Below are 72,089 nucleotides of genomic sequence, written 5' to 3' on the forward strand. Positions count from 1 at the left end.
TTGCGCAAGTGGAGTGACAGGCCTTGAAAATGTCACGATCGGTCGGAGCCAGTCAGTGGCAGAGTAGGGGCGGGTCTACGGGTGTGAAAAAAATACAAACTTTTAAAGAAACGGTAAATTCAGGCACCCAACGTTACCTAGGCCTGCCATTATGATTATGTAGAAACATAAATTCCTGCCGTCAGTGCACATTAACCACCTTTTACCAACATGATTTCACAGGTGTATTTTGTCCTAATGTTAACACATTGACAAGATTAGAAAACATGCTTACAGCCAGTCAGGAATAACGTTAATGTAATGTTAGGCTTGGCCAGTCTAACGTAATGTACAAGCCTAGACAGCAAGGAAGGTGCTGCTACAATTAACGTTAACATTCGTAAAACTTTTTTGCGCTTAATCGGCTTCCACAAACTAATAAATAACTCAAGACAAACACTGAATTCACCAAGCATTTAACACTTAAGCTAAGTTAACTTACTAACCTTACACAACTCACGTGATTAAGCTAGTCGCTGAAACCTTAGCTAATGTAATTTAAATAAAAACACACAAACTTAGCATTAGCTAAACACATTTTTTTTCTATAAAATGTTTAAACGTGTAAACAGAACCCTGTTTAAGTAACAAATATAACACACCAATGATTATATATTGCTTACTTACCGAAAATGCAGAGCTGGATGCAGCATTCAAACGAGTGCATCACGTTCAATTCCCCCGCCTTGGCGCCTTCAGAAAAAAAATGTGTCTGCACATGCGCAGACCTTACAGTATATGGAAATTAAATGAAACGTATTTTTTTCTAATTACTTTTAATTGAATGAAATTAACTTGTTTTAAACAAGGGCAGTGAATTTGAAAATTAATAATAAAAAATAAGTAGGATTAAATAACACATTAAAATCACTGAAATTAACCAGATAAAAACATGTAACATTTACAAGGGGTCAGAATCATTTTTTTCAGTGTACAGTCTATAGTTACAAGCATATATATATATATGAAAATTACCTGGTGATTACAGCATTTGTCAGTGTCTGGTTTGGTTAACCATGGTTTTCAGTTTTTTACATCTATATTTTGAGTTTAGTATTCTTCAGTGTCTCTGTCGGTTTGATTACTAGACTGTGGGTTTGGAAATGATCCATTAAAATGAATTAAAATGATCTCACATTCAAATTCTCCACTACTGGAATTTTTTAACAAAGGATGTGTTACATGAATGTTCTTTAGAAGATCTTATCAAAGTGTTTAGCTTGGTAGTTTAAATGTACTTTGGCTTTTCTACACAGACTGCTACCTGATTGGGGTAATTCTTATGCAATATGTCAGGAATTTGACTGAGATGCCACACTCTCCAGGGTCAGTACAGGTCTAGGGAGGCATATGGCTGATGGGGCCTCATCTTTTCCACTCCCTTAGTGCAGAGTGGACATCAGCCCCAGGAGGGAAGTCAGGGTTGGGATCCACCTCAGGGAAAACAGTGACGTCCTCACTGCCTCGGTAACTAGGCAACAAGAGTAAAACACCACCATCATTATCACCAAAACCATTCCCATAGGCCCACAGTCCAGAAAAGACAGGACCACTATCATGACCTGACATTAACCCCTACCGAACGTGTGAACACCAGAAACTGGACAGAAAACCTAGAACTCCAACAGGAAGGGAACAAAGACAGATAGGGCAAACACCAGGAGCTAGGACAAGAACAATAGACGAGGGAACAGAACTTGGGGATCAGGAATAAACTGATTCAAGACTGGACACGGAACAGGAATGTGAGACAGGGACTCTAATGAAGCAGTAGAACTGAAAGGGAAGGGCAAAAATGGGACTTGTTGGGGCAGCAGTCTAGGAAACAGAGGGACAGTACCAGGGATATGAGGCAGGGACCAGGAAGGAGAAGGGGACTTGGAAGGGAAGGGTACAGAGGGACTAGGATGGGGCAACAGACTGGGAAACAGAAAATGGAAGGGTTGGGTAGGAACAGACTGGGAAGAGAAGGGAGAGGAGGATGGGGTGCATGGACCATCATGGGTCTGGGGAACTGGAGGCTGGGCTAAGCGACAGCAAAATTAGGGTAGGAAGAGAACCCGGTGGGTGACCGGGGACTGGAGAGCGACGAGGAAGCTTCTGGACAGGAGCTAGAAGCCAATGAGGAGACTGAAGAATGGGGACTGCGGGACACCAAGGGGACTGCCAGTCGATGAGGGACCTCGGTCTGGACGGCTGGCATGTTCCCGTCTCTCCCTCAGGAGGCAGAGAACTTGACTGGCCCTCTGCTGGGGCTCCACCTGTGCCATAGAAGGCCCCCTTGGGTGGAGGCAGAAGCCCAGAATGTGGGACTCAGGGCCAGGACGGCATCTGGCAGAGCTGCAGGGGCCAAGTCAGGATGAGCAGCCCCCTGTGGGCCAGGCTCAAGATGTTTCGGCAGAATCAGAGCAGCCCCTTTTAGGCCAGACTTGGGAAACTCAGGAGGGAGACACGGCTATTTCCCCCTGGGAACGACAACGGAGCCATGGCGACTTCCCCTGGGCATGACACCGGAGTCTTGGGAGATGAAAGACCTTTGGCCCAATCCATCAGCTGCCACTGGATGCTCTCCAGTGTATCCTCCTCCTCAACAGGTGACGTAGCTGTGACACCCAGAGGCAGACGGGGCTGAGCTGGAACACCCGAAGGCAAAGGTCCCATTGCTTGGCCAACAGCAGGTGCTGTCCTCCCTTACACAGAGAACTTGGGGACCTGAAGAATGGCATCCACAAGAGGCCTGGAACACTTAAAAGCCAAGCATGTCCCATAGTAGGCACTCAGGGAACCGACATCACTATGTCTGTGCTGGTCAGGAACAGAAACTGATCCAGAGGGTGGGTGCTCCAACTTGAGCACCACAGGGGCAGCAGCTGGTGCCAGGGAAACATATCCCAGTGTGAGAGATGTCACAGAGCCTGGGGATTGACTTTCTGAGTGATTCGTTCTGTCACGGGAACAGGGCATAGTACAAGAAGGAAAAAGGAGGTGATGATCCACTACACTGTAAAATTTTGTCATGTAAAATTACAGTAAATTACTGGCAGCAGTTTTGCCAGTAAAATGCTGTTTTATTACAGTATTTGTACTGTAGAAATAGACTACAGTACATTGCTGTATTTTGATATACAGTTTATTACTGTGATTTTGTACTGTTTACTGTATTTTTTTTTTTTAACCAAACGCAATAAAGTGCGACAGAACGGTTTTAAAATGCGTGAGTAATTGTTTTCAAAAGTGTGTTGATTATCTAATTTACATCTGAAAAAGGCGAATGCTGCATAAATAGAATGTTTACAATACCTGATGATTGTGGATTCCACAAAAAATAGATGATGAACAAAACAGCATAGCATTCCATATCCTAAGTACACTGAAAAAAATGAAACATTGGATCAACTTAAAATATTACTTCATTTTTTCACACTTAATTTTTTCAAGTCAGTTCAACTTAAAGTAATCAATCTAATACACAGGTGTCAAACTCCAGTCCTGGAGGGCCGGAGCCCTGCACATTTTTGGGTTCACCCTCATTTAACACACCTGATTCAACTCCTTGTACTAATTACCACACAGCTCTTGAACTGAATCATTTATGGTGGAACAGGGAAGGGACTAAGCTACACAGGGCTCTGACCCTCCAGGACTGCAGTTTGACACCCTTGCCATAGAGTGTTAAGACAATGTGTCTCAACCTCTTCCCAAATTGCAAGCCCAAAATGGGTGGCCCATATCTGCCCCATTTTAATGTGCACTCATTTGAACTTATTTGGGCATTCAGCTGCTGTGTTTTACTAATCCACCATAATAAGAAAGACTCAGACCAACATAGCCTTTTCTCATTTAAGCATAATAGAAAATGTGTTTTCAATCAGGTTAAGAACCAGTCATGTTCACCTGAGAACTGCATGTGGTGTAAAAGTGAGTTAAATGTATGGTACCAAGCACGGATAATAAAGCTAGACTGTTTTAGACTGCATATCATAATTATTTAGCAGTGCTGCGAAAAGGTGACAGCTTAATGGTGGAAGGAGTGTGTTTCTGCTAAAGCAGATATAATGGTTGGTGGCCTTATTGCTTTTAGACCACAACTTGGGATAGAAGAACAAATCAAATCACTTTGCTCATTTAATATTCAGAGTTTCATTTAGAAACCCACCACGATTGAGGATGGTATGGCACTGATATTAATATTTACCACCTGTTGCTCTCACTTTTTCCGGGTTGCCTGTGTTGTTGTATGTTAATTGGTCTGAGTAGTGCATTTTAGTCCTATATATGTGTATCCACAAAGAAATCTTCTCAATTGTACAGGCCTGGATGCTTTTCCTAGAGAGCCCAAGCTTGGAGAAGGAACAAAAAAACTGATTTTCCTCTCAACCAAATTCTATCCTAATTAAACCATAGAAGATAACACACAAGAACCATTTCTGTGGTGTTTGTTTTCTTGCCCTATTCATCACAATCGCGGTAGATAAAAAAAAAATAAAAATCTGTTAAGTCAAAAACAGTACTGTCTCATGCTATGCAAATATACATCCAGCACCATTGGTCTACAGGGGAGTGGGTGGTACCAGGAGCTGCACAGAAAAGGGTATCACAACTGTCCTAACAGCTTTCCGCATATATTAATCATCCAAGGACAGGACTGGCAATCAAACACCACCCCCAAACAATTAAAATATATAACAATCAGGAGAGTCATCCAATATGTTTCCAAGAGTTCCTCTGCCAATTTTTTGATACCAACATGCTATAAAATCACATGTCAGCAGAAAAACCACCAAGACTACAGCTCTCTAACTACCAAGATCAGTCAGAACAGCAAAACTTCAAAATAAAATAATAAAAAGTTGTAAGGTCCTTTTTGGTCAGAGTCTTTCTCATGATGGTGAGTAAATCTGGGATGGCTCTTCTGATCCTCATAACTTCTTGTGTGCATATTACAATGGGGCAGATATGTGGAAGTGGAGACTCATTGTCTTAACACTCTATGGCAAGGGTGTCAAACTGCAGCCCTGGAGGGTCAGAGCCCTGTGTAGCTTAGTCCCTTCCCTGTTCCACCATAAATGATTCAGCTCAAGAACTGTGTGGTAATTAGCACAAGGAGTTGAATCAGGTGTGTTAAATGAGGGGAAACCCAAAAATGTGCAGGGCTCCGGTCCTCCAGGACTGGAGTTTGACACCTGTGTATTAGATTGACTACTTTAAGTTGAACTGACTTGAAAAAATTAAGTGTGAAAAAATGAAGTAATATTTTAAGTTGATCCAATGTTTCATTTTTTTCAGTGTAGAGAAAATACCAAAAGCCTTTGCGATTTACAGTTAAATACTGTATACTGTGGTGTATTAAACTGTAAATACAATATTTACAGTTACATATTGTAAATCACAGTGATGCTGTTTCTTTTACAGTAATGTGCAGTATTTCAAAAAAACAGTAGGAAACTGTAAAAAAAATCCTGTAAATTTACATCAATTTGTTACAGTGTAGCAGTTGAGACACAAAGGGGGTTTATTACAGAACTGAAAATACTGGGAACACTACAAACGAAAGACCACAAGTGGTCAAAACTAAACATGGGAAATTATATAACAGAACAAAAAATGATCTATGAAGGGAAAGTAGCTGTACAGAGAACAGGGAGGGAAGCAAACATTGCACACACCACAAATCAAAATAACCAACATCAACAAATATAGTCAATGAATCACTGGAGAACAAAGCAGGGCAGACACTTAAATACACAGTAAACTAGGGGCATACAAGGAACAGGTGTAAGACATAATCAACCATATATATAACCAGTCACAGGGCACAGCACAATGAGCAACATAACAGAATAACCAAGAGGCTCAGGGAAACCAGACACAGGTGAATTTAATAAACTAAATCATTGAACTCAGATACAGACAGAGAAAAATGGGGAACAGAATCTAACACTATAGAAATAACAAAGACAGGTAAAACACAAACAAGGGCACAACACAAAAAACCAAAACAGAATGCAAACCACAAAACTCAGGAACTAGAAAAACTAATACAAATGTATCACTAGGGAACAAATCTACTAAATACAAAAACAGAGGAGGCTGGACTTGAACACACAACCGACAGGTTAGTAGCCACACTTGCAGCCCTTAGCACCAGGCAGCAATCTGGGGAGCTGGGGAAACACACAAAGTACACAGAGAGAAGAGGATGGCCAGCGACACCTGCTGGCCAAAAGGGGAAGAGACACGAAAGGTTGGGGCAGATGGGTGCTTACCTTGACACTGACCATCATCTGCTTCATCATCAGCACCACGAGCATTATCTACATCACCTCCATCATCAACCGCCATCATCTTTACCATCATCACCACCTCTGCCATCATCAGTGGCATTGAATGTGATAGTTATGCTCTCACTATTAGGACAGGAATTACCATCAGACAAAAGGGAAGGGAATTAACGTGTCAGGATTGGATGAATGGAATTGTATGACATCTGATTGGATGGACAAACCCACATGATCCCCTTCTGTGGTCCTGTGGCATCAATGTGCCTTCTACAGATATGTTTTTCAGGTATGCTTTTCTGTTTATTACTGTAAGGAAAGACATATGGAATCATATTGTTTGAGGGAGATGATGTTTGTTGTGAGTTGGCCATTGAGGAGCAGTGTTGGGCAGTAACGCGTTACTCAGTAATGCGTTACTGTAATATTACTACTTGCCCCGGTAACGAGTAGTGTAAGGGATTACAATTTCCAAAACAGTAATAATATTACAATTACTAAATCAACTAATACTGCGAAACCAGAATGTATGTAGGCTTTGTTATTATGATGAGCACCCACGACAGTGTTACCTTTATCCCGGCAGCAAAACAATTTAAACGGCAAAAAATAGAATGTCAAATTTATTAAAACATCTGACACGGCAACATAGCAGCAATATGACACTTGCCGCTGACTGGGGATTATGATTAATGTTAGACTGGCCAGCAGTCTGGACAGGATATCCTTAATGTGAAGCAACGTTTAATGTTTTGTAAATGTTTGGTAAAACCGTTACACTCCTTTCTAATGTGAGAATTCTCCAGTTAAAAATTCTGGATAGACTAGTACTTCATATATTTATCATTTTTCATACAGTCTCCAGTGTTTGTGGTTATGCTGTTTGATTTTTGACTCCTTCTATACAGAAGCAGTCATGTGGCTGCTTACTAGTCCTTACTAGTCCTTCATATTTTTCCTTCAGTACTTGTAGTATTTTTAAGGTGTCTTGAACACTCTACTGTCCAGTTAGGTCTCATTCCTCTCACCTGTCTGTCTGCTGTTAGCATACGTGTGGTCAGCTACATGACAGTGCAGCTGCCAGCTTCCCGGATTCTCAGCTACCATGGCTACAGTCTGGAATATTCCAGGGAGGAGTTCATAGACATCGCTCCGGTGAGCCCCATCCATCTGCAGAACCAAGAAGCTGCTGGTTAAATCCCAGGGAGGCAGAACCAAGGAGTCTTTCTACTTATTCCTTGCTCTGTAGTATCTGTTTAATATATACTAAGATACAGTGCACAAATGTTGTATTTTATATTGTCAGATTAATATGTTTTGTGTGAGGTGACAAAATATTTCCTCAAAGATGACAGAGTAATAATGTACTTAGATTTCATATAATGCATATTCAATTAAAATGTTTAATTGGCTTCCAATTGGTTTAATAGGCAAGGGCAATATTGAGTATTGTTTCTGGACAGCTTGCTGGAATGTTAATATTACTGTCACATATTTAAGTAAATAGTGAAAGGCCAGTGTAATGTCACAAGTTTTTTAAATGTCCCTTCTTATTATAGATTGTCAAAGAATTTACCAGGCTGATGTCTATGTACCTCACCTTTGGACATTCATCTACTCAGACTTCGTCAGTTGTTCAGGCCAAAGCGCTTTGAGGGGAATAAAGAAATTACATTGTTACTGGAGAGTCTTCACAAGGATGTGAGTACATTTCTGCTGGGTCTTTGTGGTCATACAGTTGCTTCTTGGATATCTCAGGTATGCTGTGCTTGTTCCATCTTGTGAAAAGCTCTTTGCATGAGTGGAATATAGTCTCAGTCAAACATTTCAAATAAATGGTACTGGTAAATGAACATTGCACTTTTCTAGTCTTATCAACCAAAGGTGCTATACACTGTGTCACTTTCACCACATGTACACACACAATTTTTTTACTACTCAAAGCTCAAATTTCAGGGGTTTGAACAAAATTAAAATGCTTTTATTTTACATGGTAGCTGGTAGCATAATGGTTGGGGAGCTGGTCATGTCATCAGAAGGTCGCTGGTTTGAGTCCCCGACTGGTAAAGGTGTCACTGATAAACAAAGTACCATCCCCAAGCCCTGGTCTCTGGGCACTGCCCATGTTAGCTGCCCGCTGCTCCTTCAAATACAGAGGTCACATTTCATTGTGTTGTGCTATGTTCACAATGGCAATGACTTAGTTTTTCACTTTTCTTTCATTATGTAAGTAAGGTAAACACTCTGCAACCAGCAGGTCTTCATCACTCATTGTTGGCAGTAGTTTACACACCTATATTATGTTGCAATAAGTTGGGTGGGAGAATGGATCTCTTATGAATAGGGAGAAGGAGTGGAAAGAAGTGAAGGAGAGAGAAAATGATTAAGGGGGTAAACTTAGGGGTAAACTCTTACTTCTCCCTACTGTTGATTTATCACTTTCTTTTTACTTTTAGGTAGGGATGCACGACATTTATCGGGCAGATAAATTATCGGCCGATATGGGGTAAAATGACGTGATTTTTATTGCCCCGATAAATACATTAAATATGATGAAGTTGGCTAGTATAATTGGTGAAACTGCTTGCTGGCAGGTAGCGCCTTTTAAAACAGGGCATTGCACTCATGACGTCTGACTGGAAACAAGCACCAGCACACCACCAGCACTCCTTCACCGGTCTACAAAAACAAGTACCTGCATAAAACCACAAGAGTAACATCCTTCACCATGTAAATGCTCACTCTCATGTGGAGCTTCAGCACGCACTTCAGTTCAGTCATATCTTCCCATTTAAAACTCATATTTTAGCTGATAAATAACAACATCCAGCATTCTACTCGCAACATGGCCACTTACTTGATATGTTCAGTGTTAATTCCGGACACGTGTCCATCGCCTGATGGACATGTGATGCGGCTGTGAGTCGTGCGCAAAATTTTTCTTATTTCTCATTTTAGGTTTTAAACATATTACTCATATGTTTTGGCAGGTATCAAACCAAAGGAACAGGGCAACAGCATTGTAAGGCCTACCGTGGTACATGAAGGAAAATCCTTCTGTATTCATGAGGATCGTGAGGTAAGAAGTGTGATATCATCCAAAAAAGCTAGTTCACACAGAGCAGAGATACACTTATGCATTATTTGGCAAAACTTCTCTACAGAACAGGCACTTGTGTAAGCCCACAGATCCTGAGGAGGATGTCATCAGAGGAATGCTGATTGGAATACTTTTAGTTGCTGAGGATGTGAAGGAGCCCCTTCCAGCTTCCTACAATGATATTGCCATTGTGGTTGAATGAATTATTGTCATACGCCACTTGCGAGATGTACCCAGTGCTTTTGTCAATCTGATGGGACTGCTCTACATTCTGAACATTGACTATCCAAAAGACTTGAAGTACACTTTTGAGGTAATTCAATAACTGTTCATGGGAATAGGGCTGGACGCATGCACTGCCAGAGTCCACTCTCTGAAGAATGGCAATTGCTCATTTAATTAGATAATGCAAACATTTCTGTGTCTTGATGTTCTGGCTGATCTTTGAAGCAAATGTGTCTTTATATATTTACTTATACACTTTATGTATTTCAGCAGCTGTTAACAGAGGCATTTTTGCAATATTTGATGTATGTTCTGGCTGGACTCTTTAAAGTATCTCTTTAATGCATCAGCAAGACACTATTTTATTTTTATTATTATTTTTTGGCAGCTGTACACTTGACATTTGATATTTTTGAAGTGTTTTTGTTGTGCCTTCTCTATTCATTCTCTATTTTATTTTGTTTTAAAGCAGCCTTGAACAGAGTGGACATTTGAGCAATACCTAATGCTAATATTTGTTGGACTGCTTCTCTTGTAGATTAGTAGTAGCTTTGTAGGTATTATTTGCATAACCTGGTAGGTTTTGGAATGCTCTACTGTATCAACCTCTGTAAACTTAACCAAACTAAATCTGAGGACTAAGTTAAAAAAAAAAAGTATTTTATGTTGAACAAGTATGATTCACATTTGTAAAAAAAAAAAAAAAAAAAAACAACTTGATAAAATAAGTTCACCCAGCATTAGTTTGTTATTTTAGCTAATCTTTTTTAATCCAAATTGACACAAAATGTTCAGGCAACAGGCTTCATGTTGTATCAACTAATTTATTTAAGTGTAGTTAATTTTACACTTTACATAGATATAACTTAACTCTGTCAAAGCAACAAGATGACTTGACTAAGTCAAGTTGAGTCAATGAATAATTTTTTACAGTGTAAACACTTTGATCAGATCTTATGGAAAATGTTCATGTGACACATCCTTTAAGTAAACAATACTTTAAATCTGAGACTGTTTTAGTTAATCGTTTCCAAACCCAAAGTCTAGTAACCAGTCTGACTGAGACACACAAACAAACTCAAAATATAGATGTAGTACAGTGAACAAAACAAAAAAAATATTGACAGAGTTCAGTTGAGAATCACCAGGTCATTTTTATTAGCTTAGAATTTAAATCATTGTAGGGTTACACTGTGCACTTGATTATATCTTTGGTTTTATGCACACATCATTCATCATCAAGTAAAAAGACAATTTTAAATCTAACTTACAAAAAAAGCTTGTGTGTAATAAAGGTAAAGAAATGATTTCTGCATAAGTATAACGAGTAGGAATCTAACATGTTATTGGGCAAAACAGCTTGGACAGTGGCCCTCAACACCATCAGAGAAATATGATGGCACTGATCACAACATCTTTACTCTGTGCCATTATTAAAATTGTCAAAGTAATTGTCAGCAAAGTATATCATCTGCTGCATTGCAGTGAGAAGCAGGATGTCACAGTTGTCATCCAGCTCAATCTCATGGGAGTAATTCTTCACTGGAAGCACCTGCGACACTGGAATGCCCAGACGGTCACTCACGTTGAAGATCTGCAGAAAGACATGCAGTTCACACACATATTCCTATTGAAATATATTTTCTTCAGCTGCTGTATCAGGAAATTATTGTCAAACAGGATTGTAATAAGCCAGCATTAAAACAGCAGAAATCTGAATGCACATGAAAGTTGGAGAGTTCTTGAGGGCAATGAAATGTCTGACAGAAGTCTATCACCCACCACCACCCATCCTGCACAGGGTGATAGACTCACTATCCCATGTAACAGAGGAAGGAGACACCCAGGGAGGAATGCCAGCTCATTGCTGGTCACACACTGTGGGCAGTTTAGAGATACTGTACCACTTCACCCAAATGCAGGTTTTCATCTATGGGGAGAAACACACAATACAGTATCACATGCCAACTGCACAGATATGGTGTGGAGGTGGGATTCAAAGCCACAACCGTTGAGGTGTCAGGCCACAGTCCTACACACAGAGTCATTTTGCTGGGTGAGAGTTGACTGGGGAGACACCAAATCTTCTTTAATGGGTCTTTCATAGATTTCTGGTAAAACTGCCAGCTCACAGGTGACACAGTGCTGCTGCTGTGTTTGAAACTTCATGCACATATTTGAAGTCATCAATGCACATATTGTCCATCCATTTTCAGGGTTGTGGGGGGTACAGAGCTTATGGGTGCAAGGCAGAGAACAACCCAGGATGGGGCGCCAACCCATCGCAGGGCAATTTGGTAATTCCAATTAGCCTCAGCATGTTTTTGGACTGTAGGGGGAAATGGGAGCACCCAGAGGAAACCCCACAACGACACACGGAGAACATATAAACTCCACACACATGGAACTCTGACAGAGACCCAAACCCAGGGGTCAGAGGTGTGAGGTGACAGTGCTAACCACTGCACCACTGCAGAATTTAGGACTAATTCCAGTGTTAGACCAAGAAACTCACCAGATCCTTTATGTAGCAGCTGCGGTACATGTTCTTCAAGTCCTTTTCCACATGTGGGCACGCTTTGTCAACTTGGGTCAGTAGCACCAGTAGGGGGACCTCTAAAAACATCAACAGAAAAGTCTCACTGTCACATTTATGTTGTACAGAATAAGCCACAATCAGGAGACAGAATTTCTTAAGCAATCCCATAACATTCAGCACACTGATGTCTGTCTTGCACAAATGCAACTGCCAGCCTCACTCTGCCCTTCCTGAATCCACATGTGTTCAGCTGAGCTCATGATCATGTTCCAACATTCAGTCCCAGCCCTTTAAAAGTGTGCCCCATGTGAAAGAAAGCCCTTGAGATTCTCACAGATGGACCGGCTCTGTGTGGAGGAGCAGCCAGGGCGCTCGTCTACTGTGGACGGACGGAACCCCGCAGGACGTGTATGCCCTAGCTTACGTTCATCCTGCTATATGTTTTATTATTCCTTAAAACGTAATTTAAAATAACACATTAATAAAATACATGTAATGTATTTTTATTCTATTAAAGTTTAACACCCCCAAACCATATGTCCCCCTATCGGCAACACGTGGCATAAGCATGTATGGTACCATTTGGTCAAAACCCCTCCCTCCCCGACCAATCAGATCAAAGGATACGCCCACATCTGCTTATGACATCATAGATGGGGGAGAGCTTTAAGCTCCGCCCAATGTACCAGGTAACCTCTCTCCTGTATCACTGTCTGGTATGGAATCTGCAAAGCCTCAGAAAGCAGAACCCTGAAGAGAGTAGTGAAGACAGCTGAGAACATTATTAGGATCCTCTACCATCTATCTAAGACGTTTTCCATAAGCACTGCATTTGGAAGGCCACAGGCATACTCAATGACCCTTCTCACCCATCCCGTGACCCTCCCATCTGAAAGGAGACTTCAGAGCATTCAGACCAATTCCACAAGATTATGCAACACCTTCTTTCCTCATGCCATTAAACTCCTCAACACACTCCCACCTCTGCACTCATGTCTGGAATTCCATTGAATCATCAACACCAGACACTTCCTGCATCAGATGCACATGACAAGAACTACCTTGCACTGCACTTTGTTGTATAAACCCACCCAGTGTTCTTTCACTGTAAACTGTTTAGTGCATATTTCTACACTGAAATAATGTTCAGTCAAACCCACAGCACAGCCCTAGTCAAAAGGTACGTTATGTACAGCATATTTACTTACTTCTTTATTCATTATTGTCTAACCTATGATGTGTAAAGTAATTGTTAAAGAATTGGACAAATGATATTTCATTTTGTTGTACCACTGCATAATTTGAAATAACAATAAAGTTTGACTTGACAATGAATCCCACCCCCCATAACACACCACACCTCCCTCCCAGTTCTCCCCACTCATTCACCGTATGAGTCAGCTTTGCGCTGGATGTTACGAAGTTTCACCCACGTTCCTTCTGGCACAATTTTTAATTTGTTGGTGTCCATTACAATAACCATGCAGTGGATCCTGTCTGCAAGTGGCAATTGGCACTTTGCCTGACTGTCAGCAGATTTCCATGGTGATATAGGGTTGAACTAAACAGAAAAAAAGGTCTGAGTGACACAAACTCAAGCAAAATGTTACAGTACATGAACTATTTCATATGACATTGTGTTAACACAGTACCTCATTCATACTAAAAACAAATCAGTAAATGAGATTGTGGGGAGAAAAAGACCAGAAAATTATAAACTTGACTTTTGTAAGCCATTACCAGGGTCAGACCTGCATGTGTTCATACTGCACATGTGTTCATTAAATACACAGGTTAGATACACAGTTCTTACAGTGTACTTGTCGTGTATGTGGCCCTTCAGGATGCTGTCAATATCTTCAATATTCACCCCTCCATATTCAATATGTTCCACTCCCATGGTGTCACACAGGAGGAATGCGTGAGGTGGTCCATCTCGACCCGCTTTCACCTCGTAAGCACGATACTAGAAGAAGAACACATGATGTCATTCATCTTCTAACTACTTACCCAGTACAGGTTACTGGGCAGCCTGGGGATTCAGTCCCTTCCAAAGGCACATGAGGACAACATATAACAACTGAGTAAAACTAGATTAAAACTAGAACGGATGCCTTCAGAAGGTTTTCGACTGCATACACACAGTCCAGTTAGCTGGCAAAAAACTCTTTTACAAGCACAGTAAATTAAATCTTTATGATATATTCATTCCCAAACTTGTAAAAACAAAACACTAGCAAACAAAAAGAGTTTATCCAGTTTGTCAGCTTATCCAGGTCCGAGTCAGAGGGGGAGCAGTCTGTGCAGAGATCCCTAGGCCTCCATCTCCCCAGCCAGCTCCTCCGGAGGGATACTCAGGCACTCCCAGACCAACTGGGAGATATAATCACTCCAGCAGGTCTTGGGTCTAGCCCAGGGACTCCTCCTGGTGGGACATGCCCTAAACACCTTCCCAGGGAGGCATCCTAAATAGATGCCTGAACTACTTCAACTGGCTCCTTTTGATGAGGAGGTGCAGTGGCTCTACTTTGAGCCCCTCCCGAATGCCAGAGCTCCTCACCATCTTTAAAGCTGAGCCCAGGCACTCTGAGAAGGAAATTCATTTCTGCTACTTGTATCTGTGATTGCATTCTTTCATTGACTACCACAGGTGAGGGTAGGAATGTATATCAACTGGTAAATCAATAGCATTGCTTTCTATCTCAGTTCTCTCTCTTCCATGACAGAACAGTACAGCATCCACATTACTGCCAATGTTGCACTGATCCGCTTGTCAATCTGACCTCAGCCGTGAACAAGACCCTGAAATACTTTAACTCCTCCACTCGAGGCAGTAGCTTATCCCCTGACCAGGAGAGGGTAATCCACCCTTTTCCAGTCAAGAACTATGACCTCAGACCTGAAGGTGCTGATCCTCGTCCCAGCAGCTACACAGTCAGCTCCAAACTGCCCCAGTCCATGCTGCAGGTCACAGCCTAACGAAGCTAAAAGGACTCCATCATCTACAAAAAGCAAAGACGCAATCCTCAGGTCACCGAGCCGGACCCCATCTAGCACTTGGCTACACCTAGAAATTCTGTCCATAAAAGTTATGAACAGAATCAGTGACAAAGGGCAGCCCTGGTGGATTCAAACACCCACTGGGAACAAGTCTGTTTACTGCAGGCAATGCAAAACAAACTCGCTCCAGTTATGCTGGGACCTAATGGCTCATATCAATGGACCCCGTACCTCATACTCCTGAAGCACCCCTCACACAACCCTCAGAGGACATGATCATATGCCTTTTCCAAGTCACATGAAGCCTGGTCTAGCATTCTGTTCAGGATGGAAGCTGCATTTTTCCTCCTGGATCTGAAGTTTGACGGACTCATCCTCCTCTCCAATACTCCGGCATAGACCTTCACAGAGGCTGAGGAGTGTGATCTCCCTGAAGTTGAAACATATCCTCTGGCCCCCTTTCTTAAAGATTGGGACCACCTCCTCAGTCTGCTTATCCAAAGGCACTGTTTCCAACCTCCATTCAATGCTGAAGGGATGTGTCAGCCAAGACAACCTAATAACATCAACACTTCTCAGGAACTCAGGCCAAATATCATCCATCCTGGACCCTTACCAACGAATATTATTCACTACTTCAGTGACCTCAACCCTAGTGATGGGCAAGTCCTCTGACTCTACTTCCTCTAAGGAAGGTGTGTCAGTGGGAATCAGGAGGTCCTCAAAGTACTCATTCCACCACCTAACTGCATCCCCAGGTGAGGTCAACATCACTCCATCTCTGCTGTAAACAGCATGGGCTTTTTCTATGAAATCACAACCATGTCAAAGCTAGAGGGCAATACAGCACAGAGTAAAAAATATAAATCTTCAAGTTTTAACATACATCTCCGTAAATAGCCCTGCTTATCCTTCCTGAGCGACTTGACAGATTCCCAGAATCCAAAAGTCGTTATCCATGGCCTCATCAAACTCCTCCAATACCAGAGTTTGGACTTTCTGCTTGGCATGCTGGTACTTTTCAGCTGCTTCCGGAGTCCCACAAGATAGCCAAGCTCAGACGACCTCTTTCTTCAGCTTGACAGCTTCCTTCACTGCTGATGTCCACCACCGGATTCAGGCATTACCACCACGACACACACCAACAACCTTACGGCCACAGTTCCTCACAGCTATCTCAGCGATGAACCGGAACATAGCACATTCAGGCTCAATTTTCCCTGACTCACTGATACAAGTGAAGTTCTGCCAGAAATGTGAGTCACAGATCTTCCCGACAGTGGCCTCTACCAGATGCTCTCAGTACATCCTTACTATCTATTCGGGCTAACCAGGTCTATACAGCATCTTCTCCCATCATTGGATACAACTCACCACCAGGTAGTGATCAGTTGATAGCTCAGCTTCCACTTCACCTGAGTGTCCAAAATATGCAGACGCGGATCCCATAATACGATTTTACAATCAATCATTGAATTGTGGCCTAGGCTGCTTTAGTGCCAAGTGCACTTATGATCACCCTTATGTTTGAACATGGTGTTCATTATGGACAGACTGTGGTTAGCACAGAAGTCCAATAACTGGCCACTGCTCGGACTCCAACTGGGCAGGCCATTCCTCCCAATTACAGCCTTCCAGGTTTTATTGTCATTACCCACATGAGTGTTAAAGTCCCCCTACAGCCCACACCCACCTACACCACACTGCATCACACAGAGGGAAGGGGGGGGTGACTAGCCACTCACCCCCCTCTGTATTATTTTAATTGCACTTTAGACATACATCCATGTCACGCCACTCTTTCACATAGGGCATTGGAGGGTGGGGGGAGCTGTGCAGGTCCTGGGTCGGCTGCTATGACAGCCCACAGCTGGACAGCGCGACTCCCTTCCCCTCTATTTTAACTCCACTTTAGACATTGAGGGCCTGTGGGGGCTGGGGGGGGAGGACCGCAGCTCTGGCTGGGGTATCCATCCCCCAATTGAGTCCCCCCACATTTTAACTGCACCCTAGCTCTACACACACACCCATTCCTACTGACCAAGGGGGGTGGTGGGCGGACCGGGGGAGTTGGGGGATGGGGGGGGCGGCGGGTGCTGGCTGGCGGGCCCGGGTGCGGGGCGGCGGCGTCCGCGGGGGGCTGCCGGCCTTCGGCGGGGTGCCGCTAGCCTGCGACCTGGGGGGTAGGGGAACATCTTCTGGAGCCGACCACTGGACAATTCCAGGGCATCTGCTGTTGGGCCTCGAGATGAGTGTGTGCGTGTGGGCGTGCGTGTCTGTGTGTGTATCCGGTGAGGGTGTGCATGTGGGCATGCGTGTCTATGTGTGTATCTGGTGAGGATGTGCATGTGGGCGTGCGTGTCTGTGTGTGTATCTGGTGAGTATGCATGCTCTGCTTGTCTGTGACTGGGAGTGTGTTTAACAAGCTTCTGATTTTTATTCCTGGTGATTTTACCACGTACACATTGATAATCCCAATCACTTCCATACCCACAGGTATATAAAATCAAGCACCTAGGCATTGCCACCCGTGCAATAAATCCCTTCATTAAATTTCCTTGATACTAAACAATCCATGGTCAATTGTTAGAGGTATTATAACAAAGGGAATGCATCACCCCCATTCTTAAATCCTACAGCAACAAAATAGACTTTAAGGTACTATCAATGGTCTATAAACCACTTAATGGCCCTGAGCATCTGTCTAATACACTGCAGTGATATGAGCCGAACAGAACTCTCAGGTCATTAAGAATGAGTCAGTTATTCCTGCCTAAGGTAAATATTAAAAATGGAGAAGCAGCGTTTAGCTATTACATCGCTCTTAAATGGAACCAGTTGACTAGGAGCATTAGGAGAGTCCCAATTCTAGATACTTTCAAATCCAGTCTGAAAACATTCCTATTTGACCAAGCTGTTGCCATGAAATTTGACCCTTTAAGCTTAGCTTAACACTCTGTTAGCTGTACTGCATTTCTTTCCAGTAATAGCACATTTTTATCCTAATTAATCTTTAATTTCTTTTTCATTTTCATGTGTATTTTTTTCTCTTTTAAATCTATTGTTTTAATCATGTTTTTAAATTCTGTTCTCATATCCTTTTTGAATTTAACTTTTCTTTGTATTGTGTATTTTAATTACGTGTAAAACACTTTGAATGACCACAGTGTACAAAAGGTGCTATATAAATAAAATTGTCTTGAAAATATCTGTAAAATACTTTGTAAGTTATAATACTACCAGGACCAAGTCACTAAAACGATGTGGTACTACTTAGGTTTTTTGGTGATCTGTCTCTGAAGACTTCCATTTGGTCACCCATAAAATGTGTCTGCAAAGTTTGAAAAAGATCAGGCAAATGAATTTTGACTTATCACATTCATGAGAAAGTGCTTGCTGCTGAAGGCTGGTCTCCGGACCATATATGTATTGTACAGACCAATCCAGGCAATATAACTAAACAAAGCAGATGTAGAGCAATCACCAAAGTTTCACACTATGACATGATGACTCAGGCGATCATATTACCATTGTTGTCTGGCTGACGGCATTCATTCCTGCTCTAGCTTGGGCTGTTATATTGCCACGGAAGACAGAGTTGATGGAGTTGAAGAAGCTCGATTTTCCAGCACCAATCGCACCAACTAGAAGAATCCGAGCCTGAGGCACTGATTTATTAGTGGGTGCGTAATTTTGCACAGACTGCTTGAGGTTGTTTTTTGTCCTAATGGAACAGATATTTAAATTGGAAATCAGAATTAGTCAAAATGAATCAGGAATACAAATAATCCTATATCTTATGACGAATTACAAGGCTGTGCACATTTGAGAAACCAGGGTCAGGCAGTGCCTGGAGCAATTAGACTTAAAGGTCTTACACAAAGGGCCAACAGTGAACACTGTGCCAAACATGGGAACTAGTGACCCTCCGATTACAGGCAGTGGGAAGAGTATTCAAACATATTTTTTATATATATGCATAAAATTATAAAACTGCTACTGATAAAAAATAAAAGCTGTATATAAAATTTGATAAAAACTGGTTTTATACCTAGGTTCCCATATAACATTCCTCCATGGTTTATCAAGGAGCTCTGGTTTTTTCTCCACTGTCTTTGGGGTACTTTCTCCCTTTTCCTTTTTCCACCACCAACTTCCAAACATTTTCCAACAGCAACTTCCAGACCTGTTCCATGACAGTACAGTGTTTTCCTTTTCAGTTCAAAACAGGTTCGTCACAAACTGCCGCTTTACCCATATGCATCAACCAGTTTCACAATATACCTTATACATTTTCAATACTTCCTAAGGGTTGCTTTGGAGTATAACATTCATTAAATAAAAGTAAAGTGCTTGATGTGAGAAAAAAATAGGTGCTCCTGGCACCAAGAAATGTTCCTAGTACTCTGAAGAAAAAGAGAAAGCCGCGTTGGTCCACTTCAAGTATTGGATTTGTACTTATATCTGTCAGGGTCGGTGCCCATCGACACTGTCCTATGTGTCTTGTCCCCCTTTGGCCAGGCTACCATAGTTACTTTAGTACTGCTGGAGGTTAGGTGTAGGGCTATCAAGCTCTTCTCCATCTTCACTTTTCCGAGCTGATCACGAGCCGACACTTCACCGCTTGAACCCTCACCTGGACGCCTTGGAGATCATTATCTGGAACCAACTGGGACTTTTAAACTATATGAACTGAATTCCAATTTAATACAGAACCAACTTTAGTTTAATGAGTAGATTTAGCTTAACTAAGTATATCTTAGCATTCGGAGCAACGACACCGGCAGACTATTTTATATCTTAACTTCTCTAAAATGATAAATTAATCTTCTACTAATGTTAATTAGTATTAGTATTAGCTGCTTCTTGCTGTATATTTATTATGGGTTACACTGCGCAATATTCTTACCAGTGTTAGAACCTTATTATTATTATGTGCAATATCATACGTTGTTCTCTAAATGGGAGCTAAATCAAATCTCTTAACTGTTCACAATATATTATGTGCAATAGTCTTCATGTGCAATATTACTACTTGGTCAATATTACTTTTCATTACTTAATATTGCTTAATAGTACTTAATTACTACTACTGATTTCTAGAGTGCAATAACTTATTCCAAACTACCACTATGTCAATAGTTTTCACTCAGCTGCGTGACTTATTTATAGATATTATACCAAGCATTTCTGTATGTAGCAAAGTCTATCCATATTGTGGTTTTCTTTCTACAGATTTCTATTCAGATTTATCTAGATTATTATTTATATTGTTCTTGTGTCTTTGTGTGTTGTGGCAGTCATCACATAAGCAATTCCTTCTGGGAAATCTCAAATATGCTAAATCTGCACGGTAAAAGTGCTGGAAATGGATGTTTACCAAGGTCGTTAACTATTGACTTCCTCTCGTACATTTCCGAGCGGAACGAAACGGGAAACAAAAATGAACAAGACTAGTTTCCAAAATTTTTCCTCTCTATCCAAGAATTCCAAAACTTATCCAGGGCCTGGAAAAATAATTTCAAAATTCCAGAACCTTTCCAGGTTTTCCTTGACCGTGGGTAGCCTGGGTAACTGCAAATTCCAGCCAAAGGCATACATAATTTAACTGGACTTTTCACAAAAATGAATGAGCTGTGGGGTTTCTAACATTTTGTATGCTATTGAAATATAGACTTACTTGTTGGACAAACTCACCTTATTCCAAACGCCCTTCGACTGCCTCAGTTGTAACTATTGTGAAAGTAAAAGCATTTTTATATAGACAGACAGGTAACAGTTGCCACAGAAGGGTTCATGAACATTTAATATTGCAGCAATTTCTACTTCAGGGTTGTTGTAGCCTCCAGCCAGGGGCGTGGCTAGAAATTCTGCCTCCCCCCACCCCCCGATAGAATGCTATATTGCCCAAGGACCCCCCAACACATACACAGATAATAAATGTAATTTTTTTTACAAATTAAAGGACCAGTTTGAAGTACTGGGCCCCCTGATTTTGCCAGGGTATCCATGCCCCTACTGAATCCCTGCATACAGCTTTTGACATTGAATGCTTTAGTATATGATAGACATATAATATAAATATGATATGAATACAATGTAAAGATATAAATATAAAGGCAGTTTTGCCTTATAGGTCTCTGGAGTAAAATGCTTGCAGAAATGTATTCATGAATATTTATATCTGTTGTATTAAATAAACTTGTTCATGTCAATCAAAATTGGGCTCCAGGCTAATGGAGGCCAAATTCCACAGAGAAACGCCTCAGAAAATGTCGCGCTCAGCTGGACTTTTCATAGAACCATAAAATGAACAGTTATGGACTTTACTACATTTTGTGTGCTGTTAACATATAAGATATACATATATCTGTGGGAGAAACGCAGTTTTTCAAAATAATCTTTGACCGCTGAGTTTTTACAGGCTATTGCGAAAGTGAAAGCAAGAGTTGAAACATTTTATATAGTCACAGATGTTTTTTCATGCTCATAAGTAGCATTCAAAAGTAGGAGTTAAAGCCTTTCGTTTCGTCACAAACATGAAATTTTCCCCCCATAATTACTGTTCTTCTCGGTTACATTGGACAATTTCTCTAAACCACAGGTGTCAAACTCCAGTCCTGGAGGGCCAGAGCCCTGCACATTTTTGGGTTTCTACCCATTTAACACACCTGATTCAATTCCTTGTGCTAATTAACACACAGCTCTTGAGCTGAATCATTTGTGGTGGAACAGGGAAAGAACTAAGCTACACAGGGCTCTGACCCTCCAGGACTGCAGTTTGACACCCCTGACAGTGTTAAGTCAATGTGTCTCAACCTCTTCCCAAATTGCAAGCCTAAATGGGTGGCACACAGATACAAAATGGGTGGCTCATATCTGCCCCATTTTAATGTACTCTCATTTGAACTCATTTGGGCATTCAACCCCTGTGTTTTACTAACCCACCATAATAAGAAAAACTTAGACCAACATAGTCTTTTTTCATTTAAGCATAAAGAAAAAGGTTTCTTCAATCAGGTTAAGAACTAGTCAAGCTTACCTAAGAACCGACTGTGGTATAAATATGACTGAAATGTATGGCACCAAACACAGATTATGAAGCTAGACTGTGTTTGACTGCATAACATAATTATTCAGAAAAGTTGAGAGTTATCTTAATGGGGGAAGGAGTGCATTTCTGCTAAAGCTGATATAATGGGTGGTGGTCTTATTGCTTTTAGACTAGGGCTGGGCGATATCAAATCGCGATTAAATCGCACATGCGCAATAATCACTAGGGCTTCAGATGACTGGCGCAACATTTGGTGGTGCGCCAGCTTTTCTGTGCTATACGGACATTTATTTACGCCCACAATATAAGCAGCTTAGTATGGCTAAATTATTAATGAGGCTTTGTATCAGAGCATGTGAGCGGAGTGGAGCTCACGAGGCTGTTGGCTCCGCCCGCTTCTCCGTTCTAATTCCCACTAAGCCGCTCCGCTCAACACCGCTCCTCACTCCACTAAAATTTCCTCCCGCTCCAGTCATATCGCTTCACGCTCGCTCCAATTTAAAAGAGGGACAAATATTCTGCATGCCTAACAAATGTCACCTTAAACCGAAGCCTTATATCATAAAGAAATATGAGCAATGGTAACATTGCCACTCAGAAAATATTTATTTTTAAGCAACATATAGGCAACAACGGACAGGTTTGGCAATGGCATTCCACACAAAAATAGGCTTAACAATAAAGGAATCAGTGGGCTTAATAGCCTAAAGAATATACAGGCTAAGCATCCACGTTTTAAATTCCTCGATTTTTTTCTGTTGATGCTGCTGCTGCGTCTCTACAAAATAAAATTTCACTGACAGCGTTACGTGAAATTTAAAAGATCCTATTAGACCTACTTTGAATGACAAAACGAATTTATTTGACCAATAGTCCTGATGTGTATTTGCATAGCATGGCAGGGTACTGCATTTGTTTAAACTTTTAACCATGATGGTGTTGAATAGGGCAACAGTATAAATTCCCCAGCCACTGTGGAAAATGGCTTTTGCCGCAGCAGTAGATTCTCATAGGATCTACTATGAGATGGATTTTTAAAGATTTTAGTTAGGGGAAAAATCTTTAATGCTTGTTTTGATGCAGGCTGTAAGGTTTGTTGTTCTCTGCAGCTTCTGGACTTGCCCATTCTCTTGAAGACCAATAGTGCTGATGTACATTTGGTGAAAATGTTTTTCACCATTAACAGGTTTTGTCTAGCACCAGTTGCCAGACTTTTAACTGTTATTTTACAGTAGATTTTTGCGGTGTGGGGCAGCCTCATTGCTTTTAGATCACAAGTTGGGACTGATTCCTTTATTTTTAAGCCTATTTTTGTGTGGAATGCCATTGCCAAACCTGTCCGTTGTTGCCTATATGTTGCTTAAAAATAAATATTTTCTGAGTGGCAATGTTGCCGTTGCTCATATTTCTTTATGATATAAGGCTTCGGTTTAAGGTGACATTTGTTAGGCATGCAGATTATTTGTCCCTCTTTTAAACTGGAGCGAGCGTGAAGCGATATGACTGAAGCGGGAGGAAATTTTAGTGGAGTGAGGAGCGGTGTTGAGCGGAGCGGCTTAGTGCGAATTAGAGCGGAGAAGCGGGCCAACAGCCTCATGAGCTCCACTCCGCTCACATGCTCTGATACAAAGCCTCATTAATAATTTAGCTATACTAAGCTGCTTAAATTGTGGGCGTAAATAAATGTCCGTATAGCACAGAAAAGCTGGCGCACGGCCAAATGTTGCGCCTGTCATCTGAAGCCCTAGTGATTACTGCGCATGCGTGATATAATACCGGTATGATATCGCCCAGCCCTACAAGCATTTGTCACTTGCCCATCCTGATTTGTTCAAGAAGTTAAGAGAACAACAGGTGAGTTTCAACTGATTTAATTTAGACTTTTATTTTAAAGAAATCAGTATTATTATTTTTAGTAACCAGTTTTTTTGTTGTTGTTGTTGCATTCTGGTTGCATTCACATTTTCTTTGTGATAAAGACTGAAAATATATTAAGAGATTACTTTATTTTAATTAGATCTCTTCAGTTTTGTTTCTTCTAAAATCAAAATTGTACTTTTTATTATTTTTTTGTAACAATTTCTTTGCACAGTTGTTCATAGAGTTTCAAGCACTGTGTTTAATAAAACTGTTTTCAATTCACCTATATTTGCCTATTTCCTTTTTTTTTTACCTATGGTATCGATTTAGTATCGATACCAAGGTATTAGATCCTAGTATCGTACCGAAGTCAAAATTGTGGTATCGAGCCATGCCTACTCTTAAGCCCCTACGTCATTTCCATTAAAACGACAGAATCCGTCTCAAACCGGAACAATACCGTTGTACATATGTGTATAAATATAGTGCTATTGTATGTGTTATTATTGTGAGACATCAGACTATAGCTAATATGTACTTTTATATAATTATTTTCTTGTGCCATATTTATGCCGTGAAATTTTGTACTTTAATAATGTCAGCATTTAAATGTTTGTATAGAGTTGTTATTAGGGAATTGTACACGGGGAGTGACTATGTATTATGCGGGAGGGGGTCGCAAACAAACCAGCAAATGGCAATATTTTTGTTTTTATGTGGGGGTGGCATGCATGGGTGTGTCTGAGTTCCTATGACAGGTATGCCGAATGTTATTGAGCTGTGGGATGGGCAGGACTGGAGATAAAGACACCACAGGGAGCGACAGCGGCGGGAGTGACAGGAAGGACGATCGGAACGGGTTTGACATTCATGCGACGATTGGCTTGCGGTGGCGATCTTCAGGAGCAATTCCCAGCAATGAGTGCAATGGTGGAGGACTACTGAGATCGTTCAACACACTCTAGTTCCTTCTGATAAGTTTTACTTCTGGTGAACGTACGGATGTGAACTGGGTGGGTGTGTGCGTGCGTGCGTAGGTGGGAACTCATACTTTACATTGTGAAGACAATAATATAATGTGAAGTTGCAATAGTTGTACAATTGCCTAATTTAAATAAACGTTTGCCAATAAATATAATAGTTGTGCTTTGGTACTGGCCATAATACAATATTTTTATGATGTTTGACATTTTTTTCCAAGGAGCCGATGAGAATTCATTAAAATTTCTACAAGATAAACTACTATTCTAGTTATATACAAACTATGTTGTTTTTAATAAAAATGCTTTTTTTTCTCACAATACAGCAAAAGGAAAGCTGTTTATTTTTCAAACCCAACAGAATACAGTATAACAGACTTTCGCTGACTTTATTATGTGACTGAGCAGTAGTCTTAGGACTTTAAGGTAAACACGAGTTGCCTGTAGTAAGGAGAGGAGTTAGAAACACGCGTATTTCGATGTGGATTAATTTTTTTACTGTTAAGCCATACATACTGCGTTTTAAGAATTATATGCGGGACAAGATTGATTCTGTAGCGGCAGTCGGCAAGTCGTAATCTATCGTGACAAGATGGATTCTGTCGTTCGAACAGAAATGACATACACATGAGCAAATGTGCCAGTGTTAAATTAACACTGTATGGTGTCTATATGGGTCCACACTAGAGCCCGACCGATTTATTGGCAGGCCGACATTATCGGCCGATATTAGGCATTTTCCAAACTATCGGTATCGGCATTTATAATGGCCGATAAATTAATATTTCAAAAATAAAATAAAAACGGACGAAACACCCTTCAACCATGTCATGAGTGTTGGCGTTGTATAGTTTGTCCACCAGAGGGCACTCTACACCGTCCCTGTTGGCAACACTCGTGTATAACGCGTCACACTTCCTGCAACCTGCTGATCCAGCCAGAGTCGGGCAGAGAGAACCAGTTATCCGCGAGTGAGATCATCGGTGAAGTGTGTTCATGGTGAGTTGGTCACGAGACATACATTGCTTGAATAACAATTAAAAGAACATCCCCATCAGTTCTCTTAACTCAAATAAGCATGACAAAATTCGTGACTATCATGTCCAGTTTTGCTGCTGTTAAATAAACCGAGAGTGAAGCGGAATTAGCTAGTAATTACGTTACGTTGTTACAGTGTAGTTGACTGACTGTCCTTTTAACTTTTGACAATGAGACTGAAGTATTTCTTTAATAGCGTGACAGTTATAGCAGTGAGACGTATCATCTCTCCTTGGCCTGTTATATTGAAAATGTATGTTTTACAATTTGCAGTATGACGTTATCCATTGCTAAATTATGGCTCATCATAGACTAGCTAACCACAAAGCTAACTAATGCCACTATCAGTGGAAGACCGCTTACGTTAACATTAATGAGCTTGGAAACCACAACGAACTTATTCTGCCTAAAGTAATGATTACTGTATTTATAACTAGCATATCTCTAGTTACAGTCCCTGCATTGTAAAATGTAAGTTAGACATTTGCAAGGAGTGAACATTTAGACATAGAGAAAAAGTATCAAACGTAGCTTGTGCATAAAAGTTAGCTTTTCTTTTACATGTGTGTGAAATCCAATGACGCCAAGTGTGCGTTGCAGACTGTCATTCAGCCGCAGCATTAACGAGTCACATAATGGATTTAGATCGCTAAATAGTAGGTTGTTGTTGTTTTTGTGTTTTTGTTCAAAGGACTTTACGTTTCATATCTTAAGTTTGTATTTTTATACATTTTATTTAACAGAACTTTAATATATTTTGATGTTCCTCTGTTCTGTTGTGACAATAAAAGAAACGTTTCTTTTTAAAATGCATTATCATATTATGTTAGTTAAAACTCATAAATAACTACAAATAAATAATGTTAGGGAAATCTGTTAATGTTTTGTTGCACGTTTCTGAAATTTAAAAAAAAAAAAAAAAAAAATATATATATATATATATATATATATATATATATATATATATCGGCCTTCAAAATCCTTTATCGGTCGGGCTCTAGTCCACGCCATTCAGTGTTACCTTTAACACTTTACAGTGTGCAGTGAGTGTTGTTTTTATAGTGTTAATAAGTATTGACTCTTATAGTTTTCAATTTACAACCTAGAGTGTTAGGACAATGAGTCTCCACCTCTTCCCAAATTGCAAGCCCATATGGGTAGCACACAAGTATAAAATGGGTAGCCCATATCTGCCCCATTTTAATGTACTCTCATTTGAACTCATTTGGCATTCAGCTGCTTTACTAAACCACATAATAAGAAAGACTCAGACCAACATAGCGATTTCTTTTTTTTTATATACTGTATATATACAAGTTTAATTTCAGTTCAGCTCTTGATACCCAAGAAACTGTGCTCATGTAAGTAGAAAGGCATTGAAAAACTGTTGTTATAAATGTGTTTATTTAAGTATGTGTTTGATTGAAGAAACTTGTCAGGATTAGTAAGTACCAGTCAAGCTCTCCTGATAACTGCCTGTATATAAAAGAGAGTGATGTATGGCACCAATCACCAAACACAGATTATGAAATTAGACCACAACTTGGGATCAAAGAACAAATCAAATAACTTTGCTCATTTAATATTCAGATTTTCATTAAACAATTTTTATAAACCCACCACGATCGGGTATGGTATGACTCTGAAATGAGTCTTTACCACATTTTATCATCTGTTTTTATATATATATATATAAAAAAAATTATTTGGTGTTCCCGGACATTTTTCAAAAGGAATTGCAAATTGCTTTTGCAATTGCATTTTCCATATGTGGATGCCTAAAGTGTGCAATTGCAAATTTTGCATTAATGTTTGTTTTTACTTTACTTCCACACCCCTCTTGGTCGTTGACTGCGAGTGACGTCACTCCCCATACAATCACGCCCCACAGTATAGACCCACCCCTGACCCTTGTAAGACATGGGAAATGCAATTGCAAATGGACTTTGCTTTTTCATTTGAAATGTGGCAGTCAGTGTTCGTTTGCGAAAGCGAAAAAGCAAACGTTAATGCAAAATTTGCAATTGCATTTGAATTATGTCACAAGTTATGCGTCCACATATGGAAAATGCAATTGCAAATGCAATTTGCAATTCCTTTTGAAAAATGTCTGGGATTTCCCTCCATACTGAGTAGTGCAGTTCTTATGTGTGCACATCCCCAAGGCCTTCTGAATTGAAAAGGTACATATGGCCTTAGACTTAGAAAAGAAACAAAATAATTGTTTTTCATATACACATGCTTTCTCTAGTTGAGCTATAGAGGCTAAACCATCTAGCCTAGTCACTGTGGAGCATTCAATTCAATTCAATTTTATTTATATAGCGCATTATCACAACATTACATTATCTCAATGCGCTTTACATTTCTGCCTCGTAAGGACCCCCCATTGAGTAAGCCAAAGGCAACGGTGGCAAGGAAAAACTCCCTAAGAGGAAAAAACCTTGGAAGTAACCAGACGCAAAGTGGGAGCCCATCCTCCAGGGGCCGGCAGATGAGTCAAACAAACAAGATGATATGACTAATACCGAGGTTGAAATATATGGCATGCCAGAGCCATTTCTGTGGTTTTTGTTCTCTTGCCCTATTCGTCACAATTGCGGTGGATTAAAAAAAAAAAAAAAACTTTTAAGACAAAAAAGTACTGTGTCATGTTATGCAAATATACATCCAACAACATTGGTCTACAGGGGAGTGGGTGGTACCAGGAGCGGCACAGAAAAGACTATCACAACTGTCCTAACACCTTTCCACATATGTTAACCATCCAAGGGCAGGACCAGCAATCAAATGCATCCCCATCCTATTAAAATATATACCACTTAGAAGACACATCCAGTACATCCCCAAGACTTAACACTCTCAGACTTAACACAAACATACTTAGAAACCACAGATCACTAACCTCCAAGATCAGTCAGAACTAAGCCAATAAAACTTCAATATAAAATGAGAAAAAACTGTAACGTCCTTTTTGGTCAGAGTCTTTCTCATGACGGTGGGTAAATCTTGGATGGCTTTTCTGATCCTCATGACTTCTTCTGCGCATATTAAATTGGGGCAGATGTATGGAGGTGGAGACTCATTGACTTAACACACTATGGTGTAAATTGAACACTATTAGAGTTCATAAAGTTTAACACTGTAAAACCAACACTCACTGCACACTGTACAGTGTTAAAGGTAACACTGAATGGTGTGGACACATATAGATACCATGCAGTGTTAATTTAACACTGGCACATTTGCTGTCTAGCCTACAGTTTTCAGTCCTATTTGTTTAACAAACTCACATTTTCCAAACAACCCTCAAAAGCTGCAGGTTTAGAGACAATTGTCAAAATGAAAGTACAAAGTTCAAAGCATTTTAAATAGTCACATATAATAGTTCAGATAATTGGCCACACCATAGTTCATGAATTATTTTATAAGTTGCTTTTCGTTTGTGTTAATTAGAATTAGGCTCTGCAGTAATGGATTTTGTCAACATCAGTTTTACTGTACAAGGAAAAATATAAGGTCGATTGATATTTATTCGTTTAAGAATTTCTATAATAAGCAATTATATCAATACAAATGCTGAAATCTTTCTTAGAATTTACATGGTTAGGAAGTTCCCGGAGAAGTTTGGTAAATAGCAGTTCCATCCACAGACTTTTCAAAAAAGATTGTTTAGCAGGACGAGTTATGGGGGTTTCTTACATTTTGCACGATCTTGAAATATACAGATATTTGTTTGAAAAACTCACCTTTTCCAAACAACCTTCGACTGCCGCAGTACTCTGCAGACAGTTGTGGAAGTGAAAGTAGAAGTTCAAAAGCATTTTATATATTCACACGGAGAGCGATGGTTAAAGGTAAAATATAAGTACGTTTGGGATTTATCAGTTGTATAATTGCTAGACTAAGTTCTTATATTAATACAGATTTTAAAATCCTTCTACACATCTACATGATTTCCCTTGATATAATATTATTCAAGAACAGCAGAAAAATACCTCAAATGTTTTTAAAAACAGGAAAAAAACTTTTCACACGCGGGCAAAATTAAGGAGTTATAAAGTTATACGATATATGGGCCTATTTGTTTAACAAACTCACCTTTTCCAAATGAGCCTTGAAAGCTGCAGTTTTACAGACAATTGTGAAAATGAAAGCAGTTCAAAGTGTTTTATATACTCACAGATAACGGTGGCCACACCACTGTTCATGAATATTTAATATTGCTGCAATTCTCATTTCAGGGTTGCCATTAAATTATTGATTTAAAATGTTATGGTAATGCCTAATATAAACAGAACTTTATCAAATAAATTGCTTAAAAGCAAATCAACTGTGAAATCTTTTTTTGTAGCTGATATTTTAAAAACTGGTTTGCGTTAACTATAATTCGGCTCCCAGATAATGGATTTGCCAACGTCAGTTTTCCTACGACCTTTGACCGCCGCAGTACTTTGCAGGTTGTGAAAGTGAAAGTAGAATTTCAAAATCATTTTATATAATCACACGGATAACGGTGGTAAAAGGTAAAACATAAGGACTAAATGAAGGAGTTATGTGGTTTACTAGCCTACATTCTGTACCGTATATATTCAATTCCATTTATTTTTATATAACGTAATTCACAACAGAGTCTCCCCAAGGTGCTTTACATCAGTGTGTTGTGATACATTAATATACATACAATAATCCAAAACGGGAAAAATAAAGGAAAGAAATTAAATAAAGAAAGGAATGGAGGGGAGGAACCAAAAAGTAGGAGAAAAAAACTTCTGGGGGTCCAAGGTCAGCTGGCTGTTCAACCGCCCTGGGCATGATAACATTACTGAAAACAGAAAAGAGTGGACTTGCTTGCTAAATGCAAGATGTAAGCTGGATTAAGACAAAGTTCACCAATGACTCTGTTATCAATGTTGGCTTGAGTAAGGTGGCCAAAGTCCTTCAATGTTTTCCATACTGGCCTGTGTAGGGGGACAGACTGAAGGCTGCACCCACGATGTTACAGTTTATAAGTCACCCACAATATTTGCATTGCTTTTTGCATTATGGGAAAGTAAGAACTTCATTTATTTTAGTACATCCTGTACTTATACATATGACAATAAATCTTGAACCATTGTCCTATGCGCAATCGCTTAAAGAAGAAGTTGGGGCAGTTTTACAATGTAAAAACTGTTATTTCCACTCTAGGATCACACACACACACACACACACTGACGTGCCGGTTAGCAAAAGGGGGGTAGTTTACCCTCTTCCCCACCCTTCCCTGTCAAAAAATTTCTGATCATACTTGCAGACACATTGACAAAATGTTTTATTGGAGGAGCAGTGGATTACAGGGGATGCCTGTTTTAGCACCCCGCCACCAGAAAAGGCATCCCCTGTTAAATCTGGCTATACTGCATCTACACTGGTGAAGCTTGCAGAGGTTAGTCATTGTAGTCTCAAATGAAAATTTCAGCACAGTGCTGCCAAAATCGTAACATCCCTCATTCTAGTTTGATTTTCTCCTGCGTTTGTCAGGTGTATTTTTTGTGGGGGGGGGACTTGTACTGTGAAGGGTAGCAGCTTTGGTGATGGCCCAGTTTGATCTTGCTGAAGTCAGCCTCTTTCCTACACAGGAGCAATTCAACTTGTGCCATAAAGACGACCTGCTGGCCATAGCAGGCTTCTTTAACATCTCAATCCCTAGTGATGCATCCAAAAGTGTGATCCAAAGGGTCCTTCAGGAGGAGTTAGTCCGGCTGGGATTCCTGCCAGAGACAGATGGTTCCCTGAGTGTTGCACCTAGCCTGACCTGGATGTCTGCCACAGATTTAGGGCTCCGCATGGATCCTGGTAGTTCCGACTCGCCTAAGGAGGATACCCTCCTTATCATTTGGCTTCGGCACCTCTAAATAATCAAGTTTGAGCATAGCCTATGATAAGCGTCTGAAATATGCAAAATTTAGGGAAAAAAATAGATCGTGTTTCAGGCAAAAAAATTAGAGATGTGACTGAAAATTACAAATATGTATTGATCTAGATGCATAACATATTGGTTAAAATATTGATATATGGTGATATTCCTTAAAAATCAAGATATCTGAAATGGCTTGATGTGTCAATTTTAGTCGATATTTAAACTTTCAAAATTAGCACCACCAGAGCAAAATACATAACTACTACAATGATGGAGATGACTACATTGGAGAATCAGCCATCCGTAGTGGAGGACATACATTCTTAGTAGAGGTCACAAATTACCAGCCCTCAATATGATTATAATTCATTATTAAATCTGGCCAGCAGATTGATCTTTTATGTTCCACACAATAAAAAACTATGATCGGTCATTTTGATGATTTGCACCAGCAAGCGTGGAAAGCTTCATTACCGGCAGCTAAAGAGTTAATATGCAACTGTGGAGGGTTAGCTAAATATGTACTATTAAGCCCCCCCCACCGCACAAACTGGACTCCATCATCCCCCTTGAAATATTTTTCGTCCACTATGGATGACAAGCAGGTTGTGTAAATTTTGGTCTTTATACTGCTGGCCACTGCCTGAGTTCACAGTCTGCTGTTTGAACACATGAACACTGCTACACCATGACTGGTAGGAGTGCTAGAAATATATAGGGCTCTATTTTGATGATCGAATGCAAAGCATACAGCGCAAAGTGGAACTAACAGTTATGGGCGTGTCCAAACCATTTTGCTATTTTGCCAGCAGACAAAAAGACTTTGCGGCAGCCCAAGAAACAAAAAGGTTATTCTAACTCTTTTATTTATCGAGTGGCTCGATACCACAATTTTGACTTCGGTACGATACTAGGATCTAATACCTTGGTATCGATACCATAGGTAAAAAAACAGGAGACAGGCAAATATAGGTGAATTGAAAACAGTTTTATTAAACACAGTGCTTGAAACTCTATGAACAACTGTGCAAAGAAATTGTTACAAAAAAATAATAAAAACTACAATTTTGATTTTAGAAGAAACAAAACTGAAGAGATCTAATTAAAATAAAGTAATCTCTTAATATATTTTCAGTCTTTATCACAAAGAAAATGTGAATGCAACCAGAATGCAACAACAACAACAAAAAACCCTACAGAGTAGGATTACTAAAAATAATAATACTGATTTCTTTAAAATAAAAGTCTAAATTAAATCAGTTGAAACTCACCTGTTGTTCTCTTAACGTCTTGAACAAATCAGGAAGGGCAAGTGACAAATGCTTGCTAAGGTTTGATGTGTTGCCTCCCTTGGCAGCACATGATTTATAGCAGCGCTTGCAGACTGGTGCATTGAGGTCTGTGGGTTCACCCTTTTCATCACTTTTGTAGGCAAAGTAATGCCATATTTCACTTCTACCACTCTCGTTATTTATTAATTTCGGACGTGTAGAGCGCGTTTCATCTGTGTGATCCATCGCCGTTTGTCTGTTTTCACGCTTGCCAGTTTTGCGCCAGTTTGCGCAACACTGCCGCATAGTGGTGAAAATCGGAACAGCGGATGAAATACCGAACTGAGCAAACTTTTGATATTGTACCGTTTGAAAAATAATAAATACCAGTATTTTCACAGTACCGGTATACCGCACATCCCTACCAGGACCACACCCCTAAATACATTGAAGCAACTACCACGTGATTGGTTGATTAGATAATTGCATTAATGAGAAATTGAACAGGTGTTCCTAATAATCCTTTAGGTGAGTGTATATGTAAATACAAAAAACAACAACAAAACATGCGCCACCTATGTAATGTTAATTTAACATTACATTAGCCTACTACTAACCTGCGGAAAGCCTGCTGTCGTCATCATAATCGGTGGACTCCTTTTTGCTACGGTTGGTATGACTGGGGCTGGGGTTATCCACACCGATAGTGCCAGCTGTTGTCCGCAAGCTGTCAAACATAGTGCATCCCTCTGCTTTTAAATTTATTCCGTGTGCCCTCAAATATTTAATCAGATTTGACGTGTTTCCCCCTTTACACGCAACTGCTGTAAAACATTTGCTGCACGTCGTGGTGTCAGAATCCTTTTGTTTTAAATATAGCCACACTTTCGACCGTTTAATTTTAGGCATTTTAAGTAAGGGATAATGTACAGGCAGCCGGTAGTTTACCACAGAGGTGCTTTATAAGGTCCGATTCAAATTGACGGCCCTGGTCTGAATGTAAAGCTTCTGGGACCCCATGTTGGGGAAGGTAGTGGTCGAATATGCAACGAGCCACGGAAATTGCCGTTTGATCTTTCAGGGCATACAGGTTGACAAACTTCGTGTAGAGATCAAGCATGACTAACACGTAGCGGTACCCTTTAGAGGACACTGGCAGCTCTGTTATGTCGGCGGCGACAATCTGAAATGGGTGGGCCGGAGAAATGGGGACGAGGGGAGCCTGCAAGCGAGGGACTGGGGAACGCCGGGACTGACAAGCCGCGCAGCACTGGCAGTGACGGGCCACGTCAGACGACATGTAAGGCCAATAGAAGGAACGCGTAACCTTGTCAACCGTTTTCGCATGACTGAAGTGACCGGACGCAGGGTGACCATGCACCATGTGCAGGACCTTGGGAACAAGGGATCTCGGTACAACCCCCTGATGGCAGACAGCACGCCTAGCTGGATGATAGAAATGCCGGCATAAAATGCCATCACACAGACAGAGACGTGAAAACTGTGACCACAGCTTCCTTAACGTTGGGGAGGCAGCCCGCAGACGCCACAGGGGGGGTCTCATGCCGTTTTCCAACTAAGCAACCACAACCGCCAGATCTGGATCATCACATTGGTGCTTACCTAACTCCAGATCGCTGTGTATCTGCACCAAGCCCGCAGTGGTGTTCGGCAAGGCGCAACCCAGAAAAGTGGGCGTCGTGGTCACAATGGGCTCGACTAGTGTAGTCCCCGGCTGCAGTGTAGGAGAATCTGCAGAGGTTTGAGTGGTGACCGTAACGCTAGTCGGGCAAAAAGCATCTGGGAGTCAAGGTATGTCTGATGGGACCTCTGCAGGGCGGCGGGACATAGCATCGGCGTTAAGGTGCTTAGCACCCGCTCGATGGACGATGGTCCAATCATAAAGGTCAAGTTCCACAGCCCAGCACGCACGTCTACCCGTGGGGTCGTGGTCCAGAGGAAGCTTTTTGAGCCCAGCTAGCGGCTTATGATCCGTCACAACCTAGAACTCGATCTGAATATCAGAAGTCGAACCCGTGAATGCTGACCTAATATACACTCACCTAAAGGATTATTAGGAACACCTGTTCAATTTCTCATTAATGCAATTATCTAATCAACCAATCACATGGCAGTTGCTTCAATACATTTAGGGGTCTGCTCAGTTACTGGGATTTTCACGCACAACCATTTCTAGGGTTTACAAAGAATGGTGTGCAAAGGGAAAAACATCCAGTATGCGGCAGTCCTGTGGGCGAAAATGCCTTGTTGATGCTAGAGGTCAGAAGAAAATGGGCCGACTGACTCAAGCTGATAGAAGAGCAACTTTGACTGAAATAACCACTCGTTACAACCGAGGTATGCAGCAAAGCATTTGTGAAGCCACAACACGCACAACCTTGAGGCGGATGGGCTACAACAGCAGAAGACCCCACCGGGTACCATTCATCTCCACTACAAATAGGAAAAAGAGGCTACAATTTGCACGAGCTCACCAATATTGGACAGTTGAAGACCGGAAAAATGTTGCCTGGTCTGATGAGTCTCGATTTCTGTTGAGACATTCAAATGATAGAGTCAGAATTTGGCGTAAACAGAATGAGAACATGGATCCATCATGCCTTGTTACCACTGTGCAGGCTGGTGGTGGTGGTGTAATGGTGTGGAGGATGTTTTCTTGGCACACTTTAGGCCCCTTAGTGCCAATTGGGCATCATTTAAATGCCACGGCCTACCTGAGCATTGTTTCTGACCATGTCCATCCCTTTATGACCACCATGTACCCATCCTCTGATGGCTACTTCCAGCAGGATAATGCACCATGTCACAAAGCTCGAATCATTTCAAATTGGTTTCTTGAACATGACAATGAGTTCACTGTACTACAATGGCCCCCACAGTCACCAGATCTCAACCGAATAGAGCATCTTTGGGATGTGGTGGAACGGGAGCTTCGTGCCCTGGATGTGCATCCCACAAATCTCCATCAACTGCAAGATGCTATCCTATCAATATGGGCCAACATTTCTAAAGAATGCTTTTAGCACCTTGTTGAATCAATGCCACGTAGAATTAAGGCAGTTCTGAAGGCGAAAGGGGGTCAAACACCGTATTAGTATGGTGTTCCTAATAATCCTTTAGGTGAGTGTAGATTGTACACTCCAGGAAATGAGTCATACTACAATGCACTTCTTACTTGAATGCCTTCTTCACCGACTGGACGATTAACCAAATAAAGCAGCGCAACATTACAGTAACTAACAATTAATAAACCACTAACTGACGTGTACTATTAGAGCATTTATGTCATTTATTTAAACTTTATTTTACCAGGTAAATTAACTGAAAACCAGTAACTCACTACTTTACGTGATATTCGGGAGAAATAGCAGATTACGCATCGGAACTGCCTGGGATACAAACGTCATGCATGTAACTAAACTCTTCAGCCAATAAGGGCAAAGGTGTGTTGTCACGGAGGCGGTTCCAGTTTGTGCAGCCGGGTGAGAGGTCGCAATGCATCTAACCATAATGCATTGCGTCAGGATCAGAATGCATTGCTTTTATCCAGCGTTGTAAGCAATTCGAATGCACCCAATGTCCGGACTGGGGAAACAGAAACAGCTGATCACATGGGGATCCCACACGAGGTTAACGAGGGGGCGTGGCGCACGGAAGGAGCGGACGATCGAGGCAGGACAGGGGTAATGTTGGGATACGATCTTTATCATTTTGGAGGCCATTAAGAAAAAAAATGCTCTTCTTGTTTTATCCTGTTCATTTTGTGTTTAAATGCTAAAAAATATATATATATATATATATATTTAGGTGTAATTTTGGGGGGCCAGGAACATTAATTGGTTTTCCATTATTTCTTATGGGAAAAATTCGATCAGAACTCTAACTTTTTAGGATTCGATCCGGAGTCCGGAACGGATTAAGTTCAAGAACCGAGCTAAGCTTATCCGCGACTTCTATAAATTTATCCTGCAGAACAGCCCTCCTGCCCTTTCCTATGTTGTTGGTGCCAACATGCACCACGACCACTGGATCCACCCCGGTTGGGGCCAAAAGCCTGTCCACTCGATTCGGAAGGTCCTCTACCTGGGCACCAGGCAGGCATGACACCGTAGGGGACCCTCTATCACAGGTGCACACATAACTATCTACACCTCTGATAATTGAATCCCCTACTACCACAACCTCCCTCCTCCTGGGGGTAGGCGGCTCCTTGGTGCCCAAGGGCCCACCTGCCTCCCCAGTCTCTTCCGGCTCTAAAGCTGGAAGCACCTGAAAGCGGTTAGACACCGTCACTTCAGGTGATGCCGCCTCTGTGAATTGTGTACTCCCTTTTCTACGTCTACGACCTACGTTCACCCAGCTCTCTCAACCTACCTGTTCATCATTCTCCCCCCTCCCCGTTACGTACACACAGTCTCCCTAAAAGGCGTATTAGCTCTCTCCTTTAACTCATTGTTGTGTTGGATGAGAGCCAATTGCTCCTCGAGGTCGGGAACCTTGACCATGAGTGAGTCAACTAACCTACATCGCTCGCAGATGAAGTCCGACTGGACACAAGCATCCAGAAGGGCAAACATCTTGCAAACACAACACTGAGCTGGCCCCATAATTACTTTACTCACTATGACCTTTACCATCCTTTACTCCCAGCCCAGTATATTAATATAGCCTATTTAAACTTTTAGTTGATCTAATTAACGTATAGCTTAAACAGTAAAGTGCCGAGTACAATAAAACACTAAATTAACACTTGCATTAAAACAGAACTTTTTTTTTTAATTATCAGACAGCATCAGCAATAACAACCTTGGGAATTAAAATTTTAAAATAACCAAATCAACAATTACCTACCCAAGACTAACTTCCTACTGAACCATGTGGATTCAGGAAGGGCAGAGTGATACTGGCAGGTGCTTCTGAGTAAGACAGACATTGGTGTGCTGATTGCTTTGAGTTTGCTTATGAAACTGTGTCATCTGATAATGGCTTAATCCACACATTTCATTCCTAAATGTGACTAGTGACATTTCTGATGTTTTTAGATGTCCCTCTAACAGTGCTACTGACCAAAATGGACAAAGCATGTCCTCATGTGGAAAAGGATTTGAAGAAAGTGTACCGCAGCTGCTACATAAAGGATCTGGTGAGTTTCAGGGTCTAACACTGGATTCTATCCAGTTTTTCTCCAAAGGCTGCATCAACTTATCAGTTCAGTATTGGTGGAAACCTGCAGCAGAGCACTCGACTGTGAAATTGGCCTGAATTGCTGTAGTAAAAATATGCAGCAGTATAAATGGGTGAAAGTTGACTATGGGTACAAGTTGACATCATCTACTGGACAGGTTACCAGTGGCAACAAAACACACCCAGACAAATGCAATGACCAAGTGAGAGAGAGCAGTTCACCTGGTGGAATGTTTGTAGACTGTAGGAGGAAACAGGATGAACAAGCAAACATCACACATGGAGCCAAAGCAAGGGGCTGTGGACCTTTGGTTTATTATTTTACACTGGCTCACAAACCTTTATCTCTAGTATTTATTTTCTAAAGCAACATATTTCCTGGTAGCCAGATGACTCTGCAGGGAGCTCTGTGGCCTGACACCTCCTCTCCATGTCTGTGCAGTTTGCATGTTCCTCCTGTGACTGTGTGTGTTCCCACAACCCCCCCCCCACCCCCACCCCCATCCCCATAGCTGAAAACATGCTTTTGGGGCATCTCTAAATTGCCCATAATGTGTGACTGTATGACCTAAAATGAGCCGGCATTCTGGCCTGGGTGTCTCTTTCCTCAGATCCTCTGTTTCCTGGGATAGACTCACCATCACCCTGTACTGAATGGGTGGTTATGGATGGATGGATGACAAATTTGTGTCTGACATTTAATTGCAGCTTTGGATCTTTGATTGTACATCTACATTTGGCAGCATCTACTAAAGACAGAATTATACTTCAGTATTGATTATCTCTGACAGCAATATTGTGATACAGCAATTGAAGAAAATAAATTTGAAAAGGATTGTGTATATGAACTGCACGTCTCTTTGCAGATCAAAAAAGCAAGTACATGTCTGGGCATTGCGGAGTCAAATGTGCTTCCAGTGAAGAATTACTCCCATGAGATTGAGCTGAATGACACCTGTGACATCCTGCTCCTCAGTGCTGTGAAGCAGATGCTCAACTTTGCTGATGACTACATAGAGAGTATTTATGAGAACCAACAGTAGAGAAATGTTATGTTAGTAGAGACATATGCCAACAACTCATTGTATTTGGGGACATCGGCAAATTCTGATAGTTAAGATGGTCAAGAGCTGCTGCCCAAGATTTTGTGACCTACACTGAAAAAAATGTTATGTTGAATTTACTTAATTTTATTACGTCAAGGGGTTGCACGAAATAAATTTATCTAAATCCAGATATATTTTTTAAGTTGAGTGAATTTATATTTTATAAGTTGAGTTTACTTATATTTTATAAATTGGTTGTACTTATATTTTATACATTGAGTTTATTAATCTCTTTCAGTAATTTCAGATTAATTATATTCATAATTTTAGCTAAACTATTTTGAGCAGAATTTACTCAAATTAATTGTGCAACCAGATCAATTTAATCGTTTAATTTCTACATATTAAAATTAATTTTAATCCAATATTTTTTTTAATCTATTGTATCTTTCATTCATATTCAGACAAATAAAGCAAACCCAATATTTTCAACTCTAACTTTATTTTTGTGATCCAAGAGATATTTTTGCTCTCTCAAACAAGAATGGCAGTAATGTAACTCAGTAATCTCCCAAACAAGAGTCTCAGTAATGTAACTCAATAGTCACCATTTCTCAAATTGCTTTCTTATAACAAAATGCAGTAGTATCATCCATTAACATAAAATACATTGTACCATTCGTAACAAAAACAAAAGAAATGAACCAGATTATCTGGAAGACAGCAAACACTGAGGAACTTGTGTGAGATTATATTAAACTGCAAACTTACATTGAGTCAATATTCCAAAACATCCTTAGTACAGCTTTAAATGTTCACAATAGTGGCTCACACAGGAGAACTTTGGAGGAAAGCCTTTTACCACCCATTTGCAAGAGCACAACATATACAAATAACAAAATACACCAGTACTATACAGAACAAAAAATACTATAGTACAAGAACTGTCCACAGCTGCAACACAGTGCACACTGAGGACCTGATGCTGAAATTACAAAAAACTGCAAACAGTTACATTCAAAAAATACTGTAATAGGAAAAAAAGAATGTTATATAACAAAATAGATTTTATGCTTGGCTGAGGTGAAAAAGTTGGTGTATCAATATGGATAAAATAATAAAATATAATAAAATGAATAAAATGAAACGTGACTTAAATGTCCACTGAAGCTTAAGCTCCTCTGAGAATAATAAAAATAGCGGCAAATGAATACATCACATCTGTGTGGAGCAATGAGGAGGCTGTAACATTCTTACATGAAACGAACAAGAAATGTCATAATTCCATGTTTTACACATGGTTATCCATCGTTTGAACTTTGACTGGAGCTCTTTTAATGACGTCATCTCATTGTGTCCTCTTCTTATGCAATGCCTTAATGGCGCAGACGTCACCAACTCTTTATCTCAAAGCGCTTAACTTCTAATATTCATATGGCGTTAATGGATGGATGGATACATTTTGTGCTGAGTGTGGATAGAAACCTGGCTTATTTCCAGGATTGCAATTTTTATTTCAGGTGAATATTCGAATAAATCCAATGACAACTTTAAATGTTCACACCAGTGGCTATGTATTACAGTCCACCACTCACTTTGTTTTCAGTTTGAAACATCTTCTAGGGCTGCATTTTACATCATACTAAATGTTTTCTATCGCCTCCCAAACCAGATTTAAAAATGCAGCTTAGCGGCGTTCACATGAGCAACTGAAGAAATCCTACAGTCCAGCAATGATTTTGTTCTTTAGTCCAAGGACTTTGGGGGAAAGCCTTTCTCCATCCATTTTCAAGAGCACTTTTTGAATGAATTCATAGGAGTATTTCAGCTCTTTGGGGTAAGCCATTTTCAATACATAGATGACTCCCAGCATCATTGCACATGCTTGGGCTACAGATCCAATGTTGTCCAGAATGATTTCTCCTTCAACATAAATGCCAATGTCATCATGTGCTCCAATTTCTCCACCCTCCTTGTTGATGACATATACGCCCATGGTGGAATTCTGCAGGTCTCTCTGGATGTCATCTCCTTCAATGTCCTGTATATTTGTAGAATATAAGAAAAACATGAATTTATGTAATAGATTTTAAAGACCTGAAAATTCAAAATTTCTTTATATTTACAATATATAATTACACTGGTCAGTAAAACTATTGAAAATATTTTTGTCAGTTTAATAAAGAGCGCTTTTCTCAAAAGAGTGCAGTGTTTCCTAGACAAGGAAAGCATAACCGTGGGGGGACAATCGTGCTTGGGCACAGTACAAGGCAACCAAGCCTAGTGTGAGTACGCCCTAAGAGTAACAGTGTATCAGTGGCAGATTTACTTTGCACTGCTGTTAGTAATTACTGTTATAGAAAGAACAAATACACACAAGCACGCCTAGCAGGAAGCTAGACATGAAGAAAATGTCTGTGTGTACTGGTACTTTTATAGCAGCACTTCTCTATGAATTATATGATCATAAAGTACCAGCGTTGAGATCCCCCCATAAATAAAGAACAAAATGTATACCACAAAGTTACAGAACATTTTTAGCTTTCTCCGTAGCAGCAACGCTGTGATCAGTATAGCTGTTAAGATGCATGTTAAATGCACTTACCAAAACGATATGAGCTCCCCAAAGAATTAGGCTTTGGTCCACATCACACCAAGACAATCAGATATGAGAAAAACCTGCAACAGAAATAAAAATGAGCAGGGATTAAAAAGATAAATTGTAAGCATGTTGAGGAAAAAAGTAATTGTCCAATAATCACAAACTTGTGTCAGCACAAAACATGTTAAAGCCCACGACTCAAATCAGATCACTACAAACTAATTTGTGTCCAAGTCCAAATTGTAATAATACCTTATTACTATAAAAAAATATCCAACAAATGGCAGATTAAGAGGGTGGAAGTGGACAGACAGACATGGACTTCATTTTCAGGAAAGATTATTTTAAATATCAACTTATTTATTCACAGCGGGACTATTTTCTTGCAAGTGTGTTATTCCTCTTATAAATTACTTAAGAGCATTTACAAATTACATCAGAAAATAATGCTTTCAAAGCTTTAGATGCTCTAAGCATACAGACAGGAAATTATATGAAACAAGAGGGGTATATTGAAGTTTCTGGAAATTGTGTGAATTAAGTACAAAACAGATTTGGTTTCTTAAATTAACTACCATTGTTTGTACAACAATGCATGAAATATAAACACCTGTACAATGTTTTAGAATAAATAATTGTGTAAGGTTATTTACATTGTGTCAGATCATATTATATGGCGATTTTTTATAAACTGTTTGTGAAATCAGAAACAGAAAAATCTCTTCACAATGCAGTTCACAAGCCTACAACTACTAAGTACATTGTGAGATATTATAACTGAGTCAACAAGTCAAGACCCCTGCCAGCTCTTAGTTTTGTAAATTTTATTATTTTTTTTTTAATTTAATTAAAAAAAATTTTTTTTTCTTCCTTCATGCCATATCACTAACTCTATTAGTACAGTATTTATATTTTTCATGTTCCACTTCTATACTAAAAGTATTAGTTTGAAATTGGGAGCAATAAATGCAGTGCCAACATAATTGGTCTTTGTGTTTAGAGCAGAAACAAAGTTGAACAACATCAACCTGCTAGCTAAACCCACATTCTTATCCCTGTCGTCTTCTGCCTTCCACATCAGGTTAACTGGTCTTTCACTGGACTATCGGCTGTGGTCGTACTAGCTGGTCCTCTCGTGTCATCTGCAAATCTCCTGCTATTTAGTTATGAAACATTTGCATGCTTCTACTACATGTACTTTCAGCCCCACCTTTACGTTTTAAGCTCTGATAAGGCGAGTCGGATACCGTCCACGAGAACTGCTACCCATGCCGCTACCACGAAAGAGAAGCTTGTTTTTTTTCCTACCCGCATTCCGCGAAGACCTGCCTCTGATTGGCTAGTGTTCGTTGCATTGGTTGGTTAGGTTTGCGCAAGTGGAGTGACAGGCCTTGAAAATGTCACGATCGGTCGGAGCCAGTCAGTGGCAGAGTAGGGGCGGGTCTACGGGTGTGAAAAAAATACAAACTTTTAAAGAAACGGTAAATTCAGGCACCCAACGTTACCTAGGCCTGCCATTATGATTATGTAGAAACATAAATTCCTGCCGTCAGTGCACATTAACCACCTTTTACCAACATGATTTCACAGGTGTATTTTGTCCTAATGTTAACACATTGACAAGATTAGAAAACATGCTTACAGCCAGTCAGGAATAACGTTAATGTAATGTTAGGCTTGGCCAGTCTAACGTAACGTACAAGCCTAGACAGCAAGGAAGGTGCTGCTACAATTAACGTTAACATTCGTAAAACTTTTTTGCGCTTAATCGGCTTCCACAAACTAATAAATAACTCAAGACAAACACTGAATTCACCAAGCATTTAACACTTAAGCTAAGTTAACTTACTAACCTTACACAACTCACGTGATTAAGCTAGTCGCTGAAACCTTAGCTAATGTAATTTAAATAAAAACACACAAACTTAGCATTAGCTAAACACATTTTTTTTCTATAAAATGTTTAAACGTGTAAACAGAACCCTGTTTAAGTAACAAATATAACACACCAATGATTATATATTGCTTACTTACCGAAAATGCAGAGCTGGATGCAGCATTCAAACGAGTGCATCACGTTCAATTCCCCCGCCTTGGCGCCTTCAGAAAAAAAATGTGTCTGCACATGCGCAGACCTTACAGTATATGGAAATTAAATGAAACGTATTTTTTTCTAATTACTTTTAATTGAATGAAATTAACTTGTTTTAAACAAGGGCAGTGAATTTGAAAATTAATAATAAAAAATAAGTAGGATTAAATAACACATTAAAATCACTGAAATTAACCAGATAAAAACATGTAACATTTACAAGGGGTCAGAATCATTTTTTTCAGTGTACAGTCTATAGTTACAAGCATATATATATATATGAAAATTACCTGGTGATTACAGCATTTGTCAGTGTCTGGTTTGGTTAACCATGGTTTTCAGTTTTTTACATCTATATTTTGAGTTTAGTATTCTTCAGTGTCTCTGTCGGTTTGATTACTAGACTGTGGGTTTGGAAATGATCCATTAAAATGAATTAAAATGATCTCACATTCAAATTCTCCACTACTGGAATTTTTTAACAAAGGATGTGTTACATGAATGTTCTTTAGAAGATCTTATCAAAGTGTTTAGCTTGGTAGTTTAAATGTACTTTGGCTTTTCTACACAGACTGCTACCTGATTGGGGTAATTCTTATGCAATATGTCAGGAATTTGACTGAGATGCCACACTCTCCAGGGTCAGTACAGGTCTAGGGAGGCATATGGCTGATGGGGCCTCATCTTTTCCACTCCCTTAGTGCAGAGTGGACATCAGCCCCAGGAGGGAAGTCAGGGTTGGGATCCAGCTCAGGGAAAACAGTGACGTCCTCACTGCCTCGGTAACTAGGCAACAAGAGTAAAACACCACCATCATTATCACCAAAACCATTCCCATAGGCCCACAGTCCAGAAAAGACAGGACCACTATCATGACCTGACATTAACCCCTACCGAACGTGTGAACACCAGAAACTGGACAGAAAACCTAGAACTCCAACAGGAGGGGAACAAAGACAGACAGGGTCGAACACCAGGAGCTAGGACAGGAACAATAGACGAGGGAACACAGCAGGGAGCAGAACTTGGGGACCGGGAATAAACTGATTCAAGACTGGACACGGAACAGGAATGTGAGACAGGGACTCTAATGAAGCAGTAGAACTGAAAGGGAAGGGCAAAAATGGGACTTGTTGGGGTAGCAGTCCAGGAAACAGAGGGACAGTACCAGGGATATGAGGCAGGGACCAGGAAGGAGAAGGCAGTGTTAATTTTGACAGCAAATTTTGATTTAGTTTTAGTCATAGTCTTTTGACGAAAATGTCATTTAGTTTTAGTCATAATTTAGTCATTGTTACGATCCAGTCTAGGGTTGGACCGCAACAAAGTGAAAGGGAAGGAGGGATTGGGGAGGACAGGACAACTAGGGCTAGGAGAAGGGAACACGGGACACAGAGGGAGTCTTTTTTTTATAGTTTTTTTTATAGTTTTTCACAAACACAGTACAAACACTAGGTGTAACGAACGTCAGGAGTGACAAAGGCCAAAGAAACAAACAAAAGCACATCTACCGAGTAACCCAAGCTGAGCTACCTAAGTGAACACAAAGAAAATGGTGAAACGAAACAACAATGCCTAAATCTATCTCCCTGACCAAACAAACAATAATCCCCACGTTAACGAATAAACCAAAAAGGCAGACACTCCCTACACACCTAGTGAAACACGAAACACCAAGCCGAGGCAAAGGTATCAAAAGGGAAAACCGAGAGGCGAAGTCGAAACACAGGCGAAAGTTCAAAACCAATCAAGCAATCAGAAACCAAGGCGAAAGTACAAATAAGGGCGAGGCGAGAATCGAAAGTCAAGGGCAAAACAGTCATACACAATCAATCAATAAAGCAAAGGCGAACAGAGAGCGAGCTAGCAGGCGAGAAGCAAGTAGCGGGCAACGAAGGGACGAAGCGGCGAACTCTTCAGCCGGTGAACCGGAAACGGCTCCGAGGGCAAGGGAGGCGGGGTCAGGTCCTGAGGGCGGAGTCGAGGGGGCGGGCGACCAATCGGCGAGTGGGCAGGACGTCCGGAGGACCTGCAGGCATCCTCCTAAACTTACGGCACGTAACACTTACGGCACGTACCCGAAACTTACGGCACATATCCCTTACGGCACGTAACCAAAACTTACGGCACGTAACACCCCCCCACACAAGAGTGAACCCACACGGGTCACCAAAATACACAGATCCCAAACAAAAAACAACAAAAACCACAAAATAGACATAAGAAAACAAACAGAGCATGTCACATAACCACAGTAGTCAGGATCTTGAGAGGGCATCGGCCACAAGATTGCTAGCACCTTTCTTATGCCTGATCTCTATATTGAAGGCTTGTACGATTAGTGCCCAACGCATGAGGCGCTGGTTCGAATTACACATGCGGGACAGGAAAACCAAAGGATTATGATCAGTGTAGACTATCACCGGCTGGGGAGTCTCCCCCACATATACCTCAAAATGTTGCAACGCAAATAAGAGAGCGAGGGCCTCCTTCTCGATGGTACTATAGGCTAATTGATGCTTCACGAATTTCCGAGAAAAGTAACAAACGGGGTGGTCGAGTCCACGGTTGTCCTCCTGCAAAAGGACAGCACCAGCACCGATCCCACTGGCATCCACCTCCAGTTTGAAAGGCTTAGAGAAGTCTGGGGCCGCCAAGACGGGGGAGCTGCTGAGTAGCATCTTCACGGAATCGAAGGCGGCTTGGCAGGCTGGGGACCAAACGAAAGGCACCCCTTTTCGTAACAGCTGGGTCAGGGGCGCAACAACATCGGAGAAGTTTTTACAAAAACAACGGTAATAACCAGCCATTCCTAAAAATCGTCTTAACTCGCGAGGCGACCGGGGAACAGGGAAGGAAGTGATAGCCTGGACCTTGATGTCCAGGGGCTTAACCCTTCCATGTCCGACTAATTTACCTAAATAACTTACGGCTGCCTGTCCGAACTCACATTTCTCTAGGTTGAGGACGAGCGAAGCTGTCTGCAAACGAATGAACACTTGTTCCAACAAGCAGATGTGCTGCTCCCAGGAGTCCGAGTAAATGACAACGTCGTCTAAATAGGTTTCACAATTGCTAACGTCACCGAGAACCCGATGCATCAGCCTCTGAAAGGTTGCCGGTGCATTACGCAAACCGAAGGACATTACTGTATACTGGAGGAAGGTATCAGGGGTGGCAAAAGCAGAGATTTCAGAGGCACGGGGAGTTAACGGTACTTGCCAGTAACCCTTCAATAGGTCTAACTTGGTCACGAACTTGGCAGAGCCAATGCGATCCACACAGTCTTCCATACGCGGCAGCGGGTATGCATCTGGCTTGGTCACCGCGTTGACTTTCCGATAATCGGTACAAAAACGAAACGTTCCGTCAGGTTTGGGAACCAAGAGGCACGGGGAACACCAAGGACTGCTACTGGGCACCGCGAGACTGGTATCTAACAGGTAAGAGGTTTCACGAGCGAGCTGAGACCGTTTCTGTGGGTTTACCCTATACGGGTGCTGTTTAATGAGAGGGTGAGCACCGACGTCTATGTCGTGCTCAGCAGCAGGGGTGCGCGATGGGGTGTCCGAAAATAGGGACCGGAACCGACTCACCAGGGATGACAGGTCGGTCTGAGCAGACTGGGGCAGATGTCTGAGACGAGCCGAAAGGTTCTGCAGGGCCTCGGAGTTAGGAAGGCGAGCGCAAGGCAAACAGTTCCTACAGTACCTAGATGCAAGTCATCTGTCTCGGGCGAGTACGTGGTGACAGATGCGATGCCAACAGGAGCAGGCGGCTGATCCAAAGCGAGCGAGGGGCGAGGCACCGAACGCTCGAGGTAGGGTTTCAACATGTTCACATGACACATACGAGTCTTCCTTCTACGATCTGGGGTTGCCAATACATAATTAGTAGGGCTCAGCTTTTCTTGGACCACATAAGGACCAGAGAAACGGGCACGGAGGGAGGAGCCTGGCAGTGGCAGAAGAACGAGCACCCGATCTCCGGCTTGAAACGATCGGTGTTGGGCGGAACTGTCAAATCGTCTCTTCATCCTGTCCTGAGAGACGCCCAGGGTTCTCCTGGCTAATGCTCTGACCGCGAACATGCGATCACGAAGAGCGCTAACATATTTACACACGTCTTGGGTAGGGGGAAATACACAGGGAGACAGCCATTGTTCCTGCAACACTTTCAGAGGGCCTCGCACAGTATGGCCAAACACTAATTCGGCCGGACTAAACCCGGTTGATTCCTGCACAGTATCACGAATAGCAAAAAGGAGGAGAGGTACCCCCTCATCCCATTCCTTTCCTGCATCCAGACAGAAGGTACGCAGCATATTTTTAAAGGTTTGATGGAACCTCTCCAGCGCCCCCTGACTCTCTGGGTGGTAGGCACTGGATACGGAGTGACGAACTCCCAATTCACGAATCACCTGGGCGAATAGTTTGGACGTGAAATTAGAACCTTGATCCGATTGTACATACTTTGGAAGCCCGAACGTGGTGAAGAATTTAATTAGGCTCTTCACAATCACCGGAGTCCGAAGACTACGTATGGGTATAGCTTCCGGGTAGCGAGTTGCAGGTTTGATTCACATCAAAGTGAATAGATAACAATTACCCGAGCGAGTCTTCGGCAACGGGCCGACACAATCTATAATGACATGTTCAAAGGGTTCTCCGAATACAGGGATGGGACGTAACGGGGCAGGTGCAATTATCTGATTTGGCTTACCCACAGCCTGGCAGACATGACAAGTTTTACAGTAGTTTTTCACATCCGAATTAACTCCCGGCCAATAGAAATACTGCAACACACGGGACAACGTTTTCTGGATACCGAGGTGACCTGAACACGGGTGATCATGAGCTAAGGACAAAACATAAGCACGGTACAATCGCGGGACTACCACCTGGAACACCGTAGCCCACTCAAAAGGCGAGTCTGGTGGGGACCACTGTCGCATTAGGATCCGATCGCGAAAGAAGTATGCTGTGGGGTGCTCCTTTACATCCAGCTTGTCCATGGCAGAGACACGACAGGGTTCCAATGAAGGGTCCCCTTTCTGAGCCGAGATCAGCGCGTCTTTAGTAGAGGGAACTTCAGGGGAAGGAACAGAGTGATTAGGATCAGGGGTCACAGACTCAATCTTCGAAGGTTTATCCAGCAACGGCACAGACATGAACGTGTCCTCGAGGTCTATGTCAGCGAGCTGGCGCCGCTGTGCACGAGTAAGCACACACGCAGGAAACACCGTCGGGTGTTCCACCGCTACATCATTTTCACACAGCACAGGGTCCAGAACGACTTCGGGTAGAGGAACGATTCTCTTCCCCGCTATGTCATTCCCAAGAATAAACGTAATGCCTGGGACAGGTAACTGGGGCTGGACAGCTACTCGCACGTATCCCGAGAAATCGGGAGTACACAAATAAACGGTGTGCAGGGGAACTCCAGCCACACACAAATCGATTCCCTGCACCAACACATCCGTACCACAGTACGTTTCGTCACATAGGGGAATAACTCCTTCCACCATGAAGGACTGAGCGGCTCCCGTATCCCGCAGGATAGTCACAGGGTGCCGAGCATCAGTCACACTGAGCGAAACCAACCCAGGAAATACAAATGGTTCGAAAGCAGCGTCAATACGAGAGGACGAGGGTGAAGAACTGTTGGGGCAGGCAGCAAAATTCACTTTTCTAGCTGCTGTGCGAGCTTCCTTGCGCTTTAACACAGGACAAACAGATATAATATGGCCCATCTCGTGGCAATAGAAACACTCGCGTTTCTCCACGGATGGTGGAGACGATGCTGACGAGGGGGAGGATACGACTGGACGAGTTTTACGAGGCAAAGGAATAGGAGTAAACACAGTTTTGTGGGTCAAAACGAACTCGTCAGCGAGGGTGGCAGCTTCAGTTAGCGAAGTGACCTTTTTCTCATTCAGGTACACTACCACTCGATCAGGAACACAGTTCTTAAATTCTTCTAACAAGACCAGTTCCTTAAGCTGGTCGAAGGTAAACACACCACTAGCGCCGCACCACTTATCAAATAAGACGGCTTTCTCGCGTGCAAACTCCACGTATGTTTGGCTGGCGGATTTGGGAAGATTTCAAAAGTTCTGCCGATAAGCTTCGGGCACTAACTCATAAGCTCGAAGCACAGTAGCCTTCACAATGTCGTAATCTAGGCTCTGCTCTAACGCAAGAGCCGAACAAACTTCCTGTGCCTTACCCACAAGCTTACATTGCAGTAACAGTGACCAAAGGTGTTTGGGCCAGTTCAATGTCATAGCAATGCGCTCAAAAATGGAAAAGTAGGCGTCTACCTCATTTTCCCGAAACACAGGAACAAGACCGATGTGTCGGCTCACATCAAAGCTCGATCTACCAATTTCCGGGGAGACAGGCGAGCTCAAGGGAGACTGGGGACGGGGTCTAGGAGCGTCTTGGGCGTCAGCCTGGTCTCGGGCGGAGCGAGCTGCGGGTGGAGGCGTACCTGGTGTGGGTACCTTACGCGGAAGAGGCATTGGTTTTTGGTCGCCCATGCTCATCCGACGTAACTCCAGCTCCTTCTCAGCCTCCATCTCCATAGCCCGGACACGGAGTAGCTGAGCCTGGTACTCCTGTCTCTTAACCCTTAGGAGTCTGAAGGTGTTTTGGAGCCCTGAAGAGATTCTGACATGTCCTGACATTTGTGCATTTTTCAGTTACTTATAAACATATAAATGTCTAAAGTCTGATAACATTGTATTGAGCAGAAACTGGGTTACAATAATATATGAGCAGTATGTATGTACAAGTCTTTATATTGGAGAAAAAAACAGTTATGCGTGATTATTGAAAACAACAAAAAAATAAGTCACTGAAATTAGACCACAAAACACATTCATGCCATTTGTGTACAAGACTTTTGTGACCTGGATCTTGTAGTGTAGAGGTTTTACTTCAAAATGATGTGACAATCATCTCACTCACTCATTTACAGAAAACAATACATTAATTTAAATTTTCTAAGACACTTTTTGTTTAGAAAGGCCATATGCGAGGAGGTGGGAATGCTCATGAATAATGCTGTAGTTCACACCAGAGAAGACAAAGACCTGCATAATGAGCTGTATAATTACCCCTTTCAGTCAGGTATGGGACAGAGGAAAGTGCTACAAGAAAATAATTTGAGGACAGAAACATATTTCTTGGTTTGTGGTTTATTTAGCATGCATGTCCCGATGTGAGGTGCTGGTGAAGGCAAGGGTGATGCAGACACATTCCTAAAAACAAATAAATAAAAAAATGTTAGCATCTCAAACATTTACACCCAAAATGTTTGTGCTAAATAACATTACCGATAGCAGTATTATAGGCTAATCAAAACGGAGCCAAATATATATTAGCAACCATAATCTAAAGCTATCCAAAACGAGGTGAAATACATTAGAACATTTACAAACATCTGTAAACTCCATAAGGCATTATCTTAGCCACCAGGAAACAACATGTTTGCTACATAAGGCAGCATGTTAGCAGAGTTATCTACATGCTACACTAACCTAAATGGCATTGAAAGCCAATGTTTCACATAAGCTGACAAAAGCTAGCTGAAGTGAAGAAAATATTTACTAATATTAGTTTAATATTATCAAAATAAGAGTTATATAAGACTTAATAACTTACCCCAGGGCTGTCAAGTTTTGAAGACAGGCAAGAGTGACATTCCACAGGATGCCTTTTCATTGGTTGTTGTGTTGTATTTTACCCAGATACAATATTACTATTTTCTGATTGGCTATTGTGCACACCCTTTCTTTTTTTTTGATTGGCTGACAGGCTCTTGGGGCAAATCTTGTCCAACTTCAACGTCATAAAAGAGGCTTGTTTCCGACGGGAAGCGACGTTTTTCTTGACGTTTCGTGACGTTTTCATCCGAGTTCCGACTTGGAGAGAAATAGTCGAACGCACCATAATGTCACTCAACTCAGAATTTCCGAGATCCGAGAGAAAAACGAACGCACCATTAGACTGTATGTGTTTTTAAGCCGGGGGGCGTGGCCTTATACGCATGCTGCCCAGACTGTTTTCCGTGTGAATGGCTGTGGGCGTGCCCTGCCTCGGATCATTAGCAGATAATGAAGTGCGACAGAAATTCTGTGCCTCTCCTTGGTTTCACATGAATTACATAAACTGAAAATATTTATTTTTAATTTAAATTGCTTTATTTAAAAGTAGACACTTTAAGCTTTCTATAGATATATTTCTCATGTCTGTCTGTGCAGTATTCGTGGAGTTTCAGTTCATTTTAGTGACGTGTTTCAAAAAGATTTTCGCGGAGACTGAGACAGCTGAAAGCGCACCCTGTTTATTTTCTTTATTTTACAAAAGCACAATGTTTCTTGGATATTGTGAGTATACATGAATAAAAGTAGACCATTTACAGATTAAAATGATGTACTACACTTATGTGTATGATCAAACATGACGACGCATTTTAAGTTCTTTTCACGGTTACCAGAAAAAAATGCAAGTGTCCCCGCCGGCGGGTCCGCCGACTCCTAAGGGTTAATCTCAAGCTCGAGCTCCCGTAGCTTAATCGTCAGCAGCAGGTCCTCCCTGGTTGAGCGGGGATCTCCAAGATCCATGCGGTGTCCACTCCCTGGATCGTCGCTGCTGGCCTCCGCTACAGCAGACATCCGAACCGGGGTGGCAGCAACACTAGGGGATCCACCCAACTCAGGCAGTATACCTTGCTGAACCAATTCATTGAGCAGAAATTTCTTAACGACCCGCTTGGAAGCCTCAGCGGGAACCAAAATGTTAAAGAAGTCTGCTATCTGTAGCAGATCATCCTTGCGGCACACATCAAATTGTTCGAGTGTGGGGTAAAGGGTGAACGCAACAAGGTCGAATTGGGCCATCACGATTACTGCAATTACCACAACACCCCCCCACACAAAAAAAATCCGCCAGACAAGCACGAAAAGGAAAGAAGGAAAGGACGAGCCCCCAATATTGTTACGATCCAGTCTAGGGTTGGACCGCAACAAAGTGAAAGGGAAGGAGGGATTGGGGAGGACAGGACAACTAGGGCTAGGAGAAGGGAACACGGGACACAGAGGGAGTCTTTTTTTTATAGTTTTTTTTATAGTTTTTCACAAACACAGTACAAACACTAGGTGTAACGAACGTCAGGAGTGACAAAGGCCAAAGAAACAAACAAAAGCACATCTACCGAGTAACCCAAGCTGAGCTACCTAAGTGAACACAAAGAAAATGGTGAAACGAAACAACAATGCCTAAATCTATCTCCCTGACCAAACAAACAATAATCCCCACGTTAACGAATAAACCAAAAAGGCAGACACTCCCTACACACCTAGTGAAACACGAAACACCAAGCCGAGGCAAAGGTATCAAAAGGGAAAACCGAGAGGCGAAGTCGAAACACAGGCGAAAGTTCAAAACCAATCAAGCAATCAGAAACCAAGGCGAAAGTACAAATAAGGGCGAGGCGAGAATCGAAAGTCAAGGGCAAAACAGTCATACACAATCAATCAATAAAGCAAAGGCGAACAGAGAGCGAGCTAGCAGGCGAGAAGCAAGTAGCGGGCAACGAAGGGACGAAGCGGCGAACTCTTCAGCCGGTGAACCGGAAACGGCTCCGAGGGCAAGGGAGGCGGGGTCAGGTCCTGAGGGCGGAGTCGAGGGGGCGGGCGACCAATCGGCGAGTGGGCAGGACGTCCGGAGGACCTGCAGGCATCCTCCTAAACTTACGGCACGTAACACTTACGGCACGTACCCGAAACTTACGGCACATATCCCTTACGGCACGTAACCAAAACTTACGGCACGTAACATCATCTAAATTGTTTTTGTTTTAGTCTAGTTTTAGTCGACTAAAAATCATAGGATTTTAGTCGACTAAATCTACAATAGTTTTAGTCGGCTAAAATATAAAGTGTAAACAGTAATCCATGTTTTAGTTTCCATTGTATTTCTGAAGATGAAATAAAAACGTTATCAATTTGTAATGGAATGGTATTAAGGTTTAAATGTGCAATACACATTGGCATAGATTTTACTCATTCTGTTTGAACCAGCAGCATATGACTTTCCTTATGAAAATGAAATAGCAAATGAAAGTAGCAGTGCAGAGCTAAAGCAATACAAAAATTAGAGAGATAAAATAAGAAAAACAAGTAATAAATACATTTTTATCTTTACTTCAACTGTTGAAACTCAGTTCCAAAGAAAAAGTGCAAAGAAAATGGCATCAGCGATCATGCTGTCTAAACATTTACAATTCACAAAAAAAAAAAAATATATATATATATATATAGAAATTACCCAGTGAACACGCTGAGCTACAGCTCGTTAAACTAACCAGAGTTGCTGATTGTTGCACCTGACCAAAGGTAGTCATGACATGGATTTTATTTTTACATTCTGCTGGAATTTTAGTGCTAACGTGACTTTAGCAAGCTTACATCCGCGTGCATTTCAGGATGACTCGCTTGCAAGTTGCAACTGTCGCTTCAAGTGCGTTGTGTTTTTACCGGTGATGGTGGCTCCACATGACTTACAAAGCATCTTGTTTTCTGTGATATTAAACTGGAAATGTGTCCATATGTCTTCTCTTCGCTTTCTTCCTGGCACTGACATATTGTCGTGTAGGTTTCATGAAAAACAGCCTGTTTCAAACCGGGTGCTTATGATGATCGTCTATCAGTCGCCTACAATTATGTGCATCTGAGTGTATTACGCTCTCGGGAGTTCTGATTGGTCTTTTCAAGTCGTCCCGCTTCAACAAAGATCTGATTGGATCTCGTCTTTGGCAAATATTTTAGTCTCCGTTTTTATTCGTTGACAAAAATGTCAATAACTTTCGTCATAGTTCTAGTCTTTGAGCATATTTTTTTATTTAGTTATCGTCTCGTTTTTGTCAGAGAAAAAAGGTTGTTAAGTAAAACTATGACGAAAATTTTTCGTCAACGAAATTAACACTGGGAGAAGGGGACTTGGAAGGGGCAACAGACTGGGAAACAGAAAATGGAAGGGTTGGATAGGAACAGACTGGGAAGAGAAGGGAGAGGAGGATGGGGTGCATGGACCATCATGGGTCTGGGGAACTGGAGGCTGGGCTAAGCGACAGCAAAATTGGGGTAGGAAGAGAACCCGGTGGGTGACCGGGGACTGGAGGGCGACGAGGAAGCTTCTGGACAGGAGGAGACTGAAGAATGGGGACTGCAGGACACCAAGGGGACTGCCAGTCGATGAGGGACCTCGGTCTGGGCGGCTGGCATGTTCCCGTCTCTCCCTCAGGAGGCAGAGAACTGAACTGGCCCTCTGCTGGGGCTCCCCCTGTGCCATAGAAGGCCTCCTTGGGTGGAGGCAGAAGCCCAGAATGTGGGACTCAGGGCCAGGACGACATCTGGCAGAGCTGCAGGGGCCAAGTCAGGATGAGCAGCCCCCTGTGGGCCAGGCTCAAGATGTTTTGGCAGAATCAGAGCAGCCCCTTTTAGGCCAGACTTGGGAAACTCAGGAGGGAGACACGGCTACTTCCCCCTGGGAACGACAACGGAGCCATGGCGACTTCCCCTGGGCATGACACAAGAGTCTTGGGAGATGAAAGACCTTTGGCCCAATTCATCAGCTGCCACTTGATGCTCTCCAGTGTATCCTCCTCCTCAACAGGTGACGTAGCTGTGACACCCAGAGGCAGACGGGGCTGAGCTGGAACACCCGAAGGCAAAGGTCCCATTGCTTGGCCAGCAGCAGGTGCTGTCCTCCCTTACACAGAGAACTTGGGGACCTGAAGAATGGCATCCACAAGAGGCCTGGAACACTTAAAAGCCAAGCATGTCCCATAGTAGACACTCAGGGAACCGACATCACTATGTCTGTGCTGGTCAGGAACAGAAACTGATCCAGAGGGTGGGTGCTCCAACTTGAGCACCACAGGGGCAGCAGCTGGTGCCAGGGAAACATATCCCAGTGTGAGAGATGTCACAAAGCCTGGGGATTGACTTACTGAGTGATTCGTTCTGTCACGGGAACAGGGCATAGTACAAGAAGGGAAAAGGAGGTGATGATCCACTAGCAGTTGAGACACAAAGGGGGTTTATTACAGAACTGAAAATACTGGGAACACTACAAACAAAAGACCACAAGTGGTCAAAACTAAACAGGGGAAATGATATAACAGAACAAAAAATGATCTAGGAAGGGAAAGTAGCTGTACAGAGAACAGGGAGGGAAGCAAACATTGCACACACAACAACAAATCAAAATAACCAACATCAACAAATATAGTCAATGAATCACTGGAGAACAAAGCAGGGCAGACACTTAAATACACAGTAAACTAGGGGCATACAAGGAACAGGTGTAAGACATAATCAACCATATATATAACCAGTCACAGGGCACAGGACAATGAGCAACAGAACAGAATAACCAAGAGGCTCAGGGAAACTACACACAGGTGAATTTAATAAACTAAATCATTGAACTCAGATACAGACAGAGAAAAATGGGGAACAAAATCTAACACTATGGAAATAACAAAGACAGGTAAAACACAAACAAGGGCACAACACAAAAAACCAAAACAGAATGCAAACCACAAAACTCAGGAACTAGAAAAACTAATACAAATGTATCACTAGGGAACAAATCTACTAAATACAAAAACAGAGGTGGCTGGACTTGAACACACAACCGACGGGTTAGTAGCCACACTTGCAGCCCTTAGCACCAGGCAGCAATCTGGGGAGCTGGGGAAACACACAAAGTACACAGAGAGAAGAGGATGGTCAGCGACACCTGCTGGCCAAAAGGGGAAGAGACACGAAAGGTTGGGGCAGACGGGTGCTTACCTTGACCCTGACCATCATCTGCTTCATCATCAGCACCACGAGCATTATCTCCATCACACTGTCTACATCACCTCCATCATCAACCGCCATCATCTCTACCATCATCACCACCTCTGCCATCATCAGTGGCATTGAATGTGATAGTTATGCTCTCACTATTAGGACAGGAATTACCATCAGACAAAAGGGAAGGGAATTAATGTGTCAGGATTGGAAGAATGGAATTATATGACATCTGATTGGATGGACAAACCCACATGATCCCCTTCTGTGGTCCTGTGGCATCAATGTGCATGGGCGTAAATCCCGGTGGGGACGGAGGGGACATGTCCCCCCCTATCCGAGGGTTGTCCAAAAAAAATTATATAAAAAAAAAATCGCACTATCTATTGTGAAAAACATATGTATGTATACCTAAAATAATTCTGTAAGTAGAAAAAAAAAACAAACGCAAAAAATGCATTTAGAAACAGTTGAGTTCCCCCTCCCCTTCCTCACAGTGGTTTGGCCAACTGCCTGCTTTCCCAGTTCATCTCACCTACTCTTCACACACGAGTCAGGTTTGTGGCTGCGACACAATTAATGTTGAACTCCAGTAAGTAGTAGGGGTGCACCGATTGCAGTTTTCTGGCCGATCAACGATCACCGATCCTTAGGCAACCTTACCTGCCGATCTCGATTTTTTTTTGCCGATCTTGTTTCTTTCATAACTAAAAGACAGTTACTTCAATGTTTCCATTTTTATTGAGTAAATTGATATGAATACTCACAAAACATGAGGTAGTGTCCTCAAATATAAACGAACATATAAATGAGCATTGCTGTTTGAACTACAAAATCATATTTTTTCTTCCAGACTTTAATTTCTCTAATTTTGTAAAAAAAATATATATATATATAGCTGTTATGACACACTTGTCCAAAAAATAGGGAGGGAGGCAGCCTGCACTGCACCTCTCTCGGGAATGGGAGAAAAGGCTGATTTAACCCTCTGGGGCCTAGGGGTAGGAAACACACTTTCACTGACTGGGGCATGATCACACATTTCATCACACTTAATTCATGGCAAATAAATTATTTCTTATATATTTGTTTTGCCATTACACTCATCTTTATTTTAATATATATTGTAAATATGTCAGATTTTTGTTAAGTTTGAAATTTGACATCAAAGTATAGACATTGCAAAATGCAGTTTGGAACACTTGCAGAAACATTATAAAAGTACATAGTAAGCAATGCTGGCAGTTTGTTTTGATCCCAGATATCTGATCACCAAAGTCTTGGCTACATGAAGATGACTAAATGGTGTAGATGCAACATTAATTTGGATAAATAAATAAGAAAAACCTAACTCATGTAACTATTTCTGGCTCCTTTCATTGAATATGTAGCAACTTTCATGTGTATGAATGAGCCATTGTCACCTGGCCACGTCCCCAACCCCCTTTTATGGCGCTGAAGGGGATGTATCTGGATCGCGTTTCACCGTTGCGCTGTTAATCAAATTACCATGCGAATGCGATTTGAATACGCGCTAATGCGGCTATTTAGAATGTGAATAGCGATCTTCGGGTGAGAGCGGTACTACACGCCCCCGATGCAGGTAAAACAAAGTAAGATGACATGGTTTACTTTTTTGCCGATTTAACCTAATTAAAAAAACTTTAATACTTCCGACAATGGACGTTTTGAAAAGAAGACAGATTACGGATTTAGCCAGCGTTTTTTTCATGATTATACATTAAGATTTCAGCGAGATATTTATAAACTGAAATAGACGCGAAAAGTACGCGATGTCGTCGACGACATACTCGACCCCAAAGAGTTAAAAGCATATAACTAAGATCGGTGGATCTCATGGGAATATGGTCGATTTCTGATCCCCTCAAATTAACGTGATCGAGGCCGATCGATCGGTGCGCCGATCGATCGGTGCACCCCTAGTAAGTAGGGTATATTATTCACTTTAAATAAAGCGATTCTCTTTAATGTAGTTGATGCAGACTCATTCATAAATTAGTTGCGGCAAAAATGCTGATTACCGATTTAATTTTCCATGAATCTGCTATATTAGCGATTAAAATATTACTTATCTACATTAACGTTAGCTTGTTTACAATAGCTTGTTGCATAGTGCACTGCAACTAACACGCCAAAGCCGTTTCCCATGCATTGTTTTATTTGTGACGACTTGGCATAATGTTAACTTAACATTAACGGCCACAATTAGCATATTGTTTAGCTGTGCATTTACTAAATGAGCACTGTGCTACGTCCGAACTGACCCCACTGTATTTTTTTGTATAATCAATTTCTATTATGCATTTAAACAGTCATGTTTAAATTTTATTGTATGTTGATGGCTTGACTGTAAACAACATAACAAACAATGCAATAAATAGTTTTGAAGAAAAATCTGCTTTGTCATTGAACCTGAGAAAAACTTTGAAAATAACCATAATGACGCAGTCTCCATGCTACAATAATAATGATAGAAGCAAAGTTTTTCATTTTTGGGACATATCTTTATAAGTACAATTTGACTGTATTATTTGTGTCCCCTTCAAAAATTGCTCATGAGAAATTTTATATTTATTGTCCCCCCCTACTGTTAAATGAAATTTACACCCATGTCAATGTGCCTTCTACAGATACGTTTTTCAGGTACACTTTTCTGTTTATTACTGTAAGGAAAGACATATGGAATCATATTGTTTGAGGGAGATGATGTTTGTTTTGAGTTGGCCATTGAGGAGGAGTGTTGGGCAGTAACACGTTACTCAGTAATGCATTACTGTAATATTACTACTTGCCCCGGTAACGAGTAATGTAAGGGATTACAATTTCCAAAACAGTAATAATATTACAATTACTAAATCAACTAATACTGTGAATGCTTTGTACAGGGCTAGATATAAGCCGCGGCACCGCGGCCAATGGCCGTCGTGCCTTTCAAAATTGGCCGCACGCCTCCTCAAAATTGAAGTACCTTACGGCCAAGATTGGCCTGCCTTTAATGTTTGTCTGGCCGTATGCCCCCTTTTTACCGAAAGTAACATTCATTACACAAAAGACTTGCGCACGACACGGTCCACTTTACCTCGTCAACAATCGATGCATCTGTACTGAACCTGAACCCAACCTTCGATACGAGAAATGAGGTCGACCCGCACATCTCGTAATTCCCAACTACTGAATGAACCGCAATGAATTCTGGACTAATACGATCATGTGTTCGTCGCATGATTGGCTGGTACGGTATGTATTGTCCAGCCTACTATGGAGCCACAGCAATGACAATGGTGCATCATCGGGGGTTACGTTTTTGATTGGAAAAGCCATCCGACGGTTTCCGAATAACATATAGGTGTCCTCTTCGGTAATCATCGTGTAGTTGTCGTCTGCTGCTTATGCTGTCACCATGCCTCGCAAAGATCGAGAACGTAAAAGAAAGCAAGCTGAACTCGCGGCTACTGCCGCAAAATTATCTACTTTGTTCAGGTAAGTGTCAGATGGTGTTGTAAAAAAACATTTGCCGAGGCAGAGCAGATTTGACTCAGAGAAGTACCAAGCTCTGCTGGGAGGATATAGGACTGGTAGCGTGCAGTGTGCAAAAAACGAACGTCAAGTCAATTGTCATGTACACTAAAAGAATACGGGTGTTCTGAGTAAACAAATACAAAAATATTGACGGCTCCTTTATTGTTGATTATCTTTGAAATAAAGCTATATATATATATATATATATATATATATTCTGTCTCAAATCGAAGGTCGTATTGCGTAGGTTGTCTAAACTTGGTAATTACAGTAATTGGTAATTAGTGACTCAGTATTGGCGCAATGCCTTTTTGGAAAGTTTCTGCTTTTTTGAAAATAAAAAAATGCATCCTTTATGGAAATAAAATTCCTCCACAAGGCCCGAGGTGTCCTATGAAATTTAAATAAATGAAAAAAACATTTTTACTCCAGATTTTGGCCTTGTGCCCAGGCTTAATGGTCTTGTGCCCTAGAAAAAATATGAATAGCCAAGGCCAAAGTGGCTGTGCCCTCCTAAATCCTTATGTCTAGCCCTGTTTGTACTATGTACTTGTAACATTAATCATAATCCCCAGTCAGCGGCAAGTGTCATATTGCTGCTATGTTGCCGTGTCAGATGTTTTAATAAATTTGACATTATATTTTTTGCCGTTTAAATCGTTTTGCTGCCGGGATAAAGGTAACACTGTCCTGATCTTTCGTGGGTGCTCATCATGATAACATAGCCTACATAGACACGTGATGCGGCTGTGAGTCGTGCGCAAATTTTTTATTATTTCTTATTTTAGGTTTTAAACATATTACTCATATGTTTTGGCAGGTATCAAACCAAAGGAAGAGGGCAACAGCATTGTAAGGCCTACCGTGGTACATGAAGGAAAATCCTTCTGTATTCATGAGGATCGTGAGGTAAGAAGTGTGATGTCATCCAAAAAAGCTAGTTCACACAGAGCAGAGATACACTTATGCATTATTTGGCAAAACTTCTCTAAAGAACAGGCACTTGTGTAAGCCCACAGATCCTGAGGAGGATGTCATCAGAGGAATGCTGATTGGAATACTTATAGTTGCTGAGGATGTGAAGGAGCCCCTTCCAGCTTCATACAATGATATTGCCATTGTGGTTGAATGAATTATTGTCATACGCCACTTGCGAGATGTACCCAGTGCTTTTGTCAATCTGATGGGACTGCTCTACATTCTGAACATTGACTATCCAAAAGACTTGAAGTACACTTTTGAGGTAATTCAATAACTGTTCATGGGAATAGGGCTGGATGCATGAACCCATGAGTACTGAAGAATGGGAATTGCTCATGCAAATGTGTCTTTATATATTCACTTATACACTTTATGTATTTCAGCAGCTGTTAACAGAGGCATTTTTGCAATATTTGATGTATGTTCTGGCTGGACTCTTTAAAGTATCTCTTTAATGCATCAGCAAGACTCTATTTTATTTTTATTATTATTTTTTGGCAGCTGCACACTTGACATTTGATATTTTTGAAGTGTTTTTGTTGTAGCTTCTCTATTCATTCTCTATTTTATTTTGTTTTAAAGCAGCCTTGAACAGAGTGGACATTTGAACAATACCTGTACTTCTGATATTCTGACTGACAGTTGACCATGTGTCTTAGTTGATATTTGTCTACAGTTGAGATAATAAATACTCCGGATTGAAATATGTCTTGGGCTATTTTCTGTGCTAATATTTGTTGGACTGCTTCTCTTGTAGATTAGTAGTAGCTTTGTAGGTATTATTTGCATACCCTGGTAGGTTTTGAAATGCTCTATCAACCTCTGTAAACCAAACTAAATCTGAGGACTAAGTTAAAAAAACATAAGTATTTTAGGTTGAACAAGCATGATTCACATTTGTAAAAATAATAAAAAAAAACTTGATAAAATAAGTTCACCCAGCATTGGTTTGTTATTTTAGCTAATCCAAATTGACACAAAATGTTCAGGCAACAGGCTTCATGTTGTATCAACTAATTTATTTAAGTGTAGTTAATTTTACACTTTAACTTAACTCTGTCAAAGCAACAAGATGACTTGACTAAGTCAAGTTGAGTCAATGAATAATTTTTTACAGTGTAAACACTTTGATCAGATCTTCTGGAAAATTTTCATGTGACACATCCTTTAAGTAAAAAATACTTTAAATCTGAGACTGTTTTAGTTAATCGTTTCCAAAACCAAAGTCTAGTAATCAGTCTGACTGAGACACACAAGCAAACTCAAAATATAGATGTAGTACAGTGAACAAAACAAAAAAAATATTGACAGAGTTCAGTTGAGAATCACCAGGTCATTTTTATTAGCTTAGCATCTAAATCATTGTAGGGTTACACTGTGCACTTGATTATATCTTTGGTTTTATGCACACATCATTCATCATCAAGTAAAAAGACAATTTTAAATCTAACTTACAAAAAAAGTTTGTGTCTAATTAAGGTAAAGAAATGATTTCTGCATAAGTATAACGAGTAGGAATCTAACATTGTATTGGGCAAAACAGCTTGGACAGTGGCTCTCAACGCCATCAGAGAAATATGATGGCACTGATCACAACATTTTTACTCTTTGCCTTTATTATTGTCAAAGTAATTGTCAGCAAAGTTTAGCATCTGCTTCATTGCAGTGAGAAGCAGGATGTCACAGTTGTCATTCAGCTCAATCTCATGGGAGTAATTCTTCACTGGAAGCACCTGCGACACTGAAATGCCCAGACGGTCACTCACGTTGAAGATCTGCAGAAAGACATGCAGTTCACACACATATTCCTATTGAAATATATTTTCTTCAGCTGCTGTATCAGGAAATTATTGTCAAACAGGATTGTAATAAGCCAGCATTAAAACAGCAGAAATCTGAATGCACAATGAAAGTTGGAGAGTTCTTGAGGGCAACGAAATGTCAGACACAAGTCTATCACCCAGCACCACCCATCCTGCACAGGGTGATAGACTCACTATCCCATGTAACAGAGGAAGGAGACACCCAGGGCGGAATGCCAGCTCATTGCTGGTCACACACTGTGGGCAGATTAGAGATACCACTTCACCCAAATGCAGGTTATCATCTATGGGTAGAAACACACAATATCACATGCCAACTGCACAGACATGGTGTGGAGGTGGGATTCAAAGCCACAACCGTTGAGGTGTGAGGCCACAGTCCTACACACAGAGTCATTTTGCTGGGTGAGAGTTGACTGGGGAGACACCAAATCTTCTTTAATGGGTCTTTCATAGATTTCTGGTAAAACTGCCAGCTCACAGGTGACACAGTGCTGCTGCTGTGTTTGAAACTTCATGCACATATTTGAAGTAATCAATGTACATATTGTCCATCCATTTTCAGGGTTGTGGGGGGGTACAGAGCTTATGGGTGCAAGGCAGAGAACAACCCAGGATGGGGCGCCAACCCATCGCAGGGCAATTTGGTAATTCCAATTAGCCTCAGCATGAAGGCTGAACAAACTCCACACACATGGAACTCTGACAGAGACCCAAATCCAGGGGTCAGAGGTGTGAGGTGACAGTGCTAACCACTGCACCACTGCAGAATTTAGGACTAATTCCAGTGTTAGACCAAGAAACTCACCAGATCCTTTATGTAGCAGCTGCGGTACACGTTCTTCAAGTCCTTTTCCACAAGTGGGCATGCTTTGTCCACATGGGTCAGTAGCACCAGTAGGGGGACATCTAAACACATCAACAGAAGAGTCTCACTGTCACATTTATGTTGTACAGAATAAGCCACAATCAGGAGACAGAATTTCTTAAGCAAACCCATAACATTCAGCACACTGATGTCTGTCTTGCACAAATGCAACTGCCAGCCTCACTCTGCCCTTCCTGAATCCACATGTGTTCAGCTGAGCTCATGATCATGTTCCAACATTCAGTCCCAGCCCTTTAAAAGTGTGCCCTATGTGACAGAAAGCCCTCGAGATTCTCACAGATGGACCGGCTCTGTGTGCAGGAGCAGCCAGAAGCTCCTTCAGTTACAGCATAAATACTGGTTCTGCCAAAACTATGGAAACCATTCAGGTTGTATTGTTTCATTCTATGAAACAATGAAGTGAATTTCTCTTTGTTTTTGCTGAATATCCAAACACTTTATTAGTGTCATTTTATTTTTTCATGTTACTTTCATGTTACTGCATCAATTTAAATGAAAGGAGATGCTGTTGGAACAATGACAACGTATTTCTTCAGACAACTTGGTCACCCTCCCCCCCATCTCATCCCTGCACCTCCCACACCCCCCATCTATAACCCCCACACACAAACACACACACACTCTCCCAACCTCTCCAAAAACCCTTTATTAAAATCTCAATGTAATCAGGTTCACCAGATCTGCATTTAAGTGCTGCCATTAAGTGACACTGCTTCAAATTTGGTGAGATTTTTCTCAAAATGAATTAGGCCCCAGATCACCACCTGTTCAATGAGCCTGGGAAGTTTGAAAAAGATCTGTTGAATACTTTTAGGGTAACCATGTTCACAAGATCAAGAATGTTCCTATGAAGTTTAAAAAAGATCCATAATTGCCGCAACTGTGCTGTGTAACTTCAATTTTAGTAGAAATTGCCTAAAAATTTGATCACTTCCAATGTGCTGGCAGGTTGAGTTCACAGATGACAGTATGGAGGCCGATCTGGTCAGCAAAACTTACAAATCTGTTAGTAGAGAAAAAAATAGAGTAGCTGGCAGCATAGTGCAAAAAGAACAACCTTCCCTATAAATGTGGAGGAACTTAAGTGATGATTATCGATTTCAGGAAAGTCCACACCAATCACACCCCACAATGCATCGATGGTTCCACTGTGGAGTTATCAAAAGCACCAGGATCCTTGAAATACCAATTGCTGAGGACCTCACATGGATCCTCAAGGCCACATCCATGGTAAAGAAAGAACAACAGCACCAGCACACATTCTCCATCACCTGAGAATAACAAGTCTTCCTCCCTCATCACTCATAATATTTTACAGAGGCACAATAGAGAGCTTCCTGAACAGCTGTATCACTGTCGGGTATGGAAACTGCAAAGCCCCACAAAGCAGAACCCTGAAGAGAGTAGTGAGGACAGCTGAGAACATCATTAGGATCCTCTACCATCTATCAAAGATGTTTTCCATAAGTACTGCATTTGGAAGGCCACAGGCATACTCAATGACCCGTCTCACCCATCCTGTGGCCTCTCAACCCCCTCCCATCTGAAAGGAGACTTCAGAGCATTCAGACCAACTCCACAAGATTATGCAACACCTTCTTTCCTCATGCCATTAAACTCCTCAACACACTTCTACCTCTGCACTCCTGTCTGGAATTCCATTGAATCAACACCAGGCACTTCCTGCATCAGATGCACATGACAAGAACTACCTTGCACTGCACTTTGTTGTATAAACCCACCCAGTGTTCTTTCACTGTAAACTGTTTACATGCATATTTCTATACTGAAATAATGTTCAGTCAAACCCACAGCACAGCCCTAGTCAAAAGGTACATTATGTACAGCATGTTTACTTACTTCTTTATTCATTATTGTCTAACCTGTCGTGTAATGTTTCAAGTCTTGGACAAATAATATTTCATTTTGTTGTACCCCTGCATAATTTGAAATAACAATGGAGTTCGGCTTGACAATGGATCCCACCCCCCATAACACACCACACCTCCCTCCCTGTTCTCCCCACTCATTCACCGTACACTGTAAAAAAAAAAGGTTCAGCCAACTCAAAAATTCAAGGCAACATGCTGCAATACATTTTTGAGTTAAGCTAGCCAACTCAGTTACAGAAGTTTAACAAACCTATAGACAGAGGTTCAGCTAACTTTGACTTCAGAGTTAAGGCAACACTGTAATACAAGTTAGATTAACTTAGGTACAAAGTTTCAATAAACTTGGATTGTTAAATTGTCAACACTATTTTGCAAGTTCGATTAACATAGGTACAGAGGTTTAGTCAACTTTGTTTGAGGAGTCAAATTAAATACCTCCTGAGACCCAAGGAAAAAAATGTCCTTCAATTGTAGGTTATTTGTCTTTGGAGGAAATAAGACATCTTGCAATTTAGATTTTTTCAAATTTATTCTTATTTTAATTTCACAGCATGTCCTCTTTAGTGCACAACAAGAATAAATACGTTTCCCAACATCAGTGAAAAAATAAATGCAAAAATACAATGTCCACTTCAATGGACATAAATGAATAGGTCGGGTCTCAGGAGGTTAAATAAACCTGCCTTGTTTAGGTGACATTTTAAGAGTTAATGTTTTCATTAACTTTTTTAAATAGCAAGATTCAAGTGTAATATTTCAAGTTGCCTTGTTTAGAGTAATAAAAAACTTATATTACCATTAGAACCCACTGAAAAAAGTGTCACAAGTTTCACGTAGGATTGATATATAATTTTCTGTAATGTGTTCAACTTTAATTTTTTAGCTGCGCCATTTTAATATGCGCACAAGAAATCATGAGGATCAGAAACGCCATCCCAGATTTACCCACCATCATGAGAAAGACTCTGACCAAAAAGGACCTTAGAGCTTTTTTTTTTTTCCCTCCTCCCCTCTTATATTGAAGTTTTGCTGGCTCAGTTCTGACTGATCTTGGAGATTAGAGAGCTGTGGTCTTGGTGGTTTTGTAGCATGTTGACATCAAGACAGATGAAAAACTCTAAGAGACGTACTGGGTGTGTCTCCAGAATGATATGTATTTGATTGCAGGTCCCGCCCTTCGATGATTAACATATTTAGAAAGGTTTCAGGACAGTTTCTGTGCAGCTCGTGGTACCACCCACTCCCCTTTAGACCAATGGTGCTGGATGTATATTTGCATAGTATGATACAGTACTGCCTTTGACTTAAGATTTTTTTTAATCCACCATGATTGTGATGAATAGGGCAAGAGAACAAAAACCACATAAATGGCTTCGGTCTGCTTGCCAGTGACTAGTTCAGATGGAGTATCTTCTATGGTTTAGAGAAAATGATATGGAAAACAAATTGCTTTGTTTTTATTCACAGCCAAGACACTCTAGGAAATGCATCCAGACCATATGTACCTCCATAATTGATATACTTTGAAAGAATGAGCTGCAAAGCATGATAAGATTTCTTGGGGGATGCAAACATCAGTACTTAGACCAATTAGTATACATCAATGCTAGCAAATGTAGCAAAGACTAATATCAGTGCCATACCATCCTCAATCGTGGTGGGTTTCTAAAAATTAAGCTTAATGAAAATCTGAATATTAAATGAGCAAAATGATTTCATTGGTTTTCCAATCCAAGTTGTGGTCTAAAGACAAAAGGTACTGTTTCTGGCCACTGTATCTTGTTTATAGCTATTTATACAAGGATGCAACAATGTGTTGTAATAAAGTAGACTGTTGCAGTAAACTGGCTTTTGGGTTATTTAGTTCTTTCAAATTATATTTATTAGTTGAGAATGAGCAGTTTTATTGGTTTTAAGTGCAAAAATCTAATGTATTAGATTGACTACTTTAAGTTGAACTGACTTGAAAAAATTATATTAACCAAACTTGAAAAAAGTTTGAAAAAATGAAGTAATATTTTAAGTTGATCCAATGTTTCCTTTTTAGCCTATAGGTTCTAATGGTAATATGTTTTTAGTACTCTAAACAAGGCAACTTGAAATATTACAGTTGAATCTCGCTATTTAAAAAAGTTAATGAAAACAGTAACTCTTAAAATGTCACCTAAACAAGGCAGGTTTATTTAAATTTAATTTGACTCCTCAAACAAAGTTGACTAAACCTCTGTACCTATGTTAATAGAACTTGCAAAATAGTGTTGACAATTTAACAATCTAAGTTTATTGAAACTTTGTACCTAGGTTAATCTAACTTGTATTAGTGTTGCCTTAACTCTTAAGTCAAAGTTAGCTGAACCTCTGTCTATAGGTTTGTTGAACTTTTGTAACTGAGTTGACTTAACTCAAAAATGTATTGCAGCATGTTGCCTTGAATTTTTGAGTTGACTGAACATTTTTTTACAGTGATAGGTTAATCTAACTTGTATTAGTGTTGCCTTAACTCTTAAGTCAAAGTTAGCTGAACCTCTGTTTATAGGTAATTTGTTGAACTTTTGTAACTGAGTTGACTTAACTCAGAAATGTATTGCATCATGTTGCCTTGGATTTTTGAGTTGGCTGAACATTTTTTTTTTTTACAGTGTATGAGTCAGCTTTGTGCTGGATGTTACGAAGTTTGTGCCACGTTGCTTCAGGCACAATTTTTAATTTGTTGGTGTCCATCACAATAACCATGCAGTGGATCCTGTCTGCAAGTGGCAATTGGCTGTCAGCAGATTTCCCTGGTGATCTAGGGTTGAACTAAACAGAAAAAAAGGTGTGAGTGACACAAACTCAAGCAAAATGTTACATGAATTATTTCACACGACATTGTGTAAACACAGTACCTCATTCATGCTAAAAACAAATCAGTAAATGAGATTGTGGTGAGAAAAAGACCAGAAAATTATAAACGTGACTTTTGTAAGCCATTACCAGGGTCAGACCTGCATGTGTTCATACTGCAGGTGTTTTGAGGATTAGATATACTGGTTAGATACACAGTTCTTACAATGTACTGGTCTTTTATGTGGCCCTTCAGGATGCTCTCAATATCTTCAATATTCACCCCTCCATGTTCAATTTGTTCCACTCCCATGGTGTCACACAGGAGGAATGCGAGAGGTGGTCCATCTCGACCCGCCTGCACCTGGTAATTCAAGAACTGAATTAAGGTGTATCTTATCCATTCTGGAGAAGATAAATTGGCATAAGCCACACCAAACAAAATATGTTGTTTCCAGATGTGCAACTTATATTGTTATTACCACAAACTAACGGCCAAAGTGTAACATCTGTTGAGGTGCAACCCAAAACCCCTGTATCCTATACTGAGGTGAATCAGTCACATAGATACAATAATTAATTGTTTAATCAATTAATGCAGATGGTATGAGGTATGTACCTATGAAGCTGGTATGGCATGTTTGGTGTCAAACTGATTGTTAATCACCCCTGATTCCAAATCTGGTCAGTGATTACCATAAAAGTGGATGTATCAAAAGTTATAACAGCTTAATGAAAATCATCAGTAAAGGGAGAATCAGTCAAGTCATAAATCGCAAAAGGACTGATACAGACCCCCTTCCAAAAGCCCACCAAATGGATGGCCAGCCATTGGGCCAGGAGTCGAATTCCTGGTCATCCCTATTCATGAACTTTACAGCATAAAATCCTGGCACCTCAGAACAAAGGCGAGCAGAACAACCGCCAGCCAGCGCAGAGAATAACCGCCAGCCCGAAGGAGAACATCAGCCCGGGAGGAGAGAAGCCCACAAGAAGCCCTCCGGTGAAGGCCCAGCTGAACAGAGAACAGCACCCAAGACAAAGCTTCACCAGGAGAGAGAATCCAGAGGGACTCCACTCCACTGCTTCAAACGCCGCGCCTTCCTGAGTGCCATCGGCTCAGCAGCTCTGCCATCAACTGCCAAGACCCCCCCCCCCCCCCACTCTTCAACCAAGTAAACCAACTTCCTTTGATTCTAACAACTTAAGCTGTTCTGTTAACCGGCTATAAGACTTTAGGGTCGTGTTTCCACAAACTGTGCTTGCTTTGCAGAACAGTATTTCCCATTTAAGGTTACTCATTTAAATCCGGTCATTGCATTTTCATAATTACATCGTTTGTTTTATTCCCTTATTTCGTGTTTATTGTTTGTGTTAGGTGTAATGTCTGTCTTATGTTAGTTGTAGTGTTAGTTAGGAATAAATGCATGTCTTTTACACAACTTCAGCCTCCGTCATTGAGTACTCACACTAAGTTCCTGCCTCTGTGCGATCTTGCTACACGCTCTGAACCTCAAACTCGCCTGAAACATCGCGAGACTCTCTCTCATCGGCCGTGAGGGGAGCTTCGCTACCAATCGTTTACATTACCTGGTGATGCAGCTCGCTGGACGAGCCTTCTAACCCAGGTTACTAAGCGATACTGGTAATCAGTGAATCCCATTTAAGTCTCACATTAACAGACTCACAGGGATACTGCAATTGAGTTTGGAGGAGCCGACCATTCGGCATAACGATTGGTTAATAATCAGCATTAAATAATAATTAATTAAACTTTAATTAATTTCAAACATATTGGTGGAGATATTAAAAATTACCTGAGCTAATAATTCCTACAGCAGGCAAGGCAAAACAAACTCGCTCCAGTTATGCTGGGACCTAATGGCTCGTAACAATGGACCCCGTACCTCATTCTTCTGAAGCACCCCTCACACAACCCTCAGAGGACATGATCATATGCCTTTTCCAAGTCACATGAAGCCTGGTCTAGCATTCTGTAAGCAGGATGGAAGCTGCATTTTTCCTCCTGGATCTGAAGTTTGATGGACTCATCCTCCTCTCCAGTACTCCGGCATAGACCTTCACAGAGGCTGAGGAGTGTGATCTCCCTGAAGTTGAAACATATCCTCTGGCCCCCTTTCTCAAAGATTGGGGCCACCTCCTCAGTCTGCTTATCCAAAGACATTGTTTCCAACCTCCATTCAATGCTGAAGGGGTGTGTCAGCCAAGACAGCCTAACAACATCAAGACTCCTCAGGAACTCAGGGCAAATATCATCCATCCTGGACCCTTACCAACGAATATTATTCACTACTTCAGTGACCTCAACCCTAGTGATGGGCAAGTCCTCTGACTCTACTTCCTCTAAGGAAGGCGTGTCAGTGGGAATCAGGAGGTCCTCAAAGTACTCATTCCACCACCTAACTGCATCCCCAGGTGAGGTCAACATCACTCCATCTCTGCTGTAAACAGGATGGGCTATTTCTATGAAATCACATCCATGTCAAAGCTAGAGGGCAATACAGCACAGAGTAAAAAATATAAATCTTCAAGTTTTAACATACATCCCCGTAAATAGCCCTGCTTATCCTTCCAGAGCGACCTGACAGATTAAAAGAATCCAAAAGTCTTTATCCATGGCCTCATCAAACTCCTCCAATACCAGAGTTTTTGCTTTAGCAACCACCAAAACCACTTTCTGCTTGGCATGCCGGTATTTTTCAGCTGCTTTCGGAGTCCCATAAGATAGCCAAGCTCGGAACACCTTTCTTCAGCCTGACAGTTTCCTTCACCGCTGATGTCCACCATCGGATTCAGGCATTACCACCACGACACGCACCAACAACCTTACGGCCACAGTTCCTCACAGCTATCTCAGCGATGAACCGGAACATAGCACATTCAGGCTCAATTTTCCCTGACTCACTGATACAAGTGAAGTTCTGCCAGAAATGTGAGTCACAGATCTTCCCGACAGTGGCCTCTACCAGATGCTCTCAGTACATCCTTACTATCTATTCGGGCTAACCAGGTCTATCCAGC

The 72,089-nt window shown here is 41.2% G+C and overlaps 2 protein-coding genes across 2 annotated transcripts; one reads left to right on the top strand and one right to left on the bottom strand.

Moving 5' to 3' along the window:
* Positions 1-10,446: 10,446 nt before the first annotated feature.
* On the bottom strand, positions 10,447-18,910 carry LOC111834448 (interferon-induced protein 44-like). The gene is made up of 5 exons (XM_072706435.1): positions 18,710-18,910; positions 13,995-14,147; positions 13,571-13,742; positions 12,158-12,258; positions 10,447-11,236 (listed from the first exon to the last, which is right to left on the bottom strand). Exons 1-5 carry the CDS (start codon positions 18,734-18,736, stop codon positions 11,060-11,062), a joined length of 630 nt encoding a protein of 209 aa, XP_072562536.1. The 5' UTR covers positions 18,737-18,910; the 3' UTR covers positions 10,447-11,059.
* A 7,113-nt stretch (positions 18,911-26,023) lies between these two features.
* On the top strand, positions 26,024-39,791 carry LOC111834443 (interferon-induced protein 44-like). Its single transcript, XM_072706714.1, has 3 exons — positions 26,024-26,074; positions 38,350-38,450; positions 39,358-39,791. The coding sequence occupies exons 2-3, from the start codon at positions 38,379-38,381 to the stop codon at positions 39,532-39,534; spliced, it is 249 nt and encodes an 82-aa protein (XP_072562815.1). The 5' UTR covers positions 26,024-26,074; positions 38,350-38,378; the 3' UTR covers positions 39,535-39,791.
* Positions 39,792-72,089: the final 32,298 nt, after the last annotated feature.

Source organism: Paramormyrops kingsleyae, chromosome 24, assembly GCF_048594095.1.
Source record: "Paramormyrops kingsleyae isolate MSU_618 chromosome 24, PKINGS_0.4, whole genome shotgun sequence".
Classification (NCBI taxonomy): Eukaryota; Metazoa; Chordata; class Actinopteri; order Osteoglossiformes; family Mormyridae; genus Paramormyrops; species Paramormyrops kingsleyae.

Excerpts from the sequence above, each read along its gene's own strand:
- LOC111834448 (XM_072706435.1), bottom strand. The coding sequence starts at position 18,736 with ATGAATGCCGTCAGCCAGACAACAATG. Across the intron at positions 13,743-13,994 it reads ACATACACGACAAGTACACT|TTCAACCCTATATCACCATG; the intron begins GTAAGAACTGTG and ends TTTTCTGTTTAG. Across the intron at positions 12,259-13,570 it reads GCGCAAAGCTGACTCATACG|AGGTCCCCCTACTGGTGCTA; the intron begins GTGAATGAGTGG and ends TGATGTTTTTAG.
- LOC111834443 (XM_072706714.1), top strand. The coding sequence starts at position 38,379 with ATGGACAAAGCATGTCCTCATGTGGAAAAGGATTTGAAGAAAGTGTAC. Across the intron at positions 38,451-39,357 it reads GCTGCTACATAAAGGATCTG|ATCAAAAAAGCAAGTACATG; the intron begins GTGAGTTTCAGG and ends GTCTCTTTGCAG.